The sequence below is a fragment of the Sardina pilchardus genome, chromosome 15 (assembly GCF_963854185.1).
Source record: "Sardina pilchardus chromosome 15, fSarPil1.1, whole genome shotgun sequence".
In the NCBI taxonomy this organism is placed as follows: domain Eukaryota; kingdom Metazoa; phylum Chordata; class Actinopteri; order Clupeiformes; family Clupeidae; genus Sardina; species Sardina pilchardus.
The window spans coordinates 1,746,890-1,817,403 of NC_085008.1; the positions used below are offsets into that span (position 1 = coordinate 1,746,890).

The 70,514-nt window shown below is 41.8% G+C and overlaps 5 protein-coding genes across 7 annotated transcripts; 4 read left to right on the forward strand and 1 right to left on the reverse strand.

The window, feature by feature from the left end:
• Positions 1-545: 545 nt before the first annotated feature.
• On the reverse strand, positions 546-14,500 carry LOC134101862 (vitellogenin-like). The gene is made up of 34 exons (XM_062555712.1): positions 14,449-14,500; positions 14,307-14,327; positions 14,045-14,196; positions 12,264-12,515; positions 11,991-12,137; positions 11,760-11,908; positions 11,208-11,358; positions 10,959-11,116; positions 10,366-10,531; positions 10,071-10,196; positions 9,763-9,981; positions 9,057-9,274; positions 8,868-8,965; positions 8,635-8,759; positions 8,374-8,478; positions 7,994-8,113; positions 7,686-7,872; positions 7,291-7,384; positions 6,610-6,795; positions 6,386-6,512; positions 6,086-6,305; positions 5,613-5,977; positions 5,468-5,512; positions 5,276-5,359; positions 4,637-4,843; positions 3,956-4,098; positions 2,392-2,530; positions 2,085-2,211; positions 1,775-1,958; positions 1,590-1,684; positions 1,405-1,499; positions 1,156-1,321; positions 903-1,064; positions 546-775 (listed from the first exon to the last, which is right to left on the reverse strand). Exons 1-34 carry the CDS (start codon positions 14,486-14,488, stop codon positions 666-668), a joined length of 4,983 nt encoding a protein of 1,660 aa, XP_062411696.1. The 5' UTR covers positions 14,489-14,500; the 3' UTR covers positions 546-665.
• A 4,226-nt stretch (positions 14,501-18,726) lies between these two features.
• LOC134102043 (interferon-induced protein 44-like) lies at positions 18,727-24,619 on the forward strand. Of its 3 annotated transcripts, none has more exons than XM_062555993.1 (8): positions 18,727-18,839; positions 19,728-19,988; positions 20,096-20,150; positions 20,729-20,948; positions 21,663-21,815; positions 22,328-22,499; positions 22,598-22,698; positions 23,947-24,619. In XM_062555993.1, exons 2-8 carry the CDS (start codon positions 19,811-19,813, stop codon positions 24,142-24,144), a joined length of 1,077 nt encoding a protein of 358 aa, XP_062411977.1. In that variant the 5' UTR covers positions 18,727-18,839; positions 19,728-19,810; the 3' UTR covers positions 24,145-24,619. The 3 variants fall into 3 exon arrangements, with proteins under 3 accessions (XP_062411977.1, XP_062411978.1, XP_062411979.1); XM_062555994.1 differs by having other exon boundaries at positions 19,728-19,961; XM_062555995.1 differs by lacking the exon at positions 23,947-24,619 and adding an exon at positions 23,287-23,914.
• Positions 24,620-30,192: 5,573 nt separating this feature from the next.
• LOC134102342 (interferon-induced protein 44-like) lies at positions 30,193-35,566 on the forward strand. The gene is made up of 7 exons (XM_062556421.1): positions 30,193-30,421; positions 30,845-30,896; positions 31,482-31,686; positions 32,908-33,060; positions 33,488-33,659; positions 34,936-35,036; positions 35,363-35,566. Exons 1-7 carry the CDS (start codon positions 30,193-30,195, stop codon positions 35,564-35,566), a joined length of 1,116 nt encoding a protein of 371 aa, XP_062412405.1.
• A 2,022-nt stretch (positions 35,567-37,588) lies between these two features.
• LOC134102755 (interferon-induced very large GTPase 1-like) lies at positions 37,589-59,277 on the forward strand. Its single transcript, XM_062556980.1, has 12 exons — positions 37,589-37,672; positions 38,368-38,492; positions 39,712-39,853; positions 39,988-40,071; positions 42,987-43,103; positions 44,011-44,347; positions 44,676-44,715; positions 44,811-45,074; positions 45,698-45,961; positions 46,063-46,332; positions 48,214-48,483; positions 53,451-59,277. The coding sequence occupies exons 3-12, from the start codon at positions 39,828-39,830 to the stop codon at positions 58,097-58,099; spliced, it is 6,321 nt and encodes a 2,106-aa protein (XP_062412964.1). The 5' UTR covers positions 37,589-37,672; positions 38,368-38,492; positions 39,712-39,827; the 3' UTR covers positions 58,100-59,277.
• A 2,072-nt stretch (positions 59,278-61,349) lies between these two features.
• On the forward strand, positions 61,350-66,765 carry LOC134102344 (polymeric immunoglobulin receptor-like). The gene is made up of 7 exons (XM_062556426.1): positions 61,350-61,398; positions 62,155-62,481; positions 63,181-63,507; positions 64,194-64,238; positions 64,626-64,853; positions 65,395-65,480; positions 65,819-66,765. Exons 1-5 carry the CDS (start codon positions 61,350-61,352, stop codon positions 64,712-64,714), a joined length of 837 nt encoding a protein of 278 aa, XP_062412410.1. The 3' UTR covers positions 64,715-64,853; positions 65,395-65,480; positions 65,819-66,765.
• The last annotated feature ends 3,749 nt before the right edge of the window (positions 66,766-70,514 follow it).

A 70,514-nucleotide genomic window follows, 5' to 3' on the forward strand; every position in this document is an offset into this window, starting at 1 on the left:
GACCCCAGCTCCTCTGCAGTACTGACCCCAGCTCCTCTGCGGTACTGACCCCAGCTCCTCTGCAGTACTGACCCCAGCTGCTCCTCTGCAGTACTGACCCCAGCTCCTCCTCAGTACTGACCTCAGCTCCTCTGCAGTACTGTACCTTTTGAACTGATTCTTCTGTGGGACCCTAACCTCTTTATGTGGTGGTTTGCTGGTTGACCAGCTTCTTAACCAGCTTGTCTGACCACCCTGATGGTTAACCAGCTAGACCAGCAAAACTCTTGTGAAAAAATATCAGCTGGTTTACCCAGCTCATGGTTCAGTTGGTTTTGCTTGTCGGACGTACCCCCCAAGATGTACCATGCCAGCTTATGATGGTCATTCTACAAAACCGCCATGACCATCTTTCAGTACACCAACAATGCCAAGCTTGGCAGGCTGGTCACCAGTATATTATAACCATCTTATACCAGCTGTAAAACCACCTTATACCAGACTGGCTGACTAACTGATAAACCATGTGCATATTGGCACAAAATCAAAATGGATGAAATTGCAAATTTATGTGCTCAATGTTTATTTATTTCAGAACTTGCATTGACTGCATACATGGGGTTTAGAATCACAACAGGGACAGATAGATCTAATTGATAAATACATGGACTGGAATTTAAAACAATCTATGCACACTCTGCATTGCACTGGCATTCCATATGGGCTTCTGCAGTCTCCATCAGATCCACACTCTTCTGAGAGATGTTGCTAAGATCCACAGAGCGGATGATGGGGACTAAAGAAAGGGAAAATAAGGGTAGGTTCAGTTAAGCCTGCTCTTCACAACATCATTCTCTAGATCAACTAGGACATTTGTTTTTCTTTAGTTTTTCTTTAGCCACCAAGTGACATATAAGACTCACCAGAGGGAGAGCAGTGGAATCCAACAGTGACAGGCATGGTCTTCACTGGGAGGCACCCGGGCAGACACTGAAGCACTGGTTCAACAGAGTAGCATGTAGAATCCTGGCCATTCACAACCATCTGTTTCTCCAGCTTCACAGATTCACGCTGCAGACGGCACTCTGAAACAAAAAGAACAGCATTTCAAGACATGTTAGGAGAAGAACATCCCTGCCAAAGCTTTGGATAAATGTTGACCGGCATTTTTCGTACGAGTGCTGTCACGGCAGTTCTCAGCTGGAAGGGTCCAGGAATGGGCGAAGCTGACGGAGTTCTCTGTCTGGACACCGCTGGGAGTGGAGTACTCCTGTCTGGTCTCTCCATCGGCTTTACCGCAGAGACCACAAGTCTGGCCCTTCATCCAGTCCACAACGTTGACCTAAAGAACACAGATTCATTGAGTTTCATCCCCTCGTATTTCTTCTAAAAACACTGTTGATGTGACATTTGAGCTATATTTACCCTCCATGTGTCCTTGGCGAAGTAAACCTCCTGAAGACCCAGGCGAGGAGCATGCAGTGACAGGCCCTGAGCTTTCTGTCTGATCTGGATTGGGACTAAAGCCATAAACATAGCATTATAGAACACTGTTGTGAAAAATATCAAGCATTATTGGATCAATGGAAAAGTAAAAATGTTCAGTTTACCTGAGGGATGTTGGTAGGGAAGGTTGGAAATGGGAACCTCAACACCGTTAACCTTCACCAGCACATCGCTGCCAGTTGGGTACAGGTCAACATCCCTGCAGAAGGTCACAGCAAAGTCATTAGCATTCGGAGCTACAGTATACCCTCACGATGCAATGGGACATTCCGTATTCAGGAATACTCACATATCAGCAATCTTCACATTGATGTGGTTCTGCTGGGTAAGCTGGTCCTTCTTGAGCAACACCATGAACTTAAGCTCTGGGGTGCAGTCCTGTGCCAGCACTTGGTAGCAGGAGAGGGGCATCTCAATTGTGTATTTCCTGTTGTTGAATGTGGTCAGTTTCTTCTGGACCAAACTACACTGGGCTGAAAGTAAATTTTGTATTATATTATAATTATTTCATATTTTCTTTTTCGTGTAAATGTGCAGGCTCCAAAAGTGAGTCACACAGTTCCACACATTTTTCAAATTTTTCATTTGTGTGTTCCTACCAGCGGTGGCCTTGGAATACAGGAAGTGCAGCTGCTCAAGGATGTTCTCCTCGGGATTGGCTATCATGGCATCAGCTCCAATAGGCAGAGCAATGGGCAGAGGCAGGGCCAGTTTGGAGAGAGTCATCTAGACAAGCACAACATGTCGTGAGATGGATATCAGCGTGATTCATTCATTTGAAAATAAGTATGAGACTATTTGGACATCAGCATGATTCATTCATTTGAAAATAAGTGTGAGACTATTTGGACATCAGCATGATTCATTCGTTTGAAAATAAGTATGAGACTATTTGGAGATATTTACCGTTGGCAGTTTCACGATCACATTGACTGTCCTTTCAGTAGGGATGGCAACAGTCAGTTCCAGTTCCTTCTCACTGTTCTTGGCTTTGTTGACAGTGATTCCAGCCATCAGAGCAGCACCTGGGATGTACTTAGCCAGCCTGGGTGTGTATAAATATATGCATTTTTATAAATATAAATATAGTATACAGTGGGTATAGTAAGTATTCACACCCATGCTAAAGTTGACTAAAAAGAGGAATATAAAATCATCTTTTCAGAATTGATTGTAATGCCTTAATTCAAAAAATGAGTAAAAATCAAACCGCTAAGGAAACTAATTTTCTTTGTGATTGAAGAATGTATCGTAAATAGATAAATGTTCTTCCTTAAATACAGGTTGCATAAGTATTCAACCCCTATGTTAAATTCCCATAGGAGCAGGAGGATTTTTTATATATTTTTATTTTTAAAGGCCAGCTATTTCATGGATCCAGGATATTATGCATCCTGATAAAGTTCCCTTGGCCTTTGGAATTAAAATAGCCCCATATCATCACATACCCTTCACCATAGCTAGAGATTGGCATGGTGCTTTTTACAGTTAGCCAATTAGCCTGTTTGATGCTCATTGAGCTCAATGCAAATCAAACAGGCTAATAGGCTAACTGGAAAAAGCACCATGCCAATCTCTATCTATGGTGAAGGGTATGTGATGATGTGGGGCTATTTTAATTCCAAAGGCCAAGGGAACTTTATCAGGATGCATAATATCCTGGATCCATGAAATAGCTGGCCTTTAAAAATAAAAACATATAAAAAATCCTCCTGCTCCTATGGGAATTTAACATAGGGGTTGAATACTTATGCAACCTGTATTTAAGGAAGAACATTTATCTATTTACGATACATTCTTCAATCACAAAGAAAATTAGTGTCCTTAGCGGTTTGATTTTTACTAATTTTTTGAATTAAGGCATTACAATCAATTCTCAAAAGCTGATTTTATATTCCTCTTTTTAGTCAACTTTAGCATGGGTGTGAATACTTACTATACCCACTGTATAAATGTACTTAGCCAGCCTGGGTGTGTATAAATATATGCATATATATAAATATAAATATAGTATATAAATGTACTTAGCCAGCCTGGGTGTGTATAAATACAGTATATGCATATATATATACATATAAATATAGTATATAAATGTACTTAGCCAGCCTGGGTGTGTATAAATATATGCATATATATAATATAAATATAAATATAGTATATAAATGTACTTAGCCAGCCTGGGTGTGTATAAATATATGCATTTTTATAAATATAAATGTAGTATATAAATGTACTTAGCCAGCCTGGGTGTATATAAATATATGCATATACTGTTTATAAATATAAATACAGTATATAAATGTACTTAGCCAGCCTGGGTGTATATAAATATACGCATATATAAAAATATAAATACAGTATATAAATGTACTTAGCCAGCCTGGGTGGAAAAATGTTCAAAAATATTCCTGGATTTCATATCATAGCCTGACCATTTTTTTTATAAATACTAAAATTAATGACAAAGTACCTGGTTGCATAGGTGGTGACAATTTTAGGGATCTTCACCCATTCCAGCTCCAGACGGGCTGCAGGGCTTGCACCAAGAAGACCAGCTTCTGCCTTCAAGATAGTAGCATACTCCTGGCACTCTGCTCCCCACGCAACCTTACCCTGATTACACAAACATCACACACTCTTAACCAGTTACAATAAGAAGACCAGCTTCTGCCTTCAAGATAGTAGCATACTCCTGGCACTCTGCTCCCCACGCAACCTTACCCTGATAACACAAACATGTCAGACACTCTTAACCAGTTACAATAATGATCAGATCTGATGATAGATGGTGAAAAGGGTAAATTACCCTGTTTACACAAACATGTCACACACTCTTAACCAGTTACAATAATGATCAGATCTGATGATAGATGGTGAAAAGGGTCAATTACCCTGATACACAAACATCACACACTCTTAACCAGTTACAATAATGATCAACTCTGATGATAGATGGTGAAAAGGGTAAATTACCCTGATACACAAACATCACACACTCTTAACCAGTTACAATAATGATCAAATCTGATGATAGATGGTGAAAAGGGTCAATTGTGACTGAAACACAAACATCACACACTCTTAACCAGTTACAATAATGATCAGATCTGATGATAGATGGTGAAAAGGGTCAATTGTGGCTGAACCGCACCATGACTTTGTGCTTGCTGAGAAGAACACCGTCAGCACACATCTTCCAGTTGTCAGTCTCAGCCAGAGCGGAGATGATGGTCTGCAGTCTGTAGTTGGCCTTGTCCAGATAGGCGGCAGCCTGGTAGCCCAGCAGCTTCTGGTCAGCTCTCACGGCGCGGAACAGGACCACCACAATAGGAGCGACGGCGTTACCGAGGAACTTGTTCTGAAAGGATGGATTGAAAATGACACTCATTTCCACCCAGTACCAAACTCTAGTATAGGGGTGTGTGCCATTTCATGCACCTTACTTGTTGGCAAATTGTTAATGCATTATAAGACCTTACTTCACTACAAAACCTGTAAATTCCACTCCTTATAAATGCCATACATTTGGCCTTCCTACCTAGTTTTTAGGTAGAAATGTGCATTGATTAAGGTCAATTAAGCCAATGGTCGAGAAAAACCTACTGAATTTACCCCTTTCCCCTAATTAACACCTAATGACCCCCTTACGCAGGTAAAATGAATGGTCTGATTTACAAATTGAGGGCCCCTTATTGGGTTTGGTATATTTTCAGTGCTTTAAGGCAAACTTGAATAAATCATGTCCGTAATGCTTGTTGGTAGATGGGTTGGGTCATCTGATGGACCTTACTTGTTGGTAAATGGCTTCAAAGCTGGATGCGCTGCTTCCACTGCTTCTGAGCTTCTGAGCGGAGATTCCTTGAGAGACCAAGTGCTGATATCCAATCACAAATATTGAAGTTAGACATGTTTCACAATACTATATATTTTAAAAATGTTGATATTTAGATACTTTTCTATTAATTTTCAAGAGTGATTATACCTGGTTCTTGTGGAATTTCTTGAATGGGTATTCCTTGAATGAAGCCTACAGAGAACAAACAATGAGTAAAAGATGCAATAACTTGTGCCATAAATATAAACATATCTTGATCAATGACACCATGTGAGATGGCCCCCAAACTGACCTTTGACATGCGGGAGCTGGATGAGCTGGAGCTTGAGCTGGAGGAGGAGGAGGAGCTCAACAGGCTGCTGAGACCAAACATGCTGGAGCTGAACAGGCTGCTGGAGCTGCTGGAGGAGCTGGCGGCCATCTTGCTGTTGACGCGTGAGGAAGAGCTGGAGGAGCTGGAGGATCTACGGCTGGAGCTGCTGGAGCTGCTGGAGCTGTTCCTCAGAGCGGGCTCAAGGATCTTCCTCAGCTTAGACACAATGGTTCTGCCCTCGGTCGTCTGCTCGTCGATTATGTTGATTTCCTTCAGAAGCCTTTCTGCAGCCTTGGGTCCAACTTGCACTTCAACCTCCAGTCTTTCAATGACTGTGCCATCAACTACACAACAGATGGATTTGGGTTGAACTATCAGAATACTGTACTCCTATCACCTCCAGAAATACATTACATAAATATGTATACATGTATAACAAAAAAAAACCTAACCTGGTTTCACAGCAACACGAACTGCGTGTTGCCCAATTAGGTTGAGCACGGGAATGTTCTTGATGAGGGCACCATTGCTGGAGGAGAACTCGAAACATCCCTTAACTCCCAGGAGAGCAGCAGGGACACAGATGGTCTTGTGGATTGGTGTGTTTGCTTTCAGCAGTTCAGATGATGCCTCAGAGTAGATGATCTCAGCGGACTGGGACTGGGACTGGGACTGAGAGAGAGAATCACGTTCAAACTGTTGAACAGCGCGTCAGAAAGAGTAAGAAAAGAACAGCTCCCGTTAAGACTTACCAGACTACGAGACATAGATGCCACTCTCTCGGCAGACATACGCTGTGCAGCAATAATAGGCACCATTGGAGTAATCCTCTCAGCTGCAAGGTCCTCAATGTTACGGGCAATAGCCAGGGTCTCCACACTAGGAGCACAAATGAATAATCATACAGGCTTATCGTCATGAATGTCTGTATTATATCTGTATTGTTTTCCACATCATTCAGCACAGGTCTTATTACCTAATGTCTGCGATGTGCTCAGGTGTCACAACAGGGAGAGCTTCGATCTTGAAGTTCAGTTTGGGAATGTCTGCTCTTGCAGCAAGCTTGGCAGGCAGCACGGTGAGAGCCTTGGCTCTGGCCATGATGGCAGCCTGCAGGAAGGCCGTGTTGACTCCCATCACAGCAAAGGTGTGCATGGTGATGCTGAAGAAGGAAAAGAAATATTACAAGATCTACATTTGGTAGCCTATACGCACAATCACCTTACTTCAGTTAACCCAGAGCCCAAATAAGGAAGCGGGTGCACTGCATAAGCACTGAGCATAGCTGCCAACACTGAACATTGAACATAAGGGAGATTTCCCAGGTTACTAACTCAACATACGGGTCATTCTGACCCAACATACAGGTCTGTCTAACCCAACATACGGGAAAATTAAAACATTCGTCTCTCTCTGCTGACAGCAAGAATTCGTACAAAACTGCTGCGCTATCTAAAGGAGGTGTGAAGCTAGGTGTAATGTAACTTTTCTTACAGATTGTCAAATCATGCTCTCACAACAACCACACTGTTATCTTAAATAGGCCAACATCACTCTAAGGTTGCATTCAAGCAAGCAAGCAAAACAATGCCTTGAAACCATCTGTTTCACTGGAAGGGCTACAGTACAGAGACTGACAGGTATGACGGAGATGTACCTTGGAGTGGCCTCAGCTTCCAACTGAATGTCTGTTTTCAGCAGCTCGGCAGCAGTGAGAGGTTCAGAAAGAGGAGGGGTAATTGTTGCTTTCACTGTAGATATTGGATGAAGGGTAGATGTGTTGGATTACAAAACAAATAGCCTTGCAATATAGCGATCATGGCCATTACCGGTAGATATTGTCAGAGGTGGACATCCCGGTTCCAGAAAGTAAAAGTCCTGCCAAATATTATTTCTACCTGTGCACTTAACACAGGTGATTATCTGATCTGCCTGGCTGCTAAGGACAATGAGCTGGTTTACTAAATGGTTGGATCAAATACTTGGCAGGACTTTTACTTTCTGAAGGCAGGATGTCCGCATCTGGTTATTGCATAATTATCCGTGTCCTACCCTTGATGGTGGCAGCAGCGACGGCAGCGGAGTAGAGGCTGATCTCCATGGGCACACCGAGAGCCGTGGGGAAGATGCGGCGGATCTCAGCAGCCAGAAGAGGCTTTGCGGCCTGAGCGCTGATTCCTGTCTGCAGGGCCCGCAGGGCATCCTTCAGCAGGGTCTTGGCATCGGCACTGGTGGCTAGCTGGAGAGATAAACAGGACAATTACATTTCCACACTAACTTCAGTGAAATACTAAAGTCAAACCAAAAACATATGACAGTGTCATCTCATGAACAAGCACTGGGAAGATCATTTTGTATACCTGAACTGCTTGATTAACAATATCCTTGTCAATGTTGGCAAAAGCAATCTCCTGTCCAAAGAATTTCACGTAGACAGATGCGAGTGGCTGGCTAGTTGGCAAGGCCTTCCATTCAGCAATCTTCAAGAAGATAAGATGGTATCACAGTCAGATATTAAGTTTTCAATATTCTCAAGATAGATAGATATCATCCAGAGGGAAATGATATGCATCCAGTAGCTTATACAGCCATAACACAACAAACACACAACTGGGACTGAAGAGTGCAACAACTTTGCTTATTATAAAGATCAACTATGACTTATGACAAGACAAGAATGTAAACACAACAGAACTGCTTAATGTGAGTTATGATGAAAAGTGACATCACTTTTACATACCGCCTTCATGACGCGCTTCATCTTGGTGATCCTGTCGTCCTCCAGATCCTCCAGCACATGAGTCTTCAGAAGGGCCTCCTGAATTCCCTCAGTTCTCACTCCAAACTGAGAGGGAAAAATGAACACGTTAGTCTTCAGAAGGGCCTCCTGAATCCCCTCAGTTCTCACTCCAAATGAGAGGGAAGCATGAACACGTTAGACACAATTCAATCCATTAATGACGGAGAAGATTTCTATGAGAACATTGTTGTTTTACCACACCTCAAGAACATCAGCAGCAGCTCCAGCAAGATAGGCACGAGCTTTGGCCACTACCGCTCTGGGCAGGATGGTGGCGCCATCGTTGATGATGAACGCAGTGCCAGCAGCACCAGCCATCACAGGACCTTATTAGAGCAGAGAGAACTTGACTTCAGAACAGGGGGGATGGCTTAATATAAAAGTGCTTACTTCTGTAGATGTGAAGGTGGATGGCTTAATATAAATGTGCTTACTTCTGTAGATGTCAAGGTGGATGGCTTTGCTGAAACGATAGCTCAGTCTGTCCAGCTTGGGGCTCAAGATCTTGATAGCAACGTTGCTGGCAGCAGCACTGCAATGGGCATGAATGGCCGTGTTACACAACTGAACTGACTATGGTTCATGAGGAAAGCAAAAACACTCAGAAGCCAAAGTGCGCTTACACTGAGGCGTAGTCTGGGACCGTGCTCCTGGTGAGGGATCTGATGTAGGAATACACAAAGCTGACGATCTGCATGCTGGTCTCCTTCTTCAGAACGCTGGCGATAGTGGACACCAGTGCCACGGTGGGCTTGGTCTCGAACAGAACCACCGCGGACACCATACGCAGCTCAGGGTGCAGGGCCTTGTCCATGAACAGCTGCAGCGCCACGGGCTGGATCTACAACACCAAGTTACACTACACAGTTAGACATCTGCTGGATCTACAACACCGAGTTACACTACACAGTTAGACATCAGCTGGATCTACAACACCAAGTTACACTACACAGTTAGACATCAGCAGGGCCACGGGCTGGATCTACAACACCAAGTTACACTACACAGTTAGACATTCAGCCAGAGTTTGGGTTGAAATTCTCCCTGTTGGCATAGGCATATTAGTTCACTGCAAATTATTGTATCTTATCAAGATAGAAAAACTTAACTTAGATTTAGAAGAGTTGTTTATCTTGTTTTAACAATTAATTTCTTATTTTAAGTGTTCAATGTTACCCTATAATCTTATTTCTAGATTTAATTAGCTTAATTCAAGAAAATGATCTTGCTGCATGGACAGATAACTTCCCTTGTTTTGAGTACCGTTTACCTCAGATTTAGTGTTTTTATCTTGTTTTTAGACACCCCTTTTTTGCAGTGTAGACTCACCAATCTGGGTTCCCTTTTAGCGATGTTTCTGAGAGCCAAGATGGCGTCGACTTGCACTCTCATGGGGAGAGCGGCAGCTGCAGAACCAAACCCAGGGAGGATCTTCATGATTGGCTTAAGACTGGCGGGATGACCAGCATTACCGAGAACTTTGATTAGCAGGGTGATGTCAGCGATATCAGCCTTAGCAATAGCCTCAGCTGCCAGCTCATGGATGGGCTAAGAAAGAAGTTTGATATTTCCTGTTAATTGTACAAAAAAACTTTGCAAACTCAGGCACTATTCTGATGACTAAGGGAAATATTCACCCTCAGGAGTTCAGCTGGGCAAGTAGGGACTGCTGCGCAGTACTTGGAGATCATGGTACCGTATCCCAGCATGGCAATCTCACGCAGAACAGGGTTGGCCTGGAGCTTGTGGTGCAGGGCCAGGATCTGTGTGATTGATGGAGTATACATATTAGTGTGTTTTTTTTTTAATACATGTTGTATGAAAGGCTATACTGCTTTGGTGGCCTTACATTGACCAGTCTAGAGTATACATATTAGTATGTCTTTTTAAATAAATGTTTTATTATAGGCTATGCTGCTTTGGTGGGCTTACATTGACCAGTCTGATGACCTCCAGATCAGCGGGAACCATATGCACAGCGGCCAGAAGAATCTGGGCAGTTTCGGGAATGCTGATGTCTTCAGCCAGGAACTTCTCCTTGATGAACTGCAGAGCAGCTGGCGTTCCAACAACGGGAATGGTGTCCAGAATCCAACGTCTAAAGCACACGAGTTCTCTCTTCATTTAGCCGGCAGATGTACATACACAATGTGCAATTTAGGTGCTGGGAAATACTGAATAAGTAATGGATGGATTTCAATAACATTTTCAGGGAAGATCAGAAAATGACCCAAGGAAGAAACGATTAAAATTTGGGAGTGATCCTTAACACCGTCAGGATTCCACAGCGTATATGTTTTTCACTTAGTGGTGTAATGGCATGGTATGGCCATGTGGTGTTGATCTGAATAGTTTAGGTTCAAATGTATGACAACCTAGGAGGAACAATACAGGCGGAAGTAGCTGCGCTCTCTGAGTGCTTTTCTAGTTTCTTAGTGTGGACTAGTCGGGGATCGAACCGGCAATCCTCCGGTCATAAGTCCGAAGCCCTAACCAGTAGGCCTCGGCTGCCCCACGTTTATTACCTGTATTCTGGCCTGGCCTTGAACTGCGTCCAGATGGCATAGATGTTCTCCACGCTGGCCACGCGCATGACCTGGATCAGCTGGATGAACTTCAGAGGAGCATCCTCATGGACCTTGGCCACGTTGTTGGCCACAAGATTGTGCAGAATCTCCACAATCTGACAAATGAATTGAGATGATCAAGTATCTGAGAATGAGTTGAGGCAGTGCGGTGTCCAGGCGGTTATCTGAAAAGTTGTAAGCTGGTACCTGAGCCTGTGCATTGCTGATCTTCAGGAGCTGAATTGGAGACTGAAGGATTTCTGTGGCGAACTCATAGAACAGAGATCCGCGGGCCACATAGTCTGCGTGGATGGGCACAATAGGGGTCTTCTCAATCTCCAGGAAGGTCAAGCTTTGCCTGGAAAGGGGCAAATATAGTTATAAGGCCTTTATTTCATAGGATATCAATATGTTTAATGATCATGCAACATGTAATACACACTGTAATAGGATCATATACAGTATAATACAATAAGGAGGCCGTCATTCCCAGCCTCAAACCCCCTCTGGACAACTGCACTCACACTTTTTCTTACTGCACTCTACCTTTTAATGTTTTCCTAGAATTGTTGTTAGAATTGCTTTAAAAAGCTTAAAATGTTTACCATGTTGTAAGTCACTTTGGTTAAAAAGCGTCAGACAAATGTGATGTGATGTGATGTAATGTGATGTGATGTGATGTGATGTGATGTAATGAGATTTAATGTGATGTGACGTGAGGTGACGTGACGTGACGTGACGTGATGTGATGTGACATACTTGGCCTCCATCTGTGCAACTCCTCCCATCTCAGCAACAGGTGTGACCTGATGGAGCTCCCTCACTGTGGCCTCAGTGATCAGGGCACCAGTGGCGCTTGGTTTCATGATGTAGCTGTAGGTTGCGGCTCCAGACAGGCTCTTGGCTTCCTGTGTATGTACGATCATATATTAGAAGACCTACATCACTAGACATCGACAGATCTGAACTAAATGATTCAGTTTTGCTGACCAGTGTTTCCAAGTAAGCCAGGCCCAAATCCTTGATGATCCTCTCTTGGCAGTTGGTGAGATCCTTGGACTTGGTGACGACGATGCGCTCGGCCTTGACATCCTCACTGATGACGTAGTGGGTCTTGCACACTCCCTGGGCTCCAGCCTGGAGAGCAAAGATGGACGACATACAGTATCAACACGATGACATTCATGTTTCACTAACTTCAGAACATTATCTGAAAACTACGACAGAGTATTAATTGATATGATCAGTTGCTTATTATCTCACCTCTTGCAGCTCATAGACGTTCTGGGTCTTCTTGAGGTTGAGTTGAAGAATATTGAGGATACCTCTGTGGACATTCAGAACTGTAGCAGAGACTCCCACAGGGGCGAACACCTTGCCAACCACACCATTAGCGTACTCAAACTTGATGGGAATCAGAAGCTGAGAGGCCAGTGCTGAGGTGAGCTTGGTGGCTGGGACGAAGGGGTCCTTTGGCCAGACACCGCTGTACTCAAAGATCTCAGGATCTGCAAGCTAATTCAATAAAAATTCACCATTCATTAATAATTTGTAATGAGGAACACTTAAGAACACTGCATTTAGTTCTTAGAACACTTTTTGAACTAAGATAGGGTTCTCTCACCTTCAGCAGGTAGGTGTTCTAATATAGGGTGTTCTCTCACCTTCAGCAGGTAGGTGTTCTAATATAGGGTGTTCTCTCACCTTCAGCAGGTAGGTGTTCTAAGATAGGGTGTTCTCTCACCTTCAGCAGGTAGGTGTTCTAATATAGGGTTCTCTCACCTTCAGCAGGTAGGTGTTCTAATATAGGGTGTTCTCTTACCTGCAGCAGGTAGGTGTTCTAAGATAGTGTTCTCTTACCTTCAGCAGGTAGGTGTTCTAAGATAGTGTTCTCTTACCTTCAGCAGGTAGGTGTTCTAATATAGGGTGTTCTCTTCCCTTCAGCAGGTAGGTGTTCTAATATAGGGTGTTCTCTTACCTTCAGCAGGTAGGTGTTCTAATATAGGGTGTTCTCTCACCTTCAGCAGGTAGGTGTTCTAATATAGTGTTCTCTTACCTTCAGCAGGTAGGTGTTCTAATATAGGGTGTTCTCTCACCTTCAGCAGGTAGGTGTTCTAATATAGGGTGTTCTCTTACCTGCAGCAGGTAGGTGTTCTAATATAGTGTTCTCTCACCTTCAGCAGGTAGGTGTTCTAATATAGGGTGTTCTCTCACCTTCAGCAGGTAGGTGTTCTAATATAGGGTGTTCTCTCACCTTCAGCAGGTAGGTGTTCTAATATAGGGTGTTCTCTCACCTTCAGCAGGTAGGTGTTCTAAGATAGGGTTCTCTCACCTTCAGCAGGTAGGTGTTCTAATATAGGGTGTTCTCTTACCTGCAGCAGGTAGGTGTTCTAATATAGGGTGTTCTCTCACCTTCAGCAGGTAGGTGTTCTAATATAGGGTGTTCTCTTACCTTCAGCAGGTAAGTGTTCTAATATAGGGTTCTCTCACCTTCAGCAGGTAGGTGTTCTAATATAGTGTTCTCTCACCTTCAGCAGGTAGGTGTTCTAATATAGGGTGTTCTCTCACCTTCAGCAGGTAGGTGTTCTAATATAGGGTGTTCTCTCACCTTCAGCAGGTAGGTGTTCTAATATAGGGTGTTATCTCACCTTCAGCAGGTAGGTGTTCTAATATAGGGTGTTCTCTCACCTTCAGCAGGTAGGTGTTCTAATATAGGGTGTTCTCTCACCTTCAGCAGGTAGGTGTTCTAAGATAGTGTTCTCTTACCTTCAGCAGGTAGGTGTTCTAATATAGGGTTCTCTCACCTTCAGCAGGTAGGTGTTCTAATATAGGGTGTTATCTCACCTTCAGCAGGTAAGTGTTCTAATATAGGGTGTTATCTCACCTTCAGCAGGTAGGTGTTCTAATATAGGGTGTTCTCTCACCTTCAGCAGGTAGGTGTTCTAATATAGGGTGTTCTCTCACCTTCAGCAAGTAGGTGTTCTAATATAGGGTGTTATCTCACCTTCAGCAGGTAGGTGTTCTAATATAGGGTGTTATCTCACCTTCAGCAGGTAGGTGTTCGGAGCCACGGCGCTGATGAGAATCTTGCTGATGACTTTCATTCCTGCTCTCGCCACACCTTCCACAGGAAGTCCTCCCAGAAGCAGCGCCTCATACTTGTACACGTAGGTCTTAGAGGCAGCAAACTCGGGAGCTGCGGAGAGAGTTAAATAGGTGCTTTTGAGAACCTATTGCATTTGAACCTTTTCCCCAATTAGTCTAATATAGCACCTTATGTTAAAGTCAACAAGTGCTTACACTCACCAAGATTAACATGTTGACTCGCTAGAAGATGAAACAAATAAAAAAGAGTTTTGTTAGAAGTTGATTTAAAGTTTTGATGTCAGTGCTACTCTAATTTAACTCTGAATTTTAAATCTGAATTAAAAAATCAGAGTCAACTTACCCACAAGGGCTAGAGTCAGTGCAAGCACAACCACTCTCATTGTCGGTGGTGGATGTAAAGAGCAACACCAGCACGGCCCCCTTTTATACTCCAGATTTTGCTGAGAGCATGACTTATCTGAAATATATCATTAACTAAATTCTAATTTTGACCCTTTTTTGTGCAGCATACGTTCAGGCCATGCCATGGAGCAACACGATCAAAAGTTAGGTTAACCTGACCGTATGCTTTGAGTGTTCTAGGACCAGTGACCAGGGTGGTTGGTTGTTTTCCTACCTGCACTTAGAGATTGGGCAATTTTTACAAACTCCCGTATGGAAATGTGAATGTAGGAAAAAACACTCTAGACATTTCTCTTTTCCATCAATTATAATCACCAAATGAAAGAATGAATGAATTCTCCACATAACTCCAATAAGTATTATATACTGTATGTTTCCATAACAGCATTTTAAAAGGACCGATCAGCAGATATTGCTACATTCATGCAGCAGGCCCTTCTATTATAAGCAACTTAAACCTCAGTGTGTACTGTGTGTGTATGTCCCTCAGTGTGTACTGTGTGTGTATGTCCCTCAGTGTGTACTGTGTGTGTATGTCCCTCAGTGTGTACTGTGTGTGTATGTCCCTCAGTGTGTACTGTGTGTGTTTGTCCCTCAGTGTGTATTGTGTGTGTATGTCCCTCAGTGTGTACTGTGTGTGTATGTCCCTCAGGGTGTATGTGTATGTCCCTCAGTGTGTACTGTGTATGTATGTCCCTCAGTGTGTACTGTGTGTGTATGTCCCTCAGTGTGTGGGGGGGCTAGCACCTACAGTAACACTACAGCATCATCTACTATCATTTGCAGTTGTCCTCTGTAAAATTTGTATTGATGGACAGGGTTATGGAGCATCTACACAATCATGAAGTTTCCCTCTGTAGAATATAATAGAATATGCATTCCAAAGACTAAACTGTGAGTATACAAGCATAGATACAGTATATAAAGCCCTATACAGTATATCTATGTATACAAGCATAGATACAGTATATAAAGCTCTATACAGTATATCTATGTATACAAGCATAGATACAGTATATAAAGCTCTTTACAGTATATCTATGTATACAAGTATTTCTGACATGTTGCTGAATGGATCATAAATGCCACAGCAACGAAGAAGAATGACTGATTATTTTCTGTTATTGTGTTGCATGTTCTTTATGTTCTTTTCTATGTTCTATATGTCTTTTCATGCTATTTTCTATAAGTCTGTTATGTTGCTGATTAGATCATAAACGGCCACAGCAATGAAGAAAAATGACTGATTATTTTATTATTGTGTTACCTGTTCCAAATGTAAAGCACTTAGTGCTGCATTCTGTGTATGAAAGGTGATAAATAAAGATTATTATTATTATTATTATTATTATATAATTAATGTACTTCATGATATGATCCATTTTCAGGTGTTCATCTCAAGCAATATTCATTTAAATGTTCCACTAGAAAACTAGTAGATTTGTTGTTCTACACAAAATGCACCTTGTGTCATCATATGTCAGTCTGACCTTAATCAAAGGTGATGTCATTATGACATGTGTGGTGTTGCAAGTTTCAAACACTGTCTGACTTTACATGAGTTGAGTTAACTGGATTTTGCTGAATTTCACTGGACTTCTCAACACAATCAAGTGTTGGAATTAACCTGGCATTTAGAATCATTATGAATTGATGAAGTCTAGTTCAGTGTCTAAGCCAGGGCCTCCTACCCGAACTCTTACCCGCATACACACACAAGACATGCTTTTATTCAACAATCGGAGTTAGATTGTTGCAGGTCAGAGGTAATACAGTAAATAGCTACATGAATTTACTGTAAACCTACTTGCAGACGTCTGTGTATTTCCAGTTTTAATTTACATCCTTCAATACTTCAAAGTAGAAAATATGATTTGATGAAACAACAATTACTTATCTATGGTATCTGTAGTTGTCTTTGTGCACCTCCTCAAACAAGCTTTAAGCAGCAAGGCCTTATTTGGTAGCATACAGACCTCATACAGTAGCATATTGCACCAAGGCCTCATACAGTAGCATATTGTACCAAGGCCTCATACAGTAGCATATTGTACCAAGGCCTCATGGTAGCATTGCAGCAAAGCCTCATACAGTAGCATATTGCACCAAGGCCTCATGCAGTAGCATATTGTACCAAGGCCTCATACAGTAGCATATTGTACCAAGGCCTCATACAGTAGCATATTGTACCAAGGCCTCATACAGTAGCATATTGTACCAAGGCCTCATGGTAGCATTGCAGCAAAGCCCCATACAGTGGTCTCCTATAGTGTTCTGTTTAATCTACAGGCCTTATAGTGTTCTGTATAATCTACTGGCCTTGTTCTGTATAATCTACAGGCCTTATATAATGTTCTGTATAATCTACTGGCCTTATTCTGTATAATCTACAGGCCTTATATAGTGTTCTGTATAATCTACTGGCCTTGTTCTGTATAATCTACAGGCCTTATATAATGTTCTGTATAATCTACTGGCCTTGTTCTATATAATCTACAGGCCTTATATAGTGTTCTGTATAATCTACTGGCCTTGTTCTATATAATCTACAGGCCTTATATAGTGTTCTGTATAAACTGCAGGCCTTGTTCTGTATAATCTACAGGCCTTATATAGTGTTCTGTATAATCTACTGGCCTTGTTCTGTATAATCTACAGGCTTTATATAGTGTTCTGTATAAACTGCAGGCCTTGTTCTGTATAATCTACAGGCCTTATATAGTGTTCTGTATAATCTACTGGCCTTGTTCTGTATAATCTACAAGCCTTATATAGTCTTCTGTATAAACTGCAGGCCTTGTTCTCTATAATCTACAGGCCTTATATGGTGTTCTGTATAATCTACTGGCCTTGTTCTGTATAATCTACAGGCTTTATATAGTGTTCTGTATAATCTACCGGCCTTGTTCTGTATAATCTACAGGCTTTATATAGTGTTCTGTATAATCTACTGGCCGTGTTCTATATAATCTACAGGCCTTATATAGTGTTCTGTATAAACTGCAGGCCTTGTTCTGTATAATCTACAGGCCTTATATAGTGTTCTGTATAAACTGCAGGCCTTGTTCTGTATAATCTACAGGCCTTATATAGTGTTCTGTATAATCTACTGGCCTCATATACTGTAGTGTTCTGTATAAACTGCAGGCCTGCAGTATTCTGTATAATGGCAATATGCATCTGCAATCTGAAAATTATCTGAGGTCTTTCATTCTGTCCTTATTATTGGGTGACAAATGTGGACAAGGCTTAAAGTCCAACGCTACTGCAGGTGTACAGCAGGTGGCATTGTTGACTCATGGATAACGTGTGTCCCAAGACAGCCAGTGACCTCTCCCAGGTGTACAAGAGTTCAAATCCGAAGCAAGTGGTGGAACTTTTTACGAATTACAGGCTATGAGGGTTTTTCACCTGAACTTTGGAGCCCAACAGTGATGCGTCAAAGGCACCCATTATGTTTCTACTTTTTCTTTTTAAAATCACAGGTAGTGAAGTTGAGTGATGAGGCTTTGAAGTGATCCACATGTGTCTCTCTCTCTCTCTCTCTCTCTCTCTCTCTCTCTCACACACACACACACACACACACACACACACACACACACACTTTCACAAAGTCAACACATGCACTTTATATAGTCACACACACACACACACACACACACACACACACACACACACACACACTTTCACAAAGTCAACACATGCACTTTATATAGTCACGCACACAAACACACACACACACACACACACACACACACAGCTACTCTTTTATGTTCATGAGTGCCACAGATGAACATTGACATTAGAGTGAACATTAGAGTGCCCATCCTATAATCACAGTAGCCTGGCAGTAAACCAGACCCTCGTGACAACTCTGGATTTCCAGTGTTCAAAAATGAACAAAATTGTAAGAAATAACGGCATACCCTCACTGAGAACATGAGATTCATGGTAAAGCATAATCTTCCAAATGGATATGATCAAGATAACAAACAAAAGGTTCATGCTCTGGCCTCAGAAGATCTAGACCATATCACAGTATTCCTAAATGTCATAAATATACCCTAAAAGGGTAGATGCTTCAAGTGGCTTCAAGCTGAAAGAAACAAACACATTGGTAGGAGCTACAGTAGTATCTCAGTGAAATGAAAGTGAACAGAATGCAGGCGGGCGGAGTCAGGCTTACCACAGCGTGTAGCCTACACAGTATGACCGCCGCGCTCCTGTCCTACAGTAGGTTTCATTTCTGTCCTTCTGACCTAGGTTTCGTTTTCTCTCCTTCAGGTCATTCCAGTTGAGACATCTCAACAGCCATACCTGGATTGTAAAGTGAGTAAAACATTATTTGTTGTGAAAATAGTTTTTAGGTTTTTGAGAAAGAGAACAACATGATGATCGTGTAAGAGCACGATCTGACAGGACGCTGTTGTTGCAGTGAGAGACTTTTCTGTTGTTTGGAAGCCTATTGGCAGTATTGTTTGCATGCGGCATACTAGTGCACAGGACGCCTCCTGTTTTATCACCTGTTGCGCCTCCTGTTGTGCCCAGAGTGCCTCATATTTTCAACTCCAAGCAGAAAAGCGCCGATGTCATTTGTGTCTTTATTAATACATACTGTACCGCACCTTGCCTTTTACAAGCACAAGTTTTACAACCCCTGTCTGGTCGTGTCCTTAAGGCGCCTCTTCTGGATTGTGTTTGACACAAGTCTCGCGCAGCCAGTTTGCGAGTTCTAACCTGTCAACATGGGCGCCGAAATGTAAACAGACCTGTGATGCAGCAGCCTTGCACACACTAGGTATCCAGTGTGAATGGGGCATAGCAGGGGAGAACTGAACGCTTCAGTTACATGCCGACTACCTGGTGTAAGGCTCGGCAAAGTCACAGAATATTGCACACAACAGAAATTTTACAGAGAAGGTGGGTTTGTGAAATGCTATGACAGGGACTTGCCCCAGTAGGATCAAATGTGTTCTCTCAGAGTGTGCACGATTGCTGGCATACAGTGTTAGATTTGAAATAAAGTTACAAATTGCATCTCCTGTATAACCACTGCTATAGTTTGTAGTCAACAGGATATTACATATTTCAATAGCATTTGGAAATGGGCATTTTTCAGCTAACTTTCTCAGGAACCCTCATGATTGCAAGTAAAAAGAATGGCCTTGTTAAAATGAAAAACTCTGTGCATCAATCCAAAATCGTCTGCTGTTTCAGGTGCTTCTCAGTAGGACTTTCAGGAGAATAAAGTAGGAAGGAGACTGGAGCACACTGATCTCACGTGCAGTCTTTTGAAAAGAATGGCCTTTGGTAAACCACCACCACCATCTTTTCAATTCGGCTCACTTGGAAATGCCTCTCCTTCCCCTGCCCCTGCTGAGCCCGACTCAAAGGCCTTACCTGAGACTGATGGAGAGCCATCAACGGTGCCTCCTAATGCAAGCCAAAGTGGTGAGAATAAACCAAATATATTTGGAGGTAAAATTCAAGTATTGTACTGACCTTTTGTCTTTCCCCTCCTTTCATCGTAATTTCAGCCTGATAGATGCAGATTTATTAAACCGCAACCCCTCTCCTCTGTCTAGCATCCTGGCCTACTTTTCAGGAATCTCCATGGCGACAGGTGGATTGGTCTGAGGAGTAAGTTCATAGAATGCAGTCTAATGTTGCTCTGTAGTTTCCCCTGGTTGACTGTATCGGACATTACGTAATATTCTAGTATAGGACATTATTGTGCTGTAGGCTATTGCTCTTTATTCTTCAGAACACGTCATGCAATGAACTTTATATCAATCTCAGCTGTCTGTTGCAGAGTAATGTACCACTTATAATCTTATAAATAATGTACTGATAAAGAATGTTCTAAGTCTCTAATGGCTGCAGGTCTGTACAGTTAGTGTATATTCCTAGTGTATATTGTATACTATGGTGACTGTATTGCGCTCTGTGTTGTCGTGCAAGTCGCTGTGCTGAAGCATAAGTTGTGTACCAACCTCCAACAGGGCCAAAGCATCTCTGATGGAGTCCATCCGCTCATATAAACCCACCTGTGTTTAAATCTCCTACCGTAACAGGGCCAAAGCAGCTCTGATGGAGTGCCTCCGCTCATATAAACCCACCTGTGTTTAAATCTCCTACCGTAACAGGGCCAAAGCATCTCTGATGGAGTGCCTCCGCTCATATAAACCCACCTGTGTTTAAATCTCCTACCGTAACAGGGCCAAAGCATCTCTGATGGAGTCCATCCGCTCATATAAGACCACCTGTGACTCAGCACCTGCTGCCAGAGTTCTGCTCATTGGTCCGGTTGGAGCGGGCAAGTCCAGTTTCATCAGCTCCGTCCAGTCCGTGTTCTATGGACGGGTCGTAAACCGGGCCATGATGCGCTCGTCCTCCAGCTCATCCACGATTGGCTCATCCGCCAGCTTCACCAAAAAGGTAGAGAAGGTGACCATGACAACAGAGGTGATGGGGTGAAAGATCATTCTGACTGGTTGCAGATCGTCTAGTTCTGGTGGTTCTGGTGGTTCTGGTGGTTTGACCATAGTGGTCATGTACAGTGATGCAGATGTAAATGACTTGGACACACGTGTGGAGGTCAGAAAATACATCAGTTAGAAATCTTTAGCTACTGGCTTCAGTGTTACAGTAAGATACAGGCAGCCATGATCAATGTGAAAACAAGTGAAGAGAAAGCATGCCTGCTGAGTAATGGCTATCTTAACATACATCAGAATGCTCTTGGTCTAGTGGCTACACCTTGTGCTTAAATTGTTATGAAATGTGCCTGTACATGTACAGTATCTGTTGCAATAATGTGAGGTATAATTGCTGTTTTTATGTTGGAGAGAGGGTTTCTAAAGCCTGACCTGCCACCTGTCTGATGGTGATTGTTCTCTGAGAGTGTGTAACATGTTCATGCCCTGAGTGTGTAGAGTAGATGTCCAAGCCCTGACTAGCTAAAGGGTATATGCTGCATGTGTACATCTCTTGAATAGCTAAAGGGTATATGCTGTATGTGTACATCTCTTGAATATGCGTGTACTGTACATCTCTTGAATACCTAAAGGGTATATATACTGTGTGTGTACATCTCTTGAATACCTAAAGGGTATATACTGTATGTGTACATCTCTTGTCATGCCTCCATAGCTGCAGTCATATCAGCTGTATGGCAGCAGGGAGAGAGTGGATGAGAGGATGGCTCTGGTCCTGTCTGACATGGTGGGACTCGGGGAGACCAACGGACTCACGCTTCACGACACACTGGCCGTCATCAAGGGGCACGTTCCACAGGGACACACGGTACCGGGACATTGATATAGACGCTTATCGCATAGAACCTCTGGGGCCATTTTCTAACTTCATCACTAAGAAGTTAGGTAGCCTAGAGTTTTAGACCATAACTAAATAAGAGTGTATCTTCCCTGTCTTTGCTCTCGGAGCAGTTCATAATAGAATGCTCACTGCACTCTGCAACATCAGGCTTGGGACAGTTTTGTTTCTGCATTGGTCATCTGACAATGAAACAGATAAAACAGATAAAAGGGACAATTATATTTAGCAGATTTGTTTAAAAAAAAAAAAAATCTAAAATGACAACTCAACTCAACTGGTATCAAAACAGGGCCAGCTGTCAAGGTGTGATGCCAACCCCGCCATATCCTTATATGACATTCTCACCACCTCTCTACCCCTTTCTCTCTCTCTCTCTCACTCTCCCTATCCCTTTCTCTCTCTCTCCCCTCCCTACCCCTTTCTCTCTCTCTCTCTCTCTTTCTCACCCTCTCTACCCCTTTCTCTCTCTCTCTCTCTAGTTCAGTGCCTGCTGTCCTGTAGTGTCAGACACGGCAGGCTATGTGAAGGAGCCGTCCCTTGCAGAGAAGGTCCACTGTGTGGTCTTTGTGGTCAGCGCGCCAGAGATCTCCTCCTACTCGGACACCATGAAGTCCACCTTCCACCAGCTCAGGGAGCTCATCAGCGCACTGGGTGAGTGTGTGCTGGGGGGCTTTTGTACTCTTATATGATATGGAAAGTTAAAGTTTACTGTAAGTCCCAGATTGAGCATCTACTTGATGTTACTGCAGGTGTACACCAGGTGGCGGTGTTGACTCATGTGGATAAAGTCTGTCCCAAGACAGCCAGTGACCTCTCCCAGGTGTACAAGAGTTCATCTGTGAAGCAAGCGGTAAGATCCTTAAAAAGTCATATGTTAACACTCACTTAATGCTACGACTACCTCAGGTCCTTGTTTTTTAATGATATGTAAAATGGATCTTACATTTATTTCATAATGGTCTTATGAAGTAGCCTGGCAAGCCAAACTACACAGAAATGTATAGTCTGGCGTCTTATCGGAAGCCGAAGGTGAGCTAAGGCGGGCTCAAGGACTCCGTACACAGATAGAGCGTTCTTATTGGCTAGGCTGAACTCGAGCCTAGCGCAGGCTTGTCCTCAACAGTGCGACCCTAGACCATCCCGCTAGGCAAAAATATTTTTGCCCGCCAGGGTGCGTCTAGATTTCTAGGCTACTTATGAAGGTCTTACATTCAGCTAGTTGAAAGTCAGGGCTGTCACAGATATTTTGCTGCTCAAGATTTCATTCTAAAACAGCAGCCCTTAACTGACAGTAAAAGTAAACAAAAAGTAAAAAAAAGATACAGTGGCCTACAGTTAGGGACACTAAACGAGTGTGGTTGAGGTGGTCTACAGTATGACATTATATCATATCATGATGAGACTGCTCATCTCTGGCCTGTGCCCTGTGTGTGCCCAGATGGTGCAGGCTGGAGCTCTCCTCAATACAGGGCTGCCAAGTTTGTGGTCGGCGGCGAACATTTTTTTCACTGTCACACTCAAAGCGTGACATTTGGTAGCTCCGACTAGAGTCGATTTTTCAAGTGTGAACTTATCAAGAAAGAGGCAAATAAATGTTACACAGCTCTGCAACAAGTGACAACTATAGACTTAGCAGCCTTGGAAAATCAAGGAGAAACAGCGAATCAACAGTGAACAAAATCTAGCAAGCAGAACGTTTTAAATCTAATTGTCGGAGTCGGCGCTGTTGTGTGTTTGAAAGATAAGTTAGAGGCGCCAAGACCCGCCTTACGTTGCTTCTGATTTGTTCATATTGCGTGATGCCGTCCGTGGTTGGTGAGATTTAGGCACAAAGGACTGATGGATTGGTTATTGCTGTCAGTCAATCAGAGCTCGAACTACGGCAAGGCAATGACCAAAGTTTATCATCATGAAAAAATAAAAAATATATAGTGCACTGAATGGGGAAATATTTTGCGTGAGAAATGCCAAGTATGGCGTGTGGTGTGAGAATGGGTCAAATTGCGTGACTGTCAGGCTCAAAGCGTGAGACCTGGCAGCCCTGTCCATGGTGTGTGTTTGTGTGTGTGTGTGTGTGTGTGTGTGTGTGTGTGCCCAGATGGTGCAGGCTGGAGCTCTCCTCAATATGCCCGTGTCCTCCATCGTGCCGGTGAAGAACTACTGTGAGGAGCTGGAGCTGGAGCCACACAAAGACATGCTGCTGCTCACAGCACTCGACCACATCCTGCAGTACGTGGACCTGCACCTCAGAGACCAGCCAGAGATACACCAGAGGGCAGACTGCTCCTCCCCTTAAAATCTTCCGGTTCTATCTGACATTTTTGTCAAATTTCAGCATATTCTTATTCTGTTACAGTGAAAAGATGAGGTGTTTCTTGTAGTTGTGTGCATCTGGGGCATTATATCTAAAGAGGTTTGTTCTGCTTATCCGTGTGATTCTATGGAATCCTAAACTTTTGAAGCACACTACCTCAGAACTACTCAGGACGTACATAGAATCCAATCATTCCAAGGGTTCAGAAAAGATGGTGGCAAGTTTTAGGGCCTGTGGGTAAAATAAACTCTGTAATTTTCTGTGGGGTTTAGCTCTGAAATATGTTTTTAATATTTTGAGGAATGTCTCAGAAGGAATAAATCTGATTATGTTACAGTTTTTACAAGTTTTCTACAATAGTTTTCAAAAAAGGCTACTTTTTGTCAGTACAGTAGCCTACTTCTCACGTGCAACAAAAGCATGATTTTATTTCAAAATAAAACAGTAAAAAAATGTCCTCTCTGCACATGGTGAATGCATGTTCCCTCACATCCCTGTATATACACACACACACACACATTACTCAACAAAATATTACCACACTGTCATTCAATGGATACATTTGTCCTTACAGGTGAACTATGCAAGTCTTCTAGCTTGATTTGCCATAATCGATCAGCTTCGTTGTCATTGGAATGGTTATTTGATTTATTTCAGGTTGAATGACGGCTGTCTCGCTTCCGCCTAGCGCCTCTGAGTGGAAAAAACACGTTTCCAAGTTTCTCCCACCGGCCAGTAATAGTAATATTAAATTGTGAATATTACTTGATATTAATTTAGACTGGCAAACTCAAGAAAGCTTAGGAATCAGGTTTTATTCTTACAAGCAGAGAGGGTAAAAATGAGCTTTAGTCTGAAGAGGCCATGGCCTTGGGTTGAACCCTAGACCATGGCCTCAGCATCTCCTCCTCCTGCTACAAAAAGCAAACTCTTCTCTGACAAACAATGCAGTCTTCTCACTTTAGTACTGTATGATTTGAACAAAGGGCAAAGGGCGGCAAAACAAGGCAATGTTATTGGTTCTCTCAGGTGGCTTCAGACTAGTGGTGGGCCGTTATCGGCGTTAACGTGCTGCGTTATCGTGCAACTCTTATCGGGCGATAAAAAAAATATCGGCGTTAATCTATTCTCAAAATTAGGCTGGGAGCTGGGTCTATAGGCTACCACGCAAGCTATGATCACTTTCACCTTGATATCTTAGCGCGAACGCCAATGTTCAAGAGTGCGCCTGAAAAAAGTCTAGGTCGCACTGGTTCACCTGACCCTGCTCGGCTGCTTTCTTTCACAAGTTGTCATTGTACTATGCGTGCAACTTTACCAAACAGTAACCAATGATACATCCTCCCAACATGGACGATAAGCTCAGACCCCTCCCGAATCGGCACCTGATCGCTCATTCCTAATAGAAGTAGCCTAACCCCCCTCTCCTTGGCCCGCTTTCTCTTGCTCTCCCTCTCCCTCTCCCTCACTCTCCCGTGCGCGCTCAATGGACACTCGCGAGTCGCGACCCGCCCCTCGACATGCACATTTAATCCAAATAAAACATTCACTATCGTGAAAGCAATGATGCATATAGAAGACGTTAGCTAAATTAATATAAATTCCGGTTAGCATCATTGCTGCAGAAAGTTGATTAAAACTCTTACATTCAAGTCACTCTTGCATGAGTTGGATGATAATCTCAATACCAATGTTTTCCAACTCCAAAACTCGAAAGGAGAAAAAGTATTAGCCCACATTGAAACTTACAGTAAACACACGTGGGGAAACTGAGCAGTCCAACTAGTAAACTATGATAAACTAGCCAACTATGCTACTTTGTTTACATTTTGAGGTTTCAAGCAGACAGCTGAATTAAAGAGGCAGAGTTGTAATATGAATAGTAGGCTGCAATCTGCATAAAGTGTGCTGTCATGAATATCAGACATTTCAGTATGTAGAATAGGCTTATATAAATAATTTTGTAAAGAAAAAAATCTTTTATTGTGTTTCAAGCTTTTTCTAGACTTTTTGTTGTTAAAAAATCATTATATGAAAGGACAGCAATAAAAAGGTGACCTTTTAGCGTTAAAGGCGATGCAATGAAAAATGTGGGTGCACCTAAATTTTGCGCTGGTGCACCTAAAATTAATCTAGATTAATCTAGATTAATTTCAAGATTACAATGAGATTAATCTAGATTAACAAAATTAATCTATGCCCACCTCTACTTCAGACACACCTACTCACACCTAATCACACCACACACCTACTCACTCTGATCTGATTAGCATGAGGAGAGATATCATATACTGTATATCAGAAACATCACTTATAGAATGTGCCAAACATTATTACATTGGAATCATTACAATCCTTACACTGAGACTAATGATGATACCAAACATGAAAATTACATTTCATGACATATAGATACATTACATCAAGGTAGAATTCTTTGTCATAGTGAGAGTTGGTTGAAACATCGGGATTCCGGACATGGGAATGTTAGTCATTTGCATTTCACAGGGGGATGGGAAGGTGTCTTTGTTTATTTTAACACAAATTGGGCTCCATGGCTGCTACAATAGTATGAAACTCATAAAATTATTACCATCACCAGTGGCACTGTCAAACAGAAAGTCTCCAGCCTCGCGATCATGCTCATGAAATAGCAGACTAATCGATTGAAGAGTGTTGTAGGGAAAGCTCTACAGAGAAACCTGCAAGCGTAAAACAAGCAAAAACGAAAAGTGGACGCAAAACCGGCGAATAAATTGACAAACCTGCATAGTTTCCCTTTATGGAGCATCTGCCATACAATGTCTCAATCTTTGTCTCATTCTGTGTCCATTGTGCAACCACTGTTGCAAGGTAGTAGCTCATGACTGCCCTCTGCTGGGAAATAACCAGGTGCCATAGAATGTTTTGGACAGTCAAAAAAATGATGCAATTACAGTATTGAAACACCACACTATTGTAGAGTATTTGAACTCCACACTATTGTAGAGTATTTAAACACCACACTATTGTTACAGTATTTAAACACCACACTATTGTAGAGTATTTAAACACCACACTATTTTAGAGGATTTGAACTCCACACTATTGTAGAGTATTTAAACACCACACTATTGTTACAGTATTTAAACACCACACTATTGTAGAGTATTTAAACACCACACTATTTTAGAGGATTTGAACTCCACACTATTGTAGAGTATTTAAACACCACACTATTGTTACAGTATTTAAACACCAGACTATTGTAGAGTATTTAAACACCACACTATTTTAGAGTATTTGAACTCCACACTATTGTAGAGTATTTAAACACCACACTATTGCACAGTATTTAAACACCACACTATTGTAGAGTATTTAAACACCACACTATTGTAGAGTATTTGATCTCCACACTATTGTATTTAAACACCATTACACCACACTATAATAACTAGAAAAGCAGACCTCCTCCTGTATTGTTCTTCTTAGGTTGTCATACATTTGAACCTAAACTATTCAGATCGCCACCACGTGGCCATACCATGCCATTACATCGCTAAGCGAAAAACATAAATGGCTCCGGAATCCCGACGGTGACACGGATCCTTCCCAAAATTAAATTGTTTCTTCCTGGGGTCATTTCTGACCATCGAAATCAATCCATTCGTTTTTGAGTTATCAAACGGACGGACGGACGGACAGACGGACAAACCACGATGAAAACATAACCTCCTTGGTGGAGGTAATTAAACCCCACACTATGTTACAGTATTTCAACACCACACTAGTGTATTTAAACGCCACTCTATTGTTACAGTATCTAAACACCACACTATTTTCTTGAAACACCACACTATTGTTTTTAAACACCTCACTATTTTATTTACAGTAAGCACCACACTAACAGTACAGATCATCATTTTGTGGCTTAACTCCACATAAAACTACAGTAGCTACCACATGGTATGTATGAAAATATGAATTCATGGATATGTAATCATATTGAGTAATTCATACTGTTGGTGTATCCTCATATAATGCTAATTAATGAGAGAGGAAGTGTTACATTCTTTATTGCCTATCCGAAATATCCTGACAGAGGAAGGGACTTCTCTCTGTACATGCGTCATGCTTCATATTAAAAGTCGTGGATGGTTTTATGACAGAGATGACAGTTGAATGCTGACATTTCACATTATGAATAAAATAGACTTTGCATCTGATTTCATATCAGTGGATTAATCCCAAAACATAATTGTTGCAAATTGATTATTAATAGATTGTTTGACTTTATAACATCATGTTTCGGCCTCCATCTTTAGAACACATTAGCCAGGAGGGACACACCTGAAATTCTAGCTCTCCCTTTTGCGTTTGTCGGTCAGTTGCCAAGCAACAAAGTTGTGCCAGGAACCTCCTAACTGAATCACTTGATGATCTCTGACTCTTCATATGGAGATGGAAGACCACATTAGTGTTATCTTGAACTACATATCTTGTTGTACAGTAATGTTGAATAACATTAGCACTGATGAGTTGCTTGCTGAATATGAGGCAAAATATCAAATCCACAATGACATCATTCATCTTGCATGAAGTATATGAGCTAGCCTACTGTATATTCACTGACTAAAATACTAAATGCAATTTACATTTACTTTTCTAAAATAACCTCATTACGAGAAGTGATACTTGATAAAGTTGTGTATGACATCATGCAGTGTCAGCCAAGACACTTATGGAAGCTGGAGTCTGTTGCAATATCAATTTTCACCACTAGATGCGAGAAATTATCCCAATAATTACTGTAACCCAAGAAATACACAATGTTGCTTTAATGTGAAGAAGCCACTGAGTGAAATATTTCACCAGCCTTCTCTATTGAGAGATTGTAATATGTAGACTTAAATCTATATTTATGTTTATACACGTCAGTACATCAATACAAAACAAAACAATATAGATTTTGATTGATTAATGTACATTACATTAATTTGGTTGATTAATGTACAGTACATTGTCCCTCTCTTAAATAAATAAATAAATAAATAGAGTACAGAATAATGTGGACTTTGATCCATCCAGCAAGCTAAAGAACATATTGGCGGAGTCAGTCACCTGGTTGAAAGTTACCTGCCAGGTGATATGATAGATATCCAACCATAAACTTTCCTGCCAGGTGATATGATAGCCAGCCAGAGAGTTACCTGTTCAGTTTAGTTTTCTCTTTCTCACTTCTTCCGTTGTCTAGTGTAGCAGAAACCACTTTCCCTAGATAGCCCAGACATGCTGCTTACATTGTGAGGTGAGTACAATATTACATGAGTTGTGTTCATTTAATTTCGAAAAAGAAACAAACATGATCTTTTGCCTGAACGTTACACACAGACTTTTGCAAAGTATCTTTGTCACTCAACAGTGAAGTACAATAATTTCGTTTTTGTAATGGTGCCTAATTCATTTTTGTATATCACCCAATGGTTTCAGAAGTATGGCTCTCCATTGCTGAACCATTCAGTAGCTTATGAGATAAGGGTTTTCCAAGCGTATTGTGTTAAAACTCTACCCCCCAAGTTTCGTCTCAATTTTAGCATGATTTCTCTTGCAAGTACTCACAATTGTACTGCAAAGTCTTCACTTATCACAGTAACACAGAAAATAACAGACAGCCTCAAAGAAAACACACACTCTGCATTCATACTGTAAACTCGGAGTTAAACATCAACCATTTTTACAGGTTTACCCTCAGTATTATGGAACGAACTACACACACAGTATTCACAGTAACACACATCCGCCTTGAACATTCCAATGAGTCATATGCTCTTTCATAGCATTAGACGTCTGCAAGCTTAATGCCTTTCTAATAAAAAATGTTTCTTCAACTCTAAAACCAATGCTGTTGCATTAATTTTCATTTAGTTATGTTTGAAATCAGTTTGTTATGAAACATTGCTTATTATAATCCCAAATTTGAATTTGATCAATGTCATGTTTTATGTAACTCTCATCATAGTTGTTAATGACACAAAAAAAATTAAACCAATGGAGAAGAAGCCAAGCGAGAAGACACCTGGGTTCAGCTTTGGCCTCCCTAAGGCCTCACCACTGTCGGCCTCACCTGCAGCGGACACACCTGCCTCTGGTGCTGATGGGACTGCCCCTCTGGATCTGTTCTCTGCACCGACCGAGTCCAGGCAGGTCAGATTTGGGATGAGGGAGAGGGCTGCAGCAGGACCACAGTTCACAATCCCTCATAGCACAACTCAAAATGGTGAGACTAAGTTCATTTCAAGTGTATTGTCATATACATATTAGTACAAAATACCACAGCAGTGAAATACAATGTGCCTTGGCACTCTCTCAGCACCAGTCAGTAAAGCCTAGTACCATCATTAGAGTTACAGTTGAAGTATTTATCTTTGCGTGTTCATGTGTATCTTTGTGAACTTTTGCCTTTTTTCTTCCTTTGTCATCAAACTAAAACATAACGATATAAAGAGACTAATGCCAGCTTTCCACTGAATGCCACCTGCTCAGCTCCCCTCGACTCTACTCGCCTTTTTTGGAATTCCATGAGGACAAACTGGTACCAGGTACCAAAACCGAGTAGAGTAGTTGACCCATGTTAAGCAGGTACCACTCAGTGAACCAACATACTGTAGCTAAACTCATGCCCTCCTCCTGTGCCCAATAGCCTGGCCCTTACTGCAAGAGTCTCCCTGGAGGAAGGTGGACTGGTCTCAGGAGTAAGTTCATAGCACACTGCCTAACATACTGCTGTTGTGTGTTCTAATTTACCTGTTCATAGCACACTGGCTAACATACTGCTAATATCAATGTAGACATACTGTAAATAAATACACAGAGTGGGTATAAAAGATAAAAGATAAGTGTGACTAAGTGGTACAGTCCTAATTCAAGATGCGGATAGACTGCTAGTGGAAGCTTCTCCTCAGGCTCTCAACACTCTCCTTCAGGCAGTGGTAACGTTTCCCAGACCGTAGCACAGAGCTATTAGTTGGGATGACTGGTATCTCTGATTATTGTCTTGGCCCTGGACTGGCATCTTCTGTTGTAAATGTCCTGATAGATAGGGCAGTGTACTCCTAGTTGAATTCCATTTACTATTCTCATAAGTCATTAGAACATTTATTAATTATGTGCTGATTTTAAGGCCTGCTTAATGATAGTGTTTTGTGTTGTGTTCTATAGTCTGTAGTACCCTTTGCTGAAGCACAAGTTGTGTACAAACCTCCAACAGGGCCAAAGCAGCTCTGATGGAGTCCATCCGCTCATAAACCCTCCTGTGTTTAAATCTCCTACCGTAACAGGGCCAAAGCAGCTCTGATGGAGTCCCTCCGCTCATATAAGCCCACCTGTGGCTCAGCTCCTGCTGCCAGAGTTCTGCTCATTGGTCCGGTTGGAGCGGGCAAGTCCAGTTTCATCAGCTCCGTCCAGTCCGTGTTCTATGGACGGGTCGTGAACCGGGCCATGATGGGAACATCTGTCAACTCATCCCTCAGCTTCACCAAGAAGGTAGAGGAGGTGACCATGACAACAGAGATGATGGGGCTAGAAGGTGACCATGACAACAGAGATGATGGGGCTAGAACAGTTCTGATTGGTTAGGGATTATCTTCTTCTTAGGGATTTGAATAAATAATCTCAATCAGTTTGGTGATTTGTTCACTATCTGGTTAATATTAAGAATCGAAACAGGATACACACAGGAAACATTAGGGTGTAGTGGAAAGATCTCACTGAGGTCCTCAGGCAGGCAAGCACCTTTATGGCACCCATATAGTGAGGGTGTGTCACCATGCAAACTCAACCCCCTGGGTGTGAGAGTCTGTTAAAGCAACACTAAAGCACTTTTCCTGTCGCACAAACGCTATTTGTTTATCCAGGGTGTCTGCCAGGTGATATGATAGATATCCAACCATCCTGTCATCATCCTGCATCCTGTGACGACAGTACATTTCCGTTTCACATCTGTAGTTTTATTATTACGTCCACTAACAGCAACATGTCATGTAGAACTACACGGACCATAACTGCCACCATAACAGAAAAAGAAAAAAAAACCAACGGCGTGGAAAAGGACGTAAAACAAAACAAAAAAACATTAATCCTTTGTCGATATTTTGCATTGAAACGTAGGTCTTAAATTACTCAAACTCAATTTTAGACTTACAGTGCAAAATATCTCTATATTTTAGACTTTTTTAGGCCTAAAATTGAAAATGTGTAATTTTAGACTTTTGTAGACTTTTTAAGACCCCGCGGACACCTTGTTTATCCAGCAAATAACAGACAAGGTAATATGTTGCATGATTTTATGAAAGTATGATGTATTGCGACATCGAAGCAAGTCAAATTTGTAGTTTCTGATGTCTCATGTCATCGAACTACAGATACACTACCCCACCTCGTAAAGTTACATAGTGCGGTTATAGCCGAAAGAGGGCTGCAAAGTATAAGCAGAAGTGCCGTTCACCCTGTTACGAGTTGATGAACCGCTGAAATGATTTTTGAAACATTATTTTAAGGTACGAAAAACTCTTTAGTGTTGCTTTAAGTCTGTTTGTGTGTGTGTGTGTGTGTGTGTGTGTGTGTGTGAGAGAGAGAGAGAGAGAGAGAGAGAGAGAGAGAGAGAACTGACACTTCTTGTGTGTGATTTCTACTATTCTGAGAGTTGATATGTTAGGTTCATCAGTATAACTACCTCCTTAAGTGCATCTTGTTTTGCCTCCCTAGCTGCAGTCCTATCAGCTGTACGGCAGCAGGGAGAGAGTGGATGAGAGGACGGCTCTAGTCCTGTCTGACATGGTGGGACTCGGGGAGACCAACGGCCTCACGCTTCACGACATTCTAGCCGTCATCAAGGGGCATGTTCCAGAGGGACACACGGTACTGAACACTCTTCTCCACCGTTATGGTCACGCTATATGAAGTCTCTATAGGTCCTCCAAAACAGTTTCTGCATTCTGCCTTATTGGCTACTGGTAGTCATATGTACAGTACACTATGCATGTATAATGTGTAATGTAATTATCTCATGAGCACGAACAATCTAATGCTGTATTAAGGGCAGGTTATTATGAGGTGGATGAGGTGTTATGGGAAAGTGTGGGGTAAATGTTATCAGTGTGGAGTATTATGAAATATTTCTGCATATTTAGGTGTATTTCTGGCTTATGCAAACAAGATGATATTCTGATGACACTCACCAGTTTTTCTGATGCTTTAATGACATGGCCTGAATGATGTTGTTGACTTCTCTCTCTCTCTCCCTTTCTCTCTCTCTCCCTCTCTCCCTTTCTCTCTCTCTCACTAGTTCAGTGCCTGCTGTCCTGTAGTGTCGGACACGCCAGGCTATGTGAAGGAGCCGTCCCTTGCAGAGAAGGTCCACTGTGTGGTCTTTGTGGTCAGCGCAGCAGAGATCTCCTCCTACTCGGACACCATGACGTCCACCTTCCACCAGCTCAGAGAACACATCAGCGCACTGGGTGAGTGTGAGTTTGGCAGTCTGTCACAGACAGAAGAATCTGTTGTTTTATTCATGGAGAGGGACATTAAGGAGAACTCCTTTCCCTTGCTTTACAAGAAATCTCAAAACAATTCTTCCAAGGGAAAGCCGTGGATAACAACAGAGTTAAAGAAGCTCTCAAGAAAGGAAAATAAACTTTACAGAAAATCGCTATCAAACCCTTCACTTATAAATTTCGAAGCCTATACAAACGCAAAAATAAATTCACAGCTTTAGTAAGGAAAACTCAGACTGCTTCCCTATCATCTGCTATATGGAGATGAATGGCAGGGAAGGGCTAATGGCTTCAATCACTTTTTTGCAAATATTAGATAGATAGATAGATAGATAGATAGATAGATAGATAGATAGATAGATAGATACTTTATTGATTGGCCCTTTATTGGGCCCTTTATTGGCCCTGAACTGGCATCTAGCATCAAAGGGTCTGATATTGATCCTTATGATCAAGGGACAATATTCTCCACTTCACACTCTAGATCCCCCAACCTTACAGGAAGTCAGAAACATCAGAAACATGTGCAGTGGTCTGTTCATTCTTTACAGAGCTGTAATCATAACTCAGTGGATTCAGCATTTATTGTTACTTTCACTTACAATAATGTTTTGTAAAAAGTACTGAGAAATACAATTGTCATGACTGTAAAGGAGAGAGAATTGACAGTATATAACCTACAATGAGCTCTAAATGGCCTCTGTCCATTGTTGATATGAATCTGCACTGTTCAGCACCCTGTGTGCACTGCACTCTGAACTATAGCAATTGACTCTTCTAGAGCCACGCTCGAAAACCGCCACAGGCCAATCGTGGCTTAGCAACCCGTAACAAGGCGAGCGAGGCCTGGCAAGCCTTCGGGTTTTTGCCATGTTAACCTATGGAGACGGCATAGCCTGTGGGCCGTTAAGGGCATTTATTTAACATGTAAAATCACAGTGAAATAACATGCATGGAGCATGTATTTATATAAAAAATATTTCTATAAAATCTATGAAATATTTCCGCAAGATACTGTATTTGACAGAGGACAGATGTAGGTCGCTAGTGACAAAATATGAGCTTTCAGTGTAGTACGATGACTTTGTAAATGACATTTGATTAAAAAAAATCCCAGATCTCCTCCATTGTAATAGACGTGCAGGTTGCGAAAGCTTGACAGGCCTAGCAAAAGTAACTGCGGAGGGCGGGACTTCTGGTCCATTGTGAAAAACTGAGCATCTACTTGATGTTACTGCAGGTGTACACCAGGTGGCGGTGTTGACTCATGTGGATAAAGTCTGTACCAAGACAGCCAGTGACCTCTCCCAGGTGTACAAGAGTTCATCTGTGAAGCAAGCGGTAAGACTGACACAGTGTGTGTTAGAGGAGGTTTTTAACCGGTGAGACTCCCACATGAATAAACATTAACTCTGGGAGAGCTGTGTGTGTGTGTGTGTGTGTGTGTGTGTGTGTGTGTGTGTGTGTGTGTGTGTGTGTGTGTGTGTGTGTGTGTGTGTGTGTGTGCGTGGGCGTGTGCGTGGGCGTGGGTGTGTGTGTGTGTGTGTGTGTAGATGCTGAAGCCGGTACTCTGCTGGGCATGCCCCTCTCCTCAATGGTGTGTGTGTATGTGTGTGTGTGTGTGTGTGTGTGTGTGTGTGTGTGTGTGTGTGTGAATGTGTGTGTAGATGCTGAAGGCCGGTGCTCTGCTGGGCATGCCTCTGTCCTCCATGGTGCCGGTGAAGAACTACTCTGAGGAGCTGGAGCTGGAGCCACACACAGACACGCTGCTGCTCACAGCACTCGACCACATCCTGCAGTACGTGGACCTGCACCTCAGAGACCAGCCAGAGGCAGACGACGCAGAAGAACTTGTTTTAAATTTTGGGTGAAGAATAGTTCCAAAAAGCAATACGCATCAGATGTCTTTATTTTCTCTCTGGAATCTTGATCTTTCCTGTGACTTGTTGTTGAAGTACTGTTGCAATACTGTACAGGGGTGTGCGAAAGAACTTCTGTTGTCTTACGTCTGTTGTCAAGACTTTTTTAGAGCAGTAGCCTAATTTTCACTGGTAACAAATCTAGCATTCTGTATTGTTTTTATTGTCTGTCTCTGAGGAAGCCACCCAATACAACAATTCAGTGACTCTTCACTTTAAACTGGTTGATGCTGCATCCTGGGAATTATTATAGTTTTCAATTCAAACACCATGAGCTTCTACTCTTCAAAACATCAGCCATTGCTTTACAGACACAATAAGGCGCTCTATCCTGGCTGGAGGAAAGCGAAACAGATTGACGCCGTATCCTTCGAAATATTATAGGCTACAGTAGTTTTCAAAAGCACCATGAGCTTCCATTATTCAAAACATCAGCCATTCCTATACAGATACGATGAGGCGCCCCATCCGGGCTGCGGGACGATGCAGCCCATAGTGCTCATCCTCTGGCACCCCTCTCCATCTAGGTGGGCCCTCATCCATTGCCAGAACAACTGGTGTCAGCATGTCTGCTGGTGATACAAGATCCACATGTCTTCTTCAGGACATCCCAAACATGTTTAATGAGTTATGGTCAAGAGACCGTGGTGGCCCATACATGTGTGAAAACGTTCCTAATTTGAGCCCAAAATTAATCCTGGGGTTGTCATACCCCTGCCATCAAGAAAATCAATTGATCATTCAGGTAGGTCTAGTGATATGACACAGAGTGTTGCTGATCCTAGACCTAACCAACTGAGGCAACCCCATATCAAAATCCTGCCTCCAGAGGTTTGAACAGTGGGCACAACATATGATGCCTGCATCACTTCATGCACTTCCTTCCTTTGCTAAAATGTCCATCTCTCTGTAATAGGGTCAATTTGTAGTCACAAGGCCACATGATCTCCTTCCATCTCTCCAGAGTCCAACCTTTATACTCTCCAAATGAAAGGCTTCCCTACAACCAGCCTCACCAACAGGTGGTGTTCTTGTGTCTGCACAGATGTTTAGTTCTAAAAGAGCTCATGATGCCTTGAAATAGATAATATTAATCAAATGTTTTAACTCGAGACAGTTTGACACGGACATAATAGCAGGTTTAACAGAAAATTGAACACAGGACCTGGGGATCAGGCTTTGTTCTTTCCATTCTCAAATGGAAGGAAATGATTTGTCATGAGGGGGCAATTCCTTGGAATTTCTGTAAGTCTTATAATTTAATTAAACTCCTGTGCTCTGAATGCATTCCTCTTCCTTTTGTCTGCGCGGTTTGAAGAAACACAAGCTGTCAGTCAGCCATAGGCTCATCATCTCTGTCATAGAAACTCTCAAAACTGGATGGATCAGACCACACCTGGGGAAAATATGTTCCAGTCACAATTAAGCACTCACACATCACATAGCCTACTAGTCTAGATGGGTTACAACAACCAAAAGAGTGTTTGTCAAAACAATCATATTACATAAGAATTGTTTTACAACTCATATGTGTAGCATAACACAACAGTAGGAATGGGATATTAATACCACACAGTGACAAAGCACATCCAAGGCCCTTCCTATCCATGCACTTGTGACATGTCAAAGTTGTTTTTAGAGAAATAGAAACTTTTATGGAAACTTTCATCTGAACATGCATGCTGCATTTTTTCAGGCAATTGTTACTCGTTTTACGCACACTTGTATGGGTTTTAAATTGGAGAGGTTGATACAGTTATCATGACATAATGCAACGTGTAATAGGTAGCAGGTCATATCTGTTTAGCTACAGTACAATGCCAATTGCCAGGCTGTTATTTGAAATAGACCACACATAGGCCTACTGTAGTCTAAGCCTGAAGGATGGGTTTAGCCTAACATCAGTCACCTCAGTTGCTTGAGGGAAACATTAGTGTTGTCAGGTGCCAGATTCAGTGAAATGAAAATGAATGGTGGACGGGTCAGCCCTAGCCCCACCTTCCAAAAATATTCTTCCTGGAACATCCGACTGTCTATGAGAACAACACTGCTATACAGGTGAGCGAGTCCTTCAGCTTTCTGACAATTCTAAAATGTAACTACACTGCGAAACTAAATTAAACAGGGTTAAACATTGGACCTACAGTCGAAAAGTTGTTCAAGTTGTTTGAAGACCGATTTAGCCTAGGCTAGCCTACTTTTATTTTCACTTTCTTGCACTTGATGAAAGTGCAGCTGTCATCCACCTTTTAGAAATTAGCGATAAAAGATCCCTCAACTTTCAGAGTAAAATTTGTGCAACTTTTCGGTTGGATTGATTCTGTCTATTTTGATTCAGATCCGTTTGCTGTCATTCTATCCGCTATGGGCGAATTGACCATCTGGCGCATAGCCTAGCAGAGCATTTTCCAGGTGGTCTATGAATATTAATGAGATTCTCGGATATATCCTACGCACTTATTACAGCTGTGTTTTCTTTGTGTTTGCTTTATGCCACTTGTGATTATTATGCATCACATTGCTTTATTGCATGAGAAAGTGTTTGCAAAAAAAGATGAGACCTGCCAATTGTTTCTGGTTTGTTTATTGTTTTGCCAAAACGAATGAGTGATTCAGTTATTGCATTGCTTGTAGATTGATTGATTGATTGGTTGATTGATTGATACATTGAACATGTATGTTTTACTTTTCATAGAGCTGTAAAATTATATCATTTATTTTGCTCTTTTTATATTTTATATGTTATGTAATAGAGTTCTTCGCTTTGTGCCTGGTGAAACCAGAGGAACCTGTTTCTGAATTACCATAACCTGCACAGCAAAAAAAAAAAAAAAAAAAATCATCTGGATTCCCCCAGGTTGCTGCCTCCACAGACTAGGTATGTTCTTCTATACAGTGTTGCATCTGGCATGTGACAACGAAGTGAATATAGCCTACACCATATTGCCAAAAGTATTTGTTCACCTGCCTTTACTCATGTGAACTTCAGTCACATCTCATACTTAATCCATAGAGTTTAATATGATATCGGTTCACCCTTTGCAGCTATAACACCGTCAGCTCATGTTGGAACAGAAAGGGGCCATCCTCAAACTGTCCCACAAAGTTGGGAGCATTGAATGGTTCAGAATGGTTCAGAAATTCAGAGTTCCTTTCATTGGAACTGGGGCCAAGCCCAGTTCGGGGATGGCCTCTTCCTGTTCCAACATGACCGTGCACCAATGCACAAAGCAAATGAGAGAAACGAGACATTAACTAAATGAAGACGCTCCAAGATATCATATCAGAGGATGTGGCTACCTGAAGCTTCTGGCCGTCAGGGCCACAAAGTTGGCACCGTGGTCTTCACGGAAGAACGGCTCCAGCTGCATGGAGAAAACAGAGTTTGGTGTGGATGACTGGCCAGCACGAAGTCCTGACCTCAACCCAACAGAACACCTTTGAGCTAGTCTCCTCGTTCAATCAGTGTCACAGAGCAATACTTTTGGCAGTATAGTACATGAAACAGGCAAATTCTGTAAACATCTTTTAACGGAACTGTTTTTTCCTATTAAACTACGGTATTACCTTAACTAAAACAAGTTGATACAGTACCTCTCACCTTTCAATGCGTGCACTCACTGGCTCTGGCGCGCGGCGCTACTTTGATAGGACTTAGCTAGCCCAGTTCATTCATTCAGATCCAAACAGAGATGAAGTTAGAAGCGACCAAACACCTCCATGTTTTCCCTATTAAAGTTACACGAGTAGTCACACAACCAAGTATGGTGAGACAAAATAAAACGTGCATTTCTAAGTGGGTAAGAGGGATAATTGTTTGGCGGAATAACACTTGGGAGCACTTAGACTCGACACAGTAATATCCTCACTCTTGCACTTTCAGTTTCACTTTGGAGTGAGGATATTACTGCGCCGACTCTAAGCGCTCCATAGTGTTATTCCGCCACACAATATAGTTATCCCTCTTACCTCTAAAGTGTTTAGATTTAGAACTGTATATGAGATATATATTACATATATCTGTTTATTTTATCTTGTAACCTATTTCTTCACCTTTTTCTACATTCTAACTACTTAACCACCCTTGGGGAGAATAGAGAGCAAGAGAGGGATATATGAAAATGAGTTTCCCTAAGGAGCCGATAGGAGGCACTAGTGAGCAAGCCCAGATGAAATGAGGACCTGAGGAGCAGAGCCATCTAATGTAGGAGAAATGTCTTCATCTGGTGCCAACCAGAGGTAGCTTCATTTAATCATTTAAAACAGAAATATAAGAATAAAATACAATGGTCTTAGACAATGGTCTTTTAAATGTATTACTGTATATTTAAAGAATTGTACTTTTTTAAATAATGTTACAACATGTGTTACAGGACTCCTGAGAGACCAGTCTCCCCCATGTCCAGTGAGAGGAGTGAGGAGGGCAACAGACCTGATTTCACAATGGAAGGAACCAGGTAGGCTATACACACATTAATCCGTATTACTAATCATATTGCATTTATGTACTAATGTATTTATGTACTTATATGCCTATATTGTATGAACCCAGAGAAGAGATACAGGAGTATAGTAAACTACTGGAGTCTGTCTTTAAGTGTGGCTGCAGATGAGACAAACTTGGACTTAGTAATTTTTACCTTATTATGACCGCCACGGTAGCAAAGCGGTTTAGTCAAGATTTTTTTTTCTTCTGGATTTTTTCCCCCCAGTACATTTGTTTCAACAGTTCTTGGTACACCGAAAGACCGTGCTGCAAGAAACTTGGTGGGCATGTAGCCCCACAAGGATGATATGAAACCATTTTATGATCTTTTGCCCAACCACCGCACCGGACCCCCCAAAAGAAGGACACAGTTTTTTGTGAATATCTCGAGACCCGTAGGGCCTAGGATGACCAATGTTGGTTTCAATGGGCCATGTCAGCCCATTCTATATCCACTCATTTGATGTATAGTGCCTAGTTAAGCTTTACTGGCCAGGTGCAAACGTAAAAACAGATCTTCACCTGCCGTTGTAGGTATCTTTTGCTGATGCAGAAAGCACAACATTTTTGATAATAACAATAAAAGTGTAGGATCATTATGACATCCTCTGAATGCAGTGTTTTATGCAAGTCAAACGACACAAACCATATTAATACCATATTAACTGTCTCCATGTATCAACCTCGTAGCGGAATCATTTTTGCAAAATCAATGTATAAGCCTTGGATAATAGTTGGAAATTACAGTAGTTGTTTTATAATCCTTACCTGTTCCCTCCAATGTATTCATGTTAGTTGTTCACTACATTTTTCAAAATAATCTACAAAATATGTGAAGTGTATAGCTGTATGTGTAGTGTATATTTCCTGGTGTCCAAAACAAATTTAAGTATAAATCTTATATATATATATATATATATATATATATATATATATATATATATATACAGTGCCGATAGAAAGTCATCATACCCTTTTGAAATAGTTACTTTTTTTGTCTTACAGCCTGAAATCAAAACCCATTTTAAAAAAGATCTTTTCCAGTTTTATTAACAAATTTAGCTGTACAACATCAAAATAATGAAAAAAAAGTAAACAGTTCTGAAAATTAATAAAAAATGAAAAACTAGAATAACAGGGTTGGAAAAGTCATCATACCCCTGACTTAATACTTTGTAAAGCTTCCTTTTGCTTTCATTACAGCCATCAATCTGTTTGGATGTCTCTATTATAGCTTTGCACACCTAGATAGGGGAAAATTTTCCGTACAGAAATGTTAAAATTTAGTCAAATTCTGTAGGGAATGGCGATGGACTGCTCTCTTCAAGTCAATCCACATATTTTCTATAGGATTTAAGTCAGGGCTCTGACTTTGCCACTCAAGGATATTCACCATCCTATCCTTAAGCCACTGCTTTGTTCTTTTGGCAGTATGTTTAGGATTATTGTCGTGTTGGAAGGCGAATGACCTCCCCATCCTCAGCTGTCTAGGAGAGGGACGCAGGTTTTCCTTAAGAATGTGGGTGTACTTGGCAGCATCCATTTTCCCTTCTATCCTGACCAATTGCCCAGTTCCCGCTGAAAAGAAACATCCCCACAACATAATGTTGCCCCCACCATGCTTCACACTAGGTATGGTGTGTTTTGGGTGGTGCACTGTGTTGGTTTTCGCCAAACATTGCGCTTGGAGTTCAGTGCAAAAACACATCTGGAATATTCTGCTACCATGTGGAAAAAGCTTATATGGTCAGATGAGACTAAGATTGAACTTTTTGGAGACTAAGATTGAACTTTTTGGACTGAGCTCCAGGCGCTTACCAAACACAATATACACACCCAAACACACCCAAAACACACCATACCTACTTTGAAGCATGGTGGGGGCAACATTATGTTTTGGGGATGTTTCTCTTCAGCGGGGACTGGGCAATTGGTCAGGATAGAAGGGAAAATGGATGCTGCCAAGTACACCAACATTCTTGAGGAAAACCTGCGTCCCTCTCCTAAACAGCTGAGGATGGGGAGGTCATTCGCCTTCCAACACGACAAAAATCCTAAACATACTGCCAAAAGAACAAAGCAGTGGCTTAAGGATAGGATGGTGAATATCCTTGAGTGGCAAAGTCAGAGCCCTGACTTAAATCCTATAGAAAATATGTGGATTGACTTGAAGAGAGCAGTCCATCGCCATTCCCTACAGAATTTGACTAAATTTTAACAATTCTGCACGGAAAATTGGGCAAATATTCCCCTGTCTAGGTGTGCAAAGCTATAATAGAGACATATCCAAACAGATTGATGGCTGTAATGAAAGCAAAAGGAAGCTTGACAAAGTATTAAGTCTGGGGCATGATGACTTTTCCAACCCTGTTTTTCTAGTTTTTAATTTTTTATTAATTTTCAGAACTGTTGACTTTTTTTTCATTATTTTGATGTTGTACAGCTACATTTGTAAATAAAACTGGAAAAGATTTTTTTTTTAAATGGGTTTTGATTTCAGGCTGTAAGACAAAAAAAGTAACTATTTCAAAAGGGTATGATAACTTTCTATAGGCACTGTATATATCAAATATAAAATTCTTGATCCTGTGAGGGAAATTCGTTCTCTGCATTTAACCCAATTTAACCAAATTAGTGAACACACAGTGAGGTGAATCACTCACTAACCCAGAGCACTGAGCTGCCTACCCAACCAGCCGCGCTCAGGGAGCAGTGAGGGGTTAATGATCAGAATACATTTAAATGTGAATGTACTAGCACAAAAGCACCACTCTATCAGTGATCAGTACAAAGCTGTGTACTCATGTGTCTTTCCTTGCAGTGTGTCATCTGGAAGAGTGCAGTGTGACCTTCAAAATGACCCAAACTCATGATTCCTGTGATTAGTGTTCACAGGGCAGGTACAGATAGGCCACCTTCTCCTGTTGCCAGTGTGATATCAATGAAGAGCGATAGGTCAAGGGACAAGTCTTTGGATTTCAAAGAAGAAGACAAAGGCACTGAGTAAGTAATGCATAAAGCAGATTTATTAGACCATGTATTTTATTCTTATTATTATTACCTGTATTACATTTTGGTACTTCCTTTTTTATTATTACTTTAGCATACTGATTGTTTGATTGTGAATTTACTGCTGTAATATTGTACCAACACCTGTCCAGTCACTCATCCACAGGCCCCTAGTGCAGAGGCCTCAAATGTGGGAAACAGAAGTGATGGTTGTACTGGTTTGTGACAAAAAGGCACTTGCAGATCAGGTGTAGAAATAATAGTTACAGTAGATTCAAAGGTCAGTTTTCCAGAACAGATGGTAAAAACCACAATCTAAAGACATAATATGACATAACAAGGACTAGATATGTAGGACATTTGAGGCAAACAACCTGCTAACATGCCAACGTGTAATTTTAGGGCCATGAGAATTTTTCACGAAAACAACTTCTGAATGGGCATTTTACAGGAAGAGAGAAGAAGAGATATGATAAACTGCTGGAGTCCGTCTTTAAGTACGGCTGCTGATGAGGTGATCAACAGCCACACTTAAACCTTAACTGGACGCGGCCATTCTTACCTTCTCAACTGTTCTCATAGACTCATCTGATCGCCTTGCACCTAATTAATGCATATTTATCATTCCAACTTGAAACTATTATTTGTATCTAATATAGTTTAAGTCGCTTTGAAAAAAAGGGTCTGCTAATTACCATAACCTTGTCATTTCAATCCTTACCTGTTCCCATCAATGTATTTATACAAAAAGGGTCTGCCAATTACCATAACCTTGTCTTTTCAGTCCTTACCTGTTCCCCTCAATGTATTTATGTAAATTGTTCACTAAATTTTATGCACAACAGTCTACAAGATACAGTATGTGTCAGAATAGCACATTTTCATGTGTCTTTCCTTGCAGTGTGTCATCTAGAGGAGAGCAGTGTGACGTCTGCCCACTGCCAGCTGTGAAGACCTGTCTGACCTGTAATGATTCCTACTGCATGACCTGTGTCAGACCGCACTACACTGATCCAGATCTGGAGGGACACCAGCTGCAGGACCTCCAGCATCAGGACCTCCAGCATCAGGACCTCCAGCATCAGGACCTCCAGCTACAGGACCTCCAGGTCCATCAGGGCCGCTGTGAACAGCACCAGAAAAAGCTGAAGTTCTACTGCAGGACCGACCAATCAGCAGTTTGCTCACGCTGCTTAGTTCACAGTCATAAAGGACATGATGTCATCGAGCAGGACACGGTTAGAAATCCGCTGTGGTTTATATTTTGGTAGTTTCTAGTGATTTTAGAGCAGCCAAGGTTCATGGTTTGCAGAGTGCCCCTAAGCTCTTCTAAAATCACTGGAGCCCTGGGCCTTATTGCTTTTTCTAAAATGGCAAGATTTCCTAAAACAAACATACATCAATGAGAAATATGATGTATTCACAAACAATGATTGCCAATAAATATATTTGAAGAGTTCACATGCCAAAGCCTGAAAATTAGATAATTTGACTCCTTTCAGCAAGTTAATTGTAAGATTGGAATTGTTGCCGTCAACTAATGTTTTATTCTCGTTTGCACAAAAGGAACGTTGGGCCCAAGATTGCACAGTAACCAAAATTAAAGGTATATTTAATGTCTTAAATATTTGTTATGACAATTACAACAACTTCCAGTTGGCTCAAAGCCTTTTGTGACCTCTTGATCGCCATCATTCCTAGATGTTCCTCCACCTGGGCCGATCCAGTTCCCCTCAGTGCTGTCAAACGCTGTGACTCTAAGATGGTCACCACTAGAGGGCGCTGCTGGTCCCTACAGATACAGAGTTACCTGGAGACGCGGGCACGAGACGCGCCGCATCGAGGTAGACGGTTCTGAGGTGGAGGTGGAGAGGCTTCTTCCAGGAGAAAAGTACCACTTTAGTGTGGCCACCCTTACTGAAGATGGCCGCCAGAGCACATGTGTGGAGAGATCTGTACTAACAGGTGAGGATTGACAACTACCTGTGGTTAGTTCGCAAGTTTTTTGGTTGCTCCACACTAACTGTTGTCACCTGCCTGACTAATAGACTACAACTGAACCTGTTATGCTAGTGTCAAGAAATTATTTTGCCATTCTTCTTCAGTCATATTTAGTGATTATATATTTACATATAATGTAAACCATTAATTACATTACATATTTTAATACTCCTTTCACAATGAAAATGTGCTTTTGTCAGCTATGTGTGTATATTTGTATGTACATTAAAGATGCTTTTATATTCCTCTTTTCAGTCAACTTTAGCAAGGGGGCAAATATGTTTTCACAGCACTTCTTAAAGAATGTTCTGGGAATGTCACTTAAAGGCTTAATATAACCATCAGGCAACATTCCCTAAATGTTCCCTGCCGGTTGCTGTAGGAACGTTCTCTGGCTTCACAACACAATACCTTTAGAGGATGTTCCCAGAATGTATTTTAAAGGTTTATGTTTGTATGACCTTCAGGGAACTTCTAGGGAATGTTCCCAGAACATTGTGTGTTTGCTGGCATCCTATTAGACAAGCCATGTCCATGATGTAACTTAAAAATAATTATTTGCCAAATGTTGTCTTCTTGTGTTGCAGAGGTTCCGGTTCCAAAGAATCTTACTGTAGCACCAGGATCAACATGTGTCTTTGTTGACTGGGGAAAACCAGATGGTCTTGAGGATAAAGTGTCTTTTCTGTTTCAACTTTTCAAGGGAAAGGAATTAGTGAAGAGTAAATTTACAGATTCTCTACAGTTTTTCACCTCTGGCTTACAACATAACAATGACTACACTATCCAAGTATCCACAGCATTGGAAAACAACTGTCAAAGCAAACCAACATCTGAACATTTCAGGACAGGTAAAGAACAAAGAACAACATTTCAGACTTTTGTTTATTACAGTCTAAATAATGTTTTATATACTACTAGCGTTTACAGGAGAGGTTGATTTTATTTTCAGAGATTCCAGCCCCAGAGCATCTGACAGTGAGATCCATCTCTGCATCATCTGCTGGCCTCCGCTGGCTGGTGTCTCTTGTGATGGAGCAGACTCCACACAGCTTCCTGGTCTCGTACCAGAGTGAAGGGACTGAGCTAAAGTCCTTCTCCACCGAGTCCTGCAGCACAGACATCACAGGCCTGGAACCAGGAACTGAGTACACTGTTGAAGTCTACACTCAGCTCCAACATGGCGGACAGAGCCAGCCTGCTTCTGTTCACATGAAGACAGGTCAGTCACAGGATGTACTGTATAGAGCAAATAACATGACATTAATACATAAAAGTGATTATACCTGCAAACTGTGAAGTGTTAAAGAGCCACAGCTCACATTTTAAATCACAACTATATTTTGTAAGTAAATTCCATAACCATAACCATAAAGTAAGTGTGTTTTTTTTAGAATGGCCAAGTCGCATTAGACTGCATTCTTTCATTTCATTCTTTCATTACATCCACTTTACTCTCACATAATTATTGTGGAGGACCTCTAGAATATAACCATGTGCCATATATGTGCCACTTTTGCATAGATGTTTTTAGTTAGGCGAAAAACGTAAAAATCTCAAGGTATAGCTGACTGCCTTAAAGTACCTGAAAAGGCCCCGGACCTCCAAGTGTTAATCTGTGTACAGTATGTGCTGACATTTTCCTGATGTTGAATACATTTTGAAGTGCAGTTCAATTACTTTTGAACTGCACTTCAAATAGTGACCCTCGTGTTATGGGGGGCTACTATGCAGAGGCCATAGAGAAGATTGGTGGCTACCCAACACTGATGCGCACGGACATGGGGCTAAAGGCGGCATCACATTACACATTACACATTACTTTCAATGGTTTGAGCGCGCAAGAACTGGTCTGCCGCTCTTGCACGTACTGCGGTCAAAGTTGAAATATGTTGAACTTTGACTGCGGCGCGCTGTAATGGTAATGGTAAGTCAACAACAATCGTTAGAACGTTACCTCAACCAAGAGCAACCTAGCGGTGAGAGCAGCGCATGTAATGTGATGGGGCCTTAATGTGTTGTCAAGGCAGAGTGTACGTAGCAACCAGCCAACAGCAGCAGAATAAATAACAGGGGCACACCTGATATAAAGTCAATTTTCTCTAGACTAGAATACTCAAAAATGCTAAAAATGGACCTGAAATGGTCAGAAGGGGTTGAGGGTCATGAAACTGTGCCCCAAATTCACATTCCTAACTCTATAGACACAAGATCTTAGCATATGTGGTGAAATTCTGAGTTATGCCCATAGACTTCAATGGAACAGTCGCTGCCTCTGCTCTGCATAGAGGGGGATTTTGACCCCCCCTCTTGCGATTTGGGTTCTGGGAAGTGACTTCTCATGAAGTATCTTTGCTCCGCCCTTAACTATCTTTGCTGCGCCAAAGATAGTTAAGGGCGGAGCCAAGATACTTTGATGAAGAACTTTATTTGATCAAGGGGACATTCTCGAGCCCCACCTGTCCCTCATCGCTTTAAGAAAGTAGTAGGTCAAGCTTAAAATAATATGAACAGTTGTCGGTTTTAGTGAACATGATCAAAAACACACTATGAGAGTTGTATACATTCAAAATGTTGGCAAAGTCCCCTCAGTCTGCCAGACTTGCCAACTGCAGCTTTAACATGCATCCTATAAGATGTGTAACACCGGTTCTCTGTCGGGGGGAAAAAGGCTATAAGTGGCAGTGTAACAAGAAGCACAAGCCACCATTGATACCATTGAGCTAATAGTGGTAATTTTGCTAACAAAGTTAGCGCAGGCTGTAGGGTCGCTGCCAGTTGTCTATTGCCCTTTGTCTCACCTGGTTGCCCATGGACCAAAAAAAATTGCCCTGTGTATTTTGAAGGATCCTATCACTTTTTTGATCAGTGATATAGTGTCCACATTAGTCTGTTGGGTAGAATTGAAGTTCACTAATTAGATTTCAGAGACTTTTCAGAGATTTTTTTCCAGAATTTAGCTGGATTTTGTACATTTTCTGGTTGTCTCATCTAAGTAAAATTTTGATTAATCTGGCGAAAACGGTTTATTTCTTAATAGAAAAATGTACCAATCTGATTAGATATGTGTCCTCATCATAATCACAAAGGTGTCATTTTTCAGAGATTCCAGCCCCAGAGCATCTGACTGTGAGATCCATCTCTGCATCATCTGCTGGCCTCCGCTGGCTGGTGTCTCCTGTGATGCAGCAGACTCCACACAGCTTCCTGGTCTCGTACCAGAGTGAAGGGACTGAGCTAAAGTCCTTCTCCACTGAGTCCTGCAGCACAGACATCACAGGCCTGGAACCAGGAACTGAGTACGCTGTTGAAGTCTACACTCAGCTCCAACATGGCGGAGAGAGCCAGCCTGCTTCTGTTCATATGAAGACAGGTGAGATCTACATTGTTGTTGGTGGCTTTAACAGCTATAGTGGTGGCGTTTTTCTTTTGAAAATGATATGTCATTGGGGTATACTTTGTACCCTAAAAAGTTACCGTTAAGTGGGCAGTGTCAGGGTGAAACCATGATAATATCTCATAAAAAGCCTTGATCTTATTTAGTTTCTGAAATAACAATGTCTTGCAGTTAATATGTAATTATTGCACAAAATAAATCTCAGTCCATAACAGATTAAATAAACAAATATCTCAACATTTCATTGCTACTACCTCTCTGGATAGTAACCATTTATTCATAGTAGGCTATAACGTATTTGGCTCTTGTTGTCTACACTAAGGTTGCATTTACACTGGCAAGCCTTGATGCACAGTTCTGATTTTCTGCCGATACCTGATTGTTTTGGACTGCATGATTACATCTACGTTTGCGAGTGGCCCATATCAGATATCTGTGTTAACATACAGTAGTTCACTAATTTGCATAACACTTGAGACACAAGAGGAACTTTAATAAATAAGCTAAGATTATAGTAGCTGTAGCCTAGTTGTTTGAATTATTTTGGCAGCATGGTTTACTATGCGGTAGAGTCTTGTTTTGTGCTTGATGGTGAGAGAGTGAGAACTGATTCAATGACGGAGTGGTAGACCAAAGTGAATACATCCTTGCTGACCTGAGTTTCCCGAGCAGATGGAGATGTTGTGCATTATCACATACCGGTCACCATAGCTAGAGATTTGCATGGTGCTTTTTCCAGTAGGCCTATTAGCCTGTTTGAATGCATTGAGCTCAATGAGCTGCTGTTGAGAGGAGTCCCTAAACACAAACAGACCAATGTATTTGTTAGGCTGTGTACAGTACTGTATGTGATGCACTGGTATATGCAATTTGTCCATGTATAGCACAAAGACTTCAGTATACCCACTTAAAATGGGCAGATATGCATAAAGTCTTCAGTGTTTAAGTTAGACTTTGTGTCTCACCTAACCTGGATGCTCAGCACAGTGTACACTGTACAAGCTAGATTATACCACTGGCCATAAATAATGAGAAGAAACGCAAATGGCGTCTCCTTTCATGCATACATTTTCACATGACAAAGCTCTGCTATGAGAACGATCAAATGATATTGGCCGCATTTCCCAGATTCATTAAGAAGCTATTAACGCTAAGATCTTCTTTGGAGCGCTCTTAAGAACGCTGTGAAAGAAGAACATGTTTCCCAGAGTCGCTCTTAGCTTAAGAAGATCTTTCACTAAGAAGGAAACGTAAGATCGAGCTGACCCACTCTTAGCATCCTTCTTAGCGATCAAATGCTCAGTGAGCATAGCCTGCCGCTAGGGGCGTCTAGATTTCTAGGCTTTAGTGATCAAGCTGTGTCAGGGAAATTTATATCCTCCACTTTTTAAAATAATAAAACAATGTTCAATGTTGAAATGCACTCATGGCTGTGGACCACTGGTGCAAGAAACATAGACATAAAAAAATATTACTGGATTACACGTTTAAGTTTTCAATACATCTGCATATGAGTTACAGTAGTAGCCTACTACGCATACAAGAAACATTTCAACAACCCTGTGGCATTTCACAGATATCAAGGAAACAGATGTAATTGAACTCAGCTGAACCTAATCCAATGAGAATTCACCTGCTACTCTATATAAAGGCGTTGCCAAAGTCTGCAATGTAAAAGTCCGGTTTACATTAATGCATTCGTACAGTACGTCAGCACTTCTCCCCACTGGACGTGCTGTCAGACCGGGCTGTCCAGGCAAAGTAGCCTACTGGCTGCCCTGTCTGATCACTCTGTCTCCACATGTCCAGAGAGCAACCCGCTGCAATTTTGCCCTCGGCCCGGATATGCAGCTCCAGCCTCTCCTGCTTTATCCGGACCATCTCTTCCTGCAGGGCAGTTTGTCTTTGGAGTTGGTTCTCTATCCCCCGCAGCACCTGCACCACCAGCTTCTCCCTCTCCAGGCGCACCAGCGTCTCGCTGCAGATGCAAGTAGTTATTGCGGGCCGCCCGGTTAAAGGGATATTCCGCCATTTGTGGAAATACGCTCATTTTCCACCTTCCCTCGAGCAAAACAATCGATATTTACCTTGCTCCCGTTCATCCAGCCATTCTGTGAGTCTGGCGATACAACTTTTAGCTTCAGCCTAGCATAGATCATTGAATCGGATTAGACCATTAGCTTCTCGCCTGCTAGCTTCATGTTTAAAAGTGACTAAGATTTCTGGTAATTTTCCCATTTAAAACGTGTCTCCTCTCAAGTTAGAAAGTGCAATAAGACCAACTGAAAATGAAACCTGGCGTTTTTCTAGGCTGATTTGACATGGAACTACACTCTCATCTGGCGTAATAATCAAGGCAACTTGCAGCTACTGGCACTACTACTGCTTGTTGTCTATGGGGACTATTTTCAAATGCTGCGTACGATATCACTGCGCCTATGGTACGTTTGCAAGTTGCCTTGATTATTACGCCAGATGAGAGTGTAGTTCCATGTCAAATCAGCCTAGAAAAACGCCAGGTTTCATTTTCAGTTGGTCTTATTGCACTTTCTAACTTGAGAGGAGACACGTTTTAAATGGGAAAATTACCAGAAATCGTAGTCACTTTTAAACATGAAGCTAGCAGGCAAGAAGCTAATGGTCTAATCCGATTCAGTGATCTATGCTAGGCTGAAGCTAAAAGTTGTATCGCCAGACTCACAGAATGGCTGGATGAACGGGAACAAGGTAAATATCGATTGTTTTGCTCGAGGGGAGGTGGAAAATGAGCGTATTTCCAAAAATGGCGGAATATCCCTTTAAGTCTCCCCGCATCGGCCCTGCTGGTTGGCGCACTCAGTGCTCCACCACCCGTGCCCATGGATTCCCTCCTCACCTTCGCACTCTTCTATTTTGTTTGGCTCCTGAACTCCTGCCACTTCTTCCTCACAGCTGGAGGGCTACATCTTCTCGGCTATATTAAAGTAGACTAGCCTACATCACATGCCTACTACCACACTATCTATAAGAGAGATGGGATGCGTCTTGCACAAGTTAATATATGAATGGCCTGAGCTAATAAAAAATAGGCCTAGGCTATATTGATAATCACCCTGTTTGATCAGTTAGTTTGAGTTTTTTGGCAGACTATAGGTATAAGGAGACACGACCGCACAGCCCAGGTTGCAGAAGTGTTGCAAGGGCGCAGCAAATTATCTTCAGAAACAATATATTTAAGCTCACGATATTCACACCAGCCCAAAACGTTAACGACCCACCGGGAATCCTCATTAATCTCCCGATTAGCCACCCGGGCCTGCACACACACACACACACACACACACACACACACACACACACACACACACACACACACACACACACACACACTCACACTCACACACGATACATGCGTAGCCTAATCGCACCTGTAGGGGGAACACGGGGCGCTGTGTGTGACTTGTGCGCTGATAAAGGGGTGGGTGATCGAATTTGCCTGGCATCGATTGATTCAGTTTCAGCACCACCGTGGTTGACAGCTCCTGTTAAGAGCTTCTTAAGAAGCTTCTTAGGCTTGATCTTAAGGTTCTCCTAAGAAGGCAGTTAAAGGTATACTATGCAGGATTGGTGATTTCATCGCCGGTTTCGCTTTCACTTTTCGTTTTCGCTCGTTTTATGCTTGAAGTTGCAAGTGTGGTTCTACCGCTACAGACCACTAGGGCGGCCGAAAAAAACACAGTTCGACTTTAAGAACAAGTCTGGGAAACACCCGTATCTTAGCGCTCCTTCTTAGCCAATCCCTCTTTAGAGCCTTCTTAAAGGAATAGTTCGGAATTTTGGACATAGGACCTCATTTCCAACTTTACCGAGGTGATATAGGTCGGTGGAGACCGTTTTTATCGCGTTTAACCCCTTCCTTCAGTTGCAGCGTCCCCCTTTGCTAACGCTGGTTCTAAGCTAATGCATTTCTACGGTGACATCAGTCTGACATCAACAACAGTCTTACTCACTCCACCGCACACCCGAGACAAGTCAATTAAAACGTCAGACTATCGATATACATGTCCGTGTTGATAGAATAATTTTAGAAATAAAACTAACCTTGCAACTCAATGATTTATTACATTTTGAGGGACTAGTTTCTCAATATCAATCCGCCACTGCCATACAGGGAACAAAGTAGGCTATTGCAATGCGATGCAAGGTTAGTTTTATTTCTAACATTGTTCTATCAACACAGGCATGTGCATTGATAGTCTGACGTTATAATTTATTTGTTTCACTGAAAATGGTCTTCACCGACCTATATCACCCCAACTAAGTTGGAAATGAGGTCCTATGTCCAAAATTCCGAACTGTTCCTTTAAGTCCTTAAGAAAGATTGAATCTGGGAAACGCGGCCATTGTTGTTTAATCTTACCTTGCTTGTGAAGCTGTCGAGGGCACGTTTGATGATGCATGATGCTCATTGAACACCTCGTCTAACTCTGCCACAAAGTTGACAGGTCCAAGAAAGATACCAGGATTGATGGAGCCATCAGTTTCGCCGTTGCCTCGCAAAGCTAACTCGAACACTCTGCAAAATATATATTTTACATGAGACTCTATGAGAGACCCCTGGGGCAATTTTCAACCTGACTGAAATGACCCAGAAAGGGTGTAGCCATTGGAAGTACAACTTAAGCCTGATTGGACATTTAGTGGCAAATCAGACATCTAGCTTAGAACACTGATAACGACTGTTACTGTGATAGAAAAAAATATCCCATTTTCTCCTTTTGGCAGTGCGCCGCATATCGCCCTAATGAACGCACTGCCCCTGGTTGCCCAAGGTCGCACCTGTCACGCTACAGGTTAGGAAGAGCTTAAGTCTGTGGGAAACATTGGCATACTGCTTGCACAGTATCCTATCTAAGCTTGCATTGAATATATTCAATTAATATTATGCTTTATTATATCATCAGGATTCTCCCTTTCTGACCTGCTTGAAGCCTTAAATCTGAAGAATGAAGAGAAAATCACATTCAGCTCAGTCCTGGAGATCAGCAGTGACATGGTTTGTGACAAACCCGCACAAAGCCTTAAAGAGCTACCATCGACCTTCTTGAGGAAGCTGATGATGTGCAACTTAAATGCAAGAAATACCAAATGTACACAGAAAGAGACAGCCACACATACTGATTTAAGTTGTATTGATGATCCCTATGAATCTGGCTGCATAAATCCTCTAGATCTCATCACTGCTTTGTTCCACTGCTCAGATCCTTTCCTCCAGCAGGAAATGGTCTCTAAAATGGCCATGTGCCAGTTTGCTGTTCCACTGCTGCTGCCAAACTGTGATACACAGCAGAGCACTCTGATGCTGTGGGCCATGAGAGACATAGTTAAAATCTACAGACCTCCCTCTCTAGCAAGAGACAGGGAATGTATAGAGGGTAGGATTGTGGAAATGGACATCCCGATGGTGTCTTTTGTTAGACTGGGAGGAGGCTGTTTGCCAAAATCTCAGATTCTGAACAAGTTGATCAGTAATCCTCATCAACACAATGACACATTTGTCCACCATCACATGGAGTGTGGTGATGTGCCCAGGAGAATCTCAGATGGTCTGGTTGAAGTCAGCTGGTATCTGCCCAGTGGGAACCCAAACGTTGACAAATTCACAAAGCCAGTAACCATAGCCAATTTGAGAGGAGACGGCAGGTTGTTTCAGACCCAGATGTCCTTCCTGTGTCAGACCTCAGCTGCAGTGTTCATCTTCAGTGATGATCTAGATGGAGACCTCAGCAGTCTGACCAACAGTGAGAACAAGGCTGAGCTGTTCCTGGTCACCAGCTCTGAGACTGAGAACTTCAACATGAAGACACTCAAGGATACATACAGAAAACACAACTTCACAAATATGATAGTTGGGGAAATGCAGTGCAAAGCATTTATGAAAAGGTTAAGCACCTGTTTAAGTGATATTGTTGAAAAGACAACTCTAACAACAAAAGTGGAAGCCATGGCTGATATTGCGGATAATGTTGGATGTCTCACTGATGAGAGATGTGCCGATTGTGTGAGAGCCAGGAATAATGCTCTTAAAATCACTGGAAAACTTACGGACATTGAGAAATTCAAGAAGAAGAATTTGCCTTTACATGGACAACTCTGGAAGGATATCAGTAGGTTGGAGAAAGAGATATGCAGAATGAGAGAAGCTAATAAAGACATAGAGCGCTATAGGAGTTCATTGAGTGACAGAGAAAAAGAACTAAGAAATGAACAACATGAGAAAATAATTTCACCCACCATACTTAACTTCCTAGCAGGTATCTCACCACCAGCGCCAGAGCGTCTCTACTTCCTGAAGTGGCTTAAAATTCAGCTGGACACCCTCTCTAGACGTCACCTGTCCGAACTCAGAGAGCAATACAACAAAATTAGAAATGAACAAGGAAACATGAATGAGATGGCAAAGTTAAATGAACAAATCTCAAGAAGCTCATTAGGTCCTGAGCACTTCTTCCGGGAACTGGGCCAGCTTTATGAGTGTGCTTGCTCCCTCTCAGAGGATGACCCAACTAGTAAGACTGTCCACTATCTGCCTGCTCTGTGTGCTCAGATGCTGCTGGATGGGTTTCCAGTTGAGCTGGTCGATGGAGACGCATCCAACATCCCAATGAAGTGGATTTCAGCTGTCCTGACTCAGCTACATAAGAAGGTGCACTCTAAGAGTAGGATCCTGGTGATGACTGTGCTGGGAGTGCAGGGCACTGGGAAGTCCACCCTCCTCAACACCATGTTTGGAGTTCAGTTTGCAGTCAGCAGTGGAAGATGCACCAGAGGAGCCTTCATGCTGATGATTAAGGTTTCTGAGGAATTCAGATCTAAGCTGGATTGTGACTTCCTCATGGTCATTGACACGGAGGGCTTGAAATCACCTGAACTGGCAGGACTAAAGACAAGCTATGAACACGATAACGAACTTGCTACGCTGGTCGTAGGGCTCAGTGATGTCACTATCATCAATATTGCCATGGAGAGCAACCAAGAGATGAAGGACATTCTGCAGATTGCAGTCCATGCCTTTCTCAGGATGAAGGAGGTTGGGAAGAAGCCCAGATGTGTATTTGTGCATCAGAATGTGTCAGACTTGTCTGCTCATGTAAACAATATGAGAGACAGGAATAAGCTGGTGGAACAGCTAAATGAGATGACTCGAGCAGCAGCTAAAATGGAGAAGAAGGAAGCCAACACAAAGTTCACTGATGTGATGGAATATGACCCTGATAGGGACAGCTACTACATCCCTGGACTCTGGCATGGAACTCCTCCAATGGCCTCAGTCAGTACTGGCTACAGTGAAGCTGCATATGAACTCAAGAAGAGTTTAATTGATCTTTTACAAATTGGTATGACTGAGAGACATAATGCAACAGAGTTTCTTTGGTGGACCCAGAGTTTGTGGAATGCTGTAAAGTTTGAGAACTTCATCTTTAATTTCAGGAACAGTTTAGTGGCTGAGGCATACACCCAAGTATGTTCTGAATACAACAAATGGGAGTGGTCATTCCAGAAAGAAGCTAACTCCTGGCTTCTGGAAAAAGAAACCTACATTTCCAACTTTGGATTTGCAGATGGCAAGAATGCACATACTAATAGTTTAAGAGCAGAACTTGACAAGATGATATCTGATGCATCAGTGACTTTGGATAGGGTTGAAGTAAAGCTGGTAAGTCACCTTGAGGAATACTTCTCAAAAAAATACAATGTAATTTTGGTTGAAAAATACAAAGAAGAGTTCAAGAACAGTGCCAGATGTCTGAGAAGAGAGACAGAGAATTGTATTAAGAACTCTCTGCACCAGGCCGTTGAAATTAGAGAGGGAATGGAGAAGGTTAATGAAATCAAGAACGCTCAGGCGGAGACAATTGAGAAAGGGGTTTTGGAGCTGCTGCAAACCTGTCAAAAGAGTAATGTGGACTTCACAGATGAATGTCTTGACCAGGAGTTTGAAAAAATGTGGAAGGGTATCAATGCTAAGCTGTCCTTCAACAGACTAGAGGCAAAAAATCTTCACAACGAAGTTTATGATTTGTTGAAGTCGAATTTCGAGACAAAGGCTGGACATTCCAGAAAAAAATTAAATGAGTGTGTCTTGAACAAATGTGGCATGGAGGAATTCACTGTGAAGTTGGCATGGTTTAAGAGTATTATATGGTCCAGGAATGAAAAAGAGATGCAGGAAATCTGTAACAACATCATTTTAGACAGTGATAACTTTGTGTCAGAGAAAGTGCAGAGCAAATCAGATTTTCATAACACATATATCAAAGAGATCCTCAGAGGAATTGACGAGAAAGCAAAAGATTGTGAAATGGATGAAGAATGTGAAGTTGCTTTGAAGTTACATGTCTGTGGTCGTGCTTTAAGAGAGTTCCAGAAAATGCACGATCGCTTCATAGAGATCAACAATCCTCAAAGGCAGCTCGAACTGTCAAAGAGTAAATTTAAGGAAGAGTTCAAAGACTTGTTTCTTAAGAGAGATCAGTGTCAAAAGAAGGCAAAGGAATTCACAGAGGAATGTTTGAGGCCATCTATTCAGGACTATGTGAGCAAAAAACTTGGCCCAGATATTGCAGATGAAATGATGAAAGGAGATAATGGAGTGGATTACAGCACATCAACACACTTACAGTATTCCCTTTTAAAACAGATGCTCCATGAAGATAAATATGAGCTCTTCAAAGCTTACATTTGCTCATATGAATCTTTTGTGAAACATTGCATATTGATGGAAACAGATCAGATGGCAAAAGATGGCAAAATTGCCATACTACAAAAGAGACGTCTCTCTGAGATAGTCAAGAAAATAACTGATGCAGTGACTATCCTCACTGAGCAAGCTGATAGTAATACAGATATAAAGACATTTATACAAAATATCTGTACCCACCTTAACGATCAGCTTATCTTCTCAAAAGAGTATGTGAACAGCTTTCTCATTCTTAATACAGCCAAGATTGAGCAGTTTTCCAGAAATCTGAAAGAGTTTGTCAAACAAATGGAGAAGTCTCTGGCTCAGAGTTATGACAACCCAAAGGAACTGCCCTTCAAGCCTCATGGCACGTTCTTCAACAGACTGATTGGATGTAGGAAACAGTGTCCCTTCTGTGGAACGCCCTGTGAAGCAGGAGGTAAAGAGCACTCAGAGCATTTTTCCAGCATGCACCGACCTCAAGGACTTGGATGTTTCAAATGGATTAAAGACAAAAAGTTGGTGACAGACATTTGCTCCAGTGTTGTGATAAGTGGCTCTAAGTTCCAGTGTGACAAAACAAATGGAAAACTTGTGCCCTACAAAGAGTACAGAACAGTCTACCCTGACTGGAAGATAACGGGAGATGCCAAAGTTCAGGCTACAGACTACTGGAAATATGTGCTGATGAAGTTCAACACAGAATTTGCAAGACATTATAATTCAGAACCTGCAGACATTCCATCAAACTGGACAGAGCTTACACTAGACAATGCGATAGAGAGCTTGAAAAAATCATTCAATATAACTGCACCATTACAAACACCATTAAACTTACCTTCTGGGTTTTTTAGTTGTTCATCTGTTTGATCAATCTCCCTTTTATCAATCTTTTGGGCACCAGAAAATTGTTTCTTGGCTAGTTAGCCTTTCAGCATTTAACCATATTTGTACTGTATATACTGTATGAGTGTGTGAGTGTGTGTGTGTGTTTATTGTATTAGCCATATGCAGTGCATCTTATAAGAAACATTTGTGACTGTTCTGAATCAGTTTTCCTGAAAAGAATTCCTTTCAATGTAGAATCTTTATAGTTATAGTATATTTTATATTATTTGAATACTTTATATAAAGAGATTGTTTTTTTTCTGGGTCATTTATTGAAAAATAATTTCTGCATCATTGACCACAGTAAATATTTTGTTATCTCCTCTGTTGGAGGACGCGTTCTCTAATTTTAGATTTAACAATTGTTTATAGGCTATGCTTTCATGATTCTACAATATTGCAGTGAGATTTTCAAATGCATGCTTGGTAGTTTACAATATTTGCTGATTATCACATTCTGTTTTTATTTGCATTTTATACAATGTCCCAATTTGCACAATGCCCCATCTCAATCTAAATCTAAAGTACAAACAGGAGAAGAGACAGCATAATGAACATGTGACCTTTTAACTGGCATGCTACAACCTGGACCATCACATTAGTCTAAAATGAATCAATTAATATCTGAAACTCAACTAAAGTTAGCTTAATTCATATAAAGTGGAATGTTTTGTTCCCAGTTAAGAGTGTGGTTTGATTTTTGATACCACTTAAGAGCGTGTTTTGATTTTCATGATTTTTGATACCAGATAAGAGTGTGTTTTGCTTTTCATGAATTTTGATGGCAGTTAAGAGTGTTATTTGAGCTACATTTAGTTTACTTTAGTGGTGGTAATTTGTTCATTCATTTGTTTGTTATTAGTGTGATTTGATCACATTAGTCATATATTTTGGTAATATTATTTTGCTAGTTATTTGTTTAGTTAATTGTTTTGATTTATGTTTAGTTTTTTACTGTGCTTTGTCTAATCATTAGTTTTGGTTTAGACACCTGGGGGCAGTAGTGAGCACAGGTAAAGGTGTGTGTGCGTATAGGAAGTAGGAAGTAGGAGGGAGGCCTGTATTGCACCTGGGTGGTGGGCACATGTTTTTTTACTAGTGCAAGAGATGCTTCAAAATGTTTGCTCTGCTGGAATCAATAAACCAGCCACGAAACTGGATTTAAGCTTGGACATTATTTCTTACCTGCGTACATTACCTGCCCAGGGTGCCAGAAGTTGCCGTTTAAGCATTTAATTTAAGTGTAATATCCTAAGTTTAGTTTAGTTAAGTTTTGTCACAAACGGCCACTACAAGTGTGTTTTGCTTTTCGTGTGAGTAGTGTTGAGCTGAAGGAAGATAGCCATGCGTTGTGCTTTCAACAAGACTGCTGGACTCTACACCGTATATCATGGAGGTATTATAAGAACTGGAGAGAGGGACTTAAGTCCCGCCCCCATTCATTTCAATGGCCGATGCTAGGCTAGCTACTTCAGCCAAAAATGTTTGAAATTGGCCGCAGCCATCTTTGAGAAAATGGTCTTCCATGGGTGTCCATTTCCGTCACCAGCTAGAATGAGCCAATTAGGTTCCACGTTACAACGAGACAACATAGGTAGGCTACATCGTTGATGAAGATTGGAGAGTGAGAGAAGGTGTTCGTGAACGCGCTCCTATCGTTACAGGCGCAAATGTATTTAATTATTTGAGTTGGGATGGTGGTGGAGAAGTTTGCCCCTTGTCTCGAAATCCTATAATGTGATATTCATATGTCATGATATAATAAACATGGCGAGTCAATATTGAGCAAGAATTCACTTAGCATACACATAAATATGATCCCCACAGTAAATGCTTTGAACTGACTGTAGCCGTTATGTGCGCAGCTGTCTACCCGACGAAAATGACTCTTAATAAGTAGGCTAGACATGGGATGTAAGAAACGTGTGGATACCAGATATGCTATTTGTGCTGTGCAAATTCACCCAATGTGAATTTGCAGTTTAAACCTACATTTGTAGACAGACGAAATGAAGCCAACGCATATTATAGGCTTACCGGTAGAAGCGCGCATCCATGTGTTAGCCTATGTTTCGAGCAGCATGCATTTTAAGTCTGCTGTCACTGTCGGAAACTTTTGCCGTTATCTACTGTAGGCTGTGACCCCCAACGCTGCCTTGTTATGAACTAGGCTACAGGTCTGCAGCTGAGCGTTTTAGTTTGCATAGCCTAGCCTACACGACAGCGAGTAGGCCTAGGTTAATAATTGGGTTTAGAGAATTTCTTCGCATTTCCTAGAATGTCTTATCATACCTTGCCAACGCATACATAGTCTAATGCAAATAATAGTAACCTATTAGAACGACATTTGCTTTTTTCTTTTATTCACAAAGCCTGGTATAATGATAATCCACAGGCATCAAGTATCGGTAACTTAATCCTAGTCGTCAGTGATTTTATTTATGTCTTCTAGAATGCGTTATCAACATGGACGCGCGAGGACGCTCGTGCCGAAATCGAAACTCGTGCATGAGCTGAGACTGTATGTAATGTTTGTATGCATGTATGTGAGTGGGGAGGACCTACTGTATGTATGTGTGTGCTTCTGTTGGAGTGTGTGTGTGTCTGCTTTGTAGGTGTTTTGTGTGTGTGTGCTTCTCTGGCGGTGTGTGTGTGTGTGTTTGCTTTACGAATTTTAAGTGTGTGTGTTTGTGTAACAACCCTAACAGCGGTCATAATCATAATGTGGACAGAGTGAAATTATTGACAAAAAAAAGTCTACATATTTAACAACAAAAAAAACATGCTCTCAAAACTCACAGGAAGCAATAAGCGTATGTATTGTGCACGTGAGATACTTCCTGTACCCCAGCACAGTGGCCAGAGAGCAGGTAGCGTGTGCACGCAGCAGCACTGGCCCCCACTTCCTTTGTTATATTTTTACTTTGAGCGCTGGTCCCCCGCTTCCTTTGGCTCATGCAAATGTCTTGCCCTCTCTCATGCCCTGTGGTTACCTTAAGGACGTGGGGGAGTGTGACTTCTGATTTCTTATAAACTGAGAGTGGAGTACCTGCTGCACATACTGATACTCGGTCATGACCACAGTGCTGTGTGTGACGTCTGATTTCTTATAAACTGAGAGTGGAGTACCTGCTGCACATGTTAATGTAGTTATGGCCACTGTGCTGTGTGTGACTTCTGATTTCTTATAAACTGAGAGTGGAGTACCTGCTGCACATACTGATACTCGGTCATGGCCACGGCGCTGTGTGTGCTGGTCTGTCTTCTCATTGGCGTGCAGAGTAAGTACAGATATGAAGATCATTTACTTTCATCAGACAATTATCTGTACGTGTGTACTGTTATTTTTTTTTTTACTTTGAGTGATTTATTTTCCCTCATATTGTGTGAAATGGCACAATATGAGGGATATAGTTAGACACAATGATTTGAAACCTCAGTTTTAATAAAACATATTTTCTTTCATATCATACTTACAAGGGCCATTACATCCTTCTTCAAACTACTTGAATAAAATAAACGCATTGTTATAACACAAGTGTGTGGTCATCAGAACGACATGTGTAGCCATGTTGTGAACAGTGTGTGTGTAGGTTTGCAGGTCAAATATATATTTCTGCTCTATATGCCAGTGTTCAGGGTGTGATATCCTATACAGAAAAAAAAATATTGAAAACATAATTCTAAATTATATTGAATACATTTGGGATGTCAAAAATAGATTTGTCTGCCAATTTGGAATATTTACATATTTCAAATATATATTTCAAATATATTTTTGCTGTGAATGGCATAGGCTACAGAACAAAAATATACAGAAACGGGCATACAGAACAAATATACATATTGAAATATATTTTAAGTGTCTTAAGTATTTGTTGGGCCAATTTTGAATATCTGCATCTATTTCAAAATATATTTTGGAAGTATATTTCAAATATATTTTTTGTATGTGGGATTTTATGGCTATCGAGGCTTTTGTGATTATATCTCATATATTAAGTCCTGTGAACAGACTGATGTTTTTCTGTTTTGAGGGTTGGGAGGCGTGAAGACTCTTCATAAACTGAGCGTGCAGCGCGGAGGGTCGGCCGTCGTGCCCTGCCACTACGATGAGAAGTACGTCTCGCAGGTGAAGTACTGGTGCCGCGGCTACACCTGGGACACCTGCCGTGTTCTGCTGCGTTCCAGCAGTGTTCCGAGCCCACCGGACACCCGGGTGTCCATTAGTGATGACATCACCCAGAGGGTGTTCACTGTGACCATGAGGAACCTGCAGGACACAGATTCGGACGTCTACTGGTGTGCTGTGGACATCACAGGGCCCGATGATAAAGCTTATCTGAAAATTACCGTCACACCAGGTGATGATGTTAACATTAACTTGCATTACACTCTCATTACTGCAGTTGTTAACTAACTATGACGGGGATAAGCTAAGAATAGATGTGTAAGTACATAATAACATAATAGTAAACATCTATGCTGTAGCTTGCAAGAATAAAACATTGCATTCAAGTCATATTTGACAAGGCACTGAAGACTAAACTGTGGAGAAACATGTGTTTCTGTGTGTGTGCTACTCAGAGAGCAGTGTGTTTCTGTGTATTTCATGTGTGTGATCTCAGGTCCACCGGAGTTGTACTCAGAGAGCAGTGTGTTTCATGTGTGTGTTTCATGTGTGTGATCTCAGGTCCACCGGAGTTGTACTCAGAGAGCAGTGTGTTTCTGTGTGTGTTTCATGCGTGTGTTTCATGTGTGTGTTTCATGTGTGTGTAATCTCAGGCCCACCAGAGTTGTACTCAGAGAGCAGTGTGTTTCATGTGTGTGTTTCATGTGTGTGTATTCTCAGGCCCACCAGAGTTGCACTCAGAGAGCAGTGTGTTTCTGTGTGTGTTTCATGTGTGTGTAATCTCAGGCCCACCAGAGTTGCACTCAGAGAGCAGTGTGTTTCTGTGTGTGTTTCTGTGTGTGTTTCATGTGTGTGTAATCTCAGGCCCACCAGAGTTGTACTCAGAGAGCAGTGTGTTTCATGTGTGTGTTTCATGTGTGTGTAATCTCAGGCCCACCAGAGTTGTACTCAGAGAGCAGTGTGTTCTCGGGGCCTGTGGGCGGTGTGGTCCTGGTGCGGTGTTTCTACGGCGACCGTCTGCGGAGCGGAGAGAAGAAGTGGTGCCGGAGCGGCACGAGTGTATGTCTGACCGCCGGCCGCACCTCCAGGCTGTACAAGTACGCGCTGGACACAGACCCTCGGACCGGAGCGCTGAGCGTGACCATCCGGGACCTGAGGCCCGCGGACCAGGGCTGGTACTGGTGCACAGGAGGGGACACACAGCTGCCCGTGTACGTGGCCGTGTCCACCAAGACAAACACACCCACCGTCACACAACGTGAGTCTGCCACTAACACACCCACCGTCACACAACGTGAGTCTACCACTAACACACCTCCCGTCACACAACGTGAGTCTGCCACTAACACACCCACCGTCACACAACGTGAGTCTACCACTAACACACCTCCCGTCACACAACGTGAGTCTACCACTAACACACCAACCATCACACAACGTGAGTCTGACCATGTTTTTGACCTTTTTACAAATATATAAATATTTTGCTGACTTGACTCAACACATCTTGAATTTCCCCTTGGGGATCAATAAAGTATCTATCCATCTATCTATCTATCTATCCATCTATCTATCTATCTATCTATCTTGTGAAGGATTGTTTATGTGTAATTAACTGATGGTAACAAACATGCACTACACAGTTGATATAGTCACTCAATACAGTCAATGCAACAGAATGACTTCAACAATGCCTTCAAAATCAACAAATTTATGTAACTGAACTTAGTTTTGGTTTTTCTGTCTTTGCATTTTTACTGTTTGTTCATTCATCAATCAATTCAAACTCTTTCCATTTATCCACGTATTCTAAAGTTACACTCTTAAAACGACTGTGCTGAAAGCACCACAACTTGCGTTGTTTTTAACACACCTCTGTGTCCAGATAGGGATAACACATTCGTTTTAGGAGTGTAAGCAATCCTTTGAATTATTGTTTTACAGGAGAGAAAACATCTACAACTCATACCACCACAGCAGTGCAAACAGGTCAGTCTTAATTCTGTTCTCAGTGTATGTATGTATGTGTTCATGTACAGTATGTATGTATGTATGTATGTATGTATGTATGTATGTGTACATGTACATGTATGTATGTATGTATGGATATGTATGTATTTATGTCTCTTTTTTAATGAAGGCATTAAGATCAATTTCCAAAAGATGATTTTTATACATCTTTTTAGTCACCTTTAATATGTAAACGTATGGCCACAACTGTATGTATGTATGTATGTACAGTATGTATGTATGTATGTGTGTATGTACTGTATGTATGTACTGTATGTATGTATGTATGTATGTACTGTATGTGTATCTCACGGACTGAATTACAGTTAGAGTTCTGATTTGATTAATCACTCAATTGGCCAACAGCGAGAGCAACATTAGCAAGTGAAGCTCCAGCACCGCTGCAGACCAGTGTAGAGGCGACCCCCCACGCCACCCAGACGAGGATACGGTAGCAGAGCTCCACTCAGGGGCGACCCCCCCACGCCACTCAGGGGTGACCCCCCCACGCCACTCAGGGGTGACCCCCCCACGCCACTCAGCCGAGGATACAGCCGCAGGGGAAGAGCACCACGCAGAGCTCAGCATTGTGAAGTACGGCCTCATGCTCATTAGGAGAAAGTTGTTCTCAGTATTTGCCTATTCATAAACAAATAAATACATTCTCAACATCAGGCTATTGATTAATGACATTGGCATATAATTACATCACTACTGTAGAATGTATGTTCTTACAATAGTGTAGTGTTTACTGCTTATGGTCATTACTGTTATTATGATGATGTAAGTTGCTTTTTAAATATGTGTCTCCTAAGTAATCACATCACCGCTCAGAACGCAGTGTTGAGAAGTACATCTTATGGTCATTACAGTATATTATATTATTTTATTATATTAAATATTATATTTAGGCTATTCTCAGAATGAGACTATTTATCATCTCAAATTGGTTGTTTCCCTTTGGTTAAATCTTACAATTGTAGTGAAAAGTTTACTGCTTTTTGTCGTTATTGTTATTATGGTGATGTCTAAATTGTTTTGGATAAAAGTGTCTGCTCAGTAGGCTAACATTAACTTAATTAACCATAACCATAACCCTCCGAGACATAATAAACCCTTCCTATCTACTCTGTAGGATCCCCTCACTGGAAATACTTCTGAAAATTCCTCTTGCAGTGGTTTACCTGGTTTGTCTGGTAGTGGCGATAAAAAAACATTGTGGTAAGTCAGCGACGCTATCGGTTGCATTTCAGATTTGTGGATGAGTGAAAGGCTTCCTGTCTTGAGGAAGTCTTTGAGGGTACATATGTGACACTTGCTGCTCTAAGTGTCACTCTGCTCTGTAGCGCGCGTGGTGAGGAGAGTGCTTGAGGGTAGACTACAGTCTGAAATGTCTCACCAAATTGTTAACCACAGTTTAGCAACTAGTTTAAGCCTATATGTCCACCATGTAGACACATTGCTTTTGTGGGAAGATGTTATTGCCCTTGTGGATGTGTAAGGTAATGTGTTTCCATTGTGGATGTGTAAGGTAATATGTTTCCATTGTTCTTTGTTAGAAGTTAACAGATGAGAGTACGCCGGAAAATGGAGGTGGAGAAGCAGAAATGGGAAACTTGCGCTCGAGAACCGCCGTTCTAACGGAACAAGACCACACACGAGCCCCTCAGTTCTAACGGAACAAGACCACACACGAGCCCCTCAGTTCTAACGGAACAAGACCGCACACCAGCCCCGCAGTTCTAACGGAACAAGACCGCACACTATAGCTCCTCGGCGCTAACGGAACAAGACCGCACACCAGCCCCTCAGTTCTAACGGAACAAGACCGCACACCAGCCCCTCGGTGCTAACGGAACAAGACCGCACACCAGCCCCGCAGTTCTAACGGAACAAGACCGCACACCAGCCCTGCAGTTCTAACGGAACAAGACCGCACACTATAGTTCCTCGGTGCTAACGGAAGTGGACCACAGAATCAGTCACCAACGGGCCACTTCTGAGGACTGAACCGTAAAGAAAAAGCGGAAGTGTAAGAGCATGGGCGCTGTGGGGCTAAATTTGGGCCCGATGATGACAGATCATTCTGGGCCTCCTGCCAGTGCTAGGCCCTTAGAATCGTCCTAACTACCCCCCCCCCCCCCCAGCGGCGCCCCAGCATAACACGTGAAATAAACGCCTCTCAAGCAACACAGGATGCTCACAGGAAGCTGAACTTGATCTCTGAACACACATGACTTTCAAGTCACACAATAGAACTTCCCACAAAGTGTCTTTATGTTTGCGTATGTTTGTTTTCGTTCATATAACTTTATTTGAAGCTATTCTTTTTAACCAATGTATTTTGGATACAATTAATTTTTATCTTAGTCTAACCGGTAGTTTTTTGTAGTCTCACACAGAGACAAATGACACTTTGTCTCCCCTACTGGGGGCGTAGGAAACCAGTCATATACTGTATGTCCACCCACAATGTTCACACACATTAAAACCCACTAAGGTTTGTGTTTACTATATTCACACTCTGTCCAGTAAGTCCATATGAACACCTGTATTTTCTGTTATACATTATTCTGTACATATGAACATCTACATTAACCTGTCCTTACATTTTTAGGATGCACAGTATAGATAACATATGAATATGCACCTGGATTATTTTGCATTTTGCAATTGGAGAGGTGCTGTATAAGCTGCTGCAACAGTACAGGACTTCTTCCACTTCTGGGCTGAGGAGAGCATAAAGCAGGAACTGGAGTCAATCAAATCTGAATGGAATGAAAATATATTTCAAATCATCTCTAATTCCATACACAACAAAAATACATTTGAAATATATTTTCATGATATATTTTTTAAATGTAAATATTCAAAATTGATCCACAAAGATATTGTTGACACTTACAATTTCAATATTTCAATATATTTCAAAATATATTTCAATATGTTTTTTTCTGTATGGGTGTCTGCTCATCTCCCGAGAGATTAAAGAAATACAGTAACAGCTCACAGAGGGAAACCCTTATGGAAGTACACAAATACTGCACACCACACACACACACACACACACACTCACACACATACGCTTAAAAACAGATACACACACTCTCTCTCTCAAACACACACACACACACACAAGAATTCTAGAGTGCCCAAACCTATGTTGGGCACCCACTCAGATTTCATGGCAATGCCAGAGCTTTCTCCCACCCCCTCCCCCAGCCCACACCCCCAGCCGAGGTTCCAGAGGCCGGAATATTAATGACAGATCCTAGAACAGACCCATTCCCATGCTTGTCCACGGACCTACATTCCCGAGCCTTTCCACAGAATGTTCCTGTGTTTATGCTGACTGTGGAACAGTTCCTGCTCAAATTGGTCTGACTCTGAAAGCCAACTACTGGGGTTTTTTTTGTGCTCTGCAGGCATGACCTCACAGACAGCCCACAAATAGATCTTCACTATTTGGGCAGCTGTGTGTTTTTGAGCAGGAGCAGGCCACTGTTTTTCCTCTTCTAATTAGCCTGCGCATTATCCTATCTTACGCATACATTTATATTGACATTTCGTTGACGTTTTGACGTTTCTTTTCCCTTCGTTTCACTGACTGTTAAAAACAAGCGTTTGGCGGGTGGCGTCCCTGGAGACAAGTCCTTTCTTTCTAGTGCGCACGTCTTCTCAATACCTGACTTGAACACGAGATGGCGGTGTTGACATAGGACGTGGGTGCGTGAAAGCTGCGACTTCTCCCAGGTGTGGCGCAGGAGGTGTACGATGCGGACGGAAGCCCTGTGTGCGAGAGGGTGTCTGTGGCTAGACTTCAACTATTTATACTGAATTAGGCCTACAGTACACTTGAGTGGAATAACAGGTTCTAAAATCAGGTGACTTCTGCCATGCATCTAATAGTTGCTATGTGTGGAGCAAGGTTATGAACGTGGTATTAATGGGGGCATGTGTATTTACTGAGCATTTGCCAAGTTTAAGGTTAAATAGTTTGGTGTAAAAAAAAGGATTTAGTTCATTAAAGCAAGAGTGAATAGGCTTCGAAATCAAACAGGCATTAAAACAACCTGCATACAATTAGCTGTGTTTCTGGCAGTCTTACAGTAGCCTACACAACGATTGTTTTGTGGGGATGTTTACTTTACAGTAACCTGTTTTTATTCTTATTTTGATATAAATTAGCAATATATCCCTTTGGGCAGAAACCAGGGCTACATCGAGTAGACCATCACACCTAGATGAGCAGGATCTGTACTCAATTTATTGGTCCTATTTGGTCTGGAAAGTCTTTTTTCAACTGCGTCAGTTCCATATTGAGCTTCCGTATAACCAGCCAGTGTGCTAAAGACAGTCTGCCGTCCTGCGTCTATAAATTTGTTCTTCCCGGCCGTGAGAATTCATACTATTTTAAGGCTTTGCAGCGCTGTTATTGCGAGTCGAGGTGCAGCGTTGGATCACGTCGGTGACGCAGACACGCTGCACCGGCTGTGATGGCGGATTGATATAACTTCAGACCCAACCGGGACACAGAAAGTCATTCTACATGACGGTCGCTACGGAGCCGCTGCACTGTTCTCGGCCACCTGTTAAAGGACGGGAGCTTCCCTCGTGTTGCGTGTGTGGAGCGCTTAGCCTACCACGAAATAGCATGTAGGAAAGAGTACGTCTCGACCACGGCTGCTTGAACAAGGCTAAAACAGATTGCAGACAAGTGCGAGCGAAACGCATGTGGACCAGCAAGTTAGCTGGGATAAATAGCAAAGCCTGAGCGAACCTGAAGACTGTCCCGTCAGGATTTAAGGCGCTTGAGGAAATAGCAATCCGGCAGGATGAAATTTGGAGAGCATATTTCCGCTCACATTACCCCGGAGTGGAGAAAACAATACATCCAATATGAGGTAGCCGATCATGTTATAGTCTAAATGTATTGTACGGATGTGTGAATATTTTTTATAATTGTTATTCTCGACACTTTTCATTTTAACAAAGCGCACAATAAATTTGAATTCAGTCATAGAGCATTCTATTACGGGGTTTTATCAAAATAAATGAATGCGTAAAACCTGTTTAGTGGCATGGACAACAGCTTGCATCCTTTTGGTCATTTAACTGTACGAGTTAAACGACATGAATTTATGAGTTATACTCATAAACGGAAAGAAAACATATGAAGTCTGTTGGCAAAACGAAAAGAAAGCGTTATTACTTCTGCTTAAGGAAATGGCTTTACTTAAACTTTGTGTTATAAACCGCAATAACATTTACGTTACTTGAGTCATTCATGCTTTCATAGTGTCTAGGTTGTTGGTAAAGCCTTTCAAATAGCTTTCGTCCACGTGTAGTCTGTTTTGTCGCGAAATCTGACATGTTAAGAAAAGGAAGCCCACGGAGGAGTCGCGGGCGGTAGTGGGTCAAGCTGTCAGTGCGAGTGGCCGGTGGAGCTCTTTGTCTAGCAGGCGCTAATTATTAGGGTGGGTCGCAATCTGACCCTTAACCGGGCAATTTGCATTTCACTATCAGCAAGTACGCTCAAATATAATCTTTATATATATATATATATATATATATATATATATATATATATAGTATTTTTATATATACAAAGGCTATGTGTCTTTACTGTGTTTTATTTATTTATTTATTTATTACGCTTCAGTACGATGTTCAATAATTTAGGGATTCCCCCCATCGCACAGCTAACATATAAGAATAGGCCTATAATATATTATCCTAATAGTATTAGCCAACCTTAATTTGGAGAACCTATACTCTTACATTTAGCCTAAATGGGCATCTGTCGAAATAGATCTGTTGGAAATTGAAACAGCTGGATTTGCCATCCATTGGTCAGGTGCCTATCAATCAGCATTTTTTGTTATCACATTTTTTCCTTTGTCAAGAGGTGGAGAGATTTCTCCCTCCTGATCTGTAATGCTTCCTGATAACATCACGGACAGATTATAAATAATTACCAATGTTTCAGCAGAATACACTTAAGTCATAACATGTTGGCTTCTGTTCACAATTTGACATTGGAAAAAAAAAGAAAAAAAATGATAATGGTCCATGTTCACCTCGTTCCTGGTTTAGATAGTAACTGTACTAGGAAGACAGGATTTCACATTTTTTTTTCTTTTTATAAAATATTAACAGAGAGAAGGTCCTCCAGAGGTTAAGAGAATTCATGTCACGCAATTCAGCACTGCCTCATTAAAGATTTTTCTCTTGTAGTGTTTATACTGTATGTGA

What these genes read in the sequence shown, in the direction of transcription:
- LOC134101862 (XM_062555712.1), bottom strand. Translation starts at nt 14,488, where the DNA reads ATGAGAGTGGTTGTGCTTGCACTGACTCTAGCCCTTGTGG. An exon ending in TGAAGCGCGTCATGAAGGCG is followed by an intron (nt 8,114 to 8,373) that starts GTATGTAAAAGT and finishes ATCTTCTTGAAG; the next exon opens with ATTGCTGAATGGAAGGCCTT. An exon ending in TTGAAGCCATTTACCAACAA is followed by an intron (nt 4,844 to 5,275) that starts GTAAGGTCCATC and finishes CCATCCTTTCAG; the next exon opens with AACAAGTTCCTCGGTAACGC.
- LOC134102043 (XM_062555993.1), top strand. Translation starts at nt 19,811, where the DNA reads ATGGCCTTTGGTAAACCACCACCACCATCTTTTCAATTCGGCTCACTT. An exon ending in CCGCCAGCTTCACCAAAAAG is followed by an intron (nt 20,949 to 21,662) that starts GTAGAGAAGGTG and finishes ATGCCTCCATAG; the next exon opens with CTGCAGTCATATCAGCTGTA. An exon ending in ACGTTCCACAGGGACACACG is followed by an intron (nt 21,816 to 22,327) that starts GTACCGGGACAT and finishes CTCTCTCTCTAG; the next exon opens with TTCAGTGCCTGCTGTCCTGT.
- LOC134102342 (XM_062556421.1), top strand. Translation starts at nt 30,193, where the DNA reads ATGGAGAAGAAGCCAAGCGAGAAGACACCTGGGTTCAGCTTTGGCCTC. An exon ending in CCCTCAGCTTCACCAAGAAG is followed by an intron (nt 31,687 to 32,907) that starts GTAGAGGAGGTG and finishes TTGCCTCCCTAG; the next exon opens with CTGCAGTCCTATCAGCTGTA. An exon ending in ATGTTCCAGAGGGACACACG is followed by an intron (nt 33,061 to 33,487) that starts GTACTGAACACT and finishes CTCTCTCACTAG; the next exon opens with TTCAGTGCCTGCTGTCCTGT.
- LOC134102755 (XM_062556980.1), top strand. Translation starts at nt 39,828, where the DNA reads ATGTCTTCATCTGGTGCCAACCAGAG. An exon ending in CACAGTAACCAAAATTAAAG is followed by an intron (nt 44,716 to 44,810) that starts GTATATTTAATG and finishes CATCATTCCTAG; the next exon opens with ATGTTCCTCCACCTGGGCCG. An exon ending in ATCTGAACATTTCAGGACAG is followed by an intron (nt 45,962 to 46,062) that starts GTAAAGAACAAA and finishes TTTTATTTTCAG; the next exon opens with AGATTCCAGCCCCAGAGCAT.
- LOC134102344 (XM_062556426.1), top strand. Translation starts at nt 61,350, where the DNA reads ATGGCCACGGCGCTGTGTGTGCTGGTCTGTCTTCTCATTGGCGTGCAG. An exon ending in GAAAATTACCGTCACACCAG is followed by an intron (nt 62,482 to 63,180) that starts GTGATGATGTTA and finishes GTGTAATCTCAG; the next exon opens with GCCCACCAGAGTTGTACTCA. An exon ending in CACCACAGCAGTGCAAACAG is followed by an intron (nt 64,239 to 64,625) that starts GTCAGTCTTAAT and finishes ATTGGCCAACAG; the next exon opens with CGAGAGCAACATTAGCAAGT.